Here is a 72,089-nt window from a genome sequence, read left to right as displayed (position 1 = left end):
AGCAATCAACTGGTTCATTTCAGATTCAAATCCTTTGAACATGCTATTTTTCTCAACTTCAAATTTAACAAAGATGTCATTCTTCATCTCTTCTAAATCTTTGGCTCGATCTCTTTCTCTTTGCATTTCATTCATGATCTCACGGTGTTCAGCCTTGTGTTTTATAATTCGCTCTCTTCTGTCGACCTCGAAATCTTCCATTTTTTGTTTTCCTTTTTCCAGGCTTTTGAGTAGACAGCTATTCTTTCCTTTCAAATCTTCAACTCGTCTTTTCTCGATGTTCAATTCTCTGGTCATCTGTACCGTCGATTGGCTGGGTCCTGATGATTTTCAGGATTTATATAACTCCTGGTAATTTTTCTGTAAGGCTCTGTACTCATCCTCACCCTTTTCTTTATCTTTTCTCAACATTGCACATTGTGATGAATGAAAGTCAATGTCAACCCCCAACATAACTTTATCTTGTCTCATTTGCTCTAACTCTTTCGACCAGCCATATCTTTCTGCTTTAAACTCAGCTCTCAAGATTTCAATCTCTGATGGAACCACCTTAATGCGATCTTCCATAGAAATATCCTCATTTTGATCTGGTAGAGGAATATTTTCGTTTTTTCTGACAGATCTCCAATCTTCATAATCAGGAGTTAGCATTTCTTTTGCTGCTTTAGCTCGAATACAAAAAGTTGTTTTCCAAGCTGTAACGGCTTCCATGATATTTCTTTTATAATTTTTGCTGTGGAATGCGAATTCAGATGACTGTAGTCCAGCAGTGACAGGTACAAATTGACGACCTTCATACTGTCTTATAACCAGAAGTGGTGCATATCCAATTCCTCCCCATAATCCGAGCAACATTATCCAGTTGTAATCACCACATTTGTAAATGAATTCCCTTTGTATTTGCCATGGGGCTCGCCAAATAACGTCATTGCTTTGCAGATTTCGAAAGGCATTAATCCACATATCTTTCTTAATTTCTTTAGGCCATTCCTGCTCCAAAAATTCCTTTAATGGTGAATAATCCGTATTAAAACGTCGGTATGAAATCTTTTCTGTTCTCCAGAAATGACTACGGATCCAAACATATAACAACTGAGTACACCCTGAGAATCGTCCACCTCCTAGCCTTCTGCAAGCATTTAACGATCTGAAGGTCTCTGCTAGGATGGCAGAAACAGGATTAATCTTCTTCGGTAGCTGTTCAAACAAGTCTACCACTGCAGCTTCAACATATCCCAATACTTTTGGGAAGATGACCATACCATATATACCCAGAGCAAATAGATCGAATCGTACTTTAGCGTCTGGATGACTCTGAATAAGCTCTCTGATGTTGGTCCAAGCAATGCCTTCACTTTCGCCTTTTTGTTTTGTACGGGCTGCTACCCATTCTTCTCGTACCCCGGCAATCTTTGCTAATTTAACTCGAAAAGGTTGAGTTTTAATTGACTTTGAATAGATTCGATTCTCCAACGCCTCTTCGATATGTAGCAGAGTTGTGTATTCTTCAATATTAGGGACCAAGTCCTCCTTATTGAAAGTGAAGCAATTGTACCCTGGATTCCAGAATTGAACTAGGGCTCGGAGTAATTCATCATCAACTTCTACATAGAGCAGATATGGGATGTCTCCGTAAGTCTGATAAAACTGCAATTTTTTGTTTGAATCCCAACTTTCCCAAATGCTTCGCAAATCTTGCATATCATTTCTTTTTAGTGAAACTGAAGCATAACTGGCCAAGTCAGATACATAATCATCCTGCAGACTATCTCCTCCTTGTCTTTGTAAATCCTCAGCCCACTGTCTTACTTCTGAGTTCAGAATTATTTGATTTGAACACTTTTTATCCATAGATGAAGGCTTTCCAATGAGACAATTAACACAAGGATCAATGTCTTTTATCCTGTATGATGCAATGCAAACAGAAAAATAAAGAACACACAAAAAAAATAAATTAGTTTACATAAAAAATTCAATAATAACATTTATTTAATTTAAACATGCTTTTCTAAATTTAAATAATTTAAATAAACATGTAATTTAAACAATAAATAAATTAACAGGAAAGACAGAATTCATTTCTCCTGTGTGTACATCTATTTTGGACAAAATTTCGGCATGACTTCGGATTGGAAGAGTTTCTAAGGTTTTTTATATGCAGGGTTTCAGATCTAGGAGTAAAGGTACTCGAATTGTCCATGTTAGTGCCCCCTTAGGCTGCTAACCCTCAACCCTAGTCCATCACAGACTAAAGTGGATCGAGTTCAATTCGAGGGGATACATTTCTCTATATCTGACACGGAGAATAAATTCTCACGAAGACATAGAGCATATGAACCCCGGAAGTTACTTGCTAGGTCTGACACGGAGAATAAATTCTCACGAAGACGTCGCTTTCACCCCCACTTAAAAGGGACAACTCAATTATAGAGCTTTATGTTATGCAATGCAAGTGTTTGTGTGTGAGGAGAAATGCTCAAACCTTTGACAGTAAAATAAATAATGAAATAAAATAATTACAAATAAAATAAAACAGATAAATATTATGAAAATAATAAGTAAATATAAAAATTTTGAAAAAATAAAATTAAAAATTAAATATATGAATTTTTAATTTTTAATTTATAGAGACAATTCATAATTGATTTTTAAAAGTTTGACCAGTCCCCAGCGGAGCCGCCAAGCTGTCGTAACCGGTTTTCGTCCGGGTACGAAATATTAAAATTTGGCGGGGAAATTAATGTTAATAAATAATTTTGAAAATAATTTGGGAGTCGCCATCGGCCTTTTGGGTCAGGTAGGTCGAATACCTAAAAATTATTTTTTTAAAAGAGTTTTAATAAAACACCAATTAAAAAAAATAAACTGATCTGCGTTTATAACCAAAAATTCATTCTTTTTAATAATAAAAAGGGATTCGTGGTCGGTTACGTTTAGGGAAGGATTAGCACCCCTACAACGCCCAAAATTGGTACTTTTTAATTATAAATTGTCTCTATTATTAAAATTTTAAAAATTCAAAAATATATTTAATTTATAATTCTATTATTTCAAAATTATAAAAAAATATTTATTTATTTAAAAATATCCGAAAAGAACTTCTAGATGCCTTAAGACAGCTCTTTTCTTTGATATTGATAAATATTAATTTAAATAATATTGTTTACTTTTTAATTTTAAAATATCAGAATAGAACATCCAGTTGTATTAAGACTGTCCTTTTCTTCGATATTAAAAATAAATATTTAAAAATTACTATTTATTATATATTTATGAATATAAAAATATTTAACAATATAATAAAATAAAAATACAAATACTACTAAAACAATATATTTAAAAACAATAAAATAAATGAAAACATATAAAATAACTGACTAAATTATAATAAAAATAAAATTAAGAATCTAATTCATAATTAATCAAAATTATAGGGATTTAATATGTTATTTCCTTATTTTATTTATTTGGTGACTAAAATAAAATTATCTAAAATTCGGATATTAGAATCAAATAAATTAAAAATATAAACTAGGGATTAAAATATTATTTATTAAAATTAAGGGATTAAATCTGTAATTTATCCTAAATATATTATTTTAATATGAAGGACTAAAATAAAAGAAATTAAAATTCGAAGACTGAATTAAAAATATTATAAATTTAATTTAGTGACTAAAATGTAAAGTTTACAAGTTCGGAGGACTGCGGACGGGATTTAACTATTTCATAATTACGCGCATAGTCCTTCCCGAAACGACGTCGTTCGGGAAGGACTATAAATGGTCCAAACCGGCTGGCCCGAAGGGCCAACCATTTCATTTCTTTTTTTTTTCTCTCTCTAGCAGAGAGAGTTTTAAAACTCTCTGCCTTCTCTCTACCTTCCCTCATCGGAGGGAAGCCGGTCACTGGTCGGCCACCGTGTGCCGCCGTGAATGTCACCGCCGGCCACCACATCCGGTGGCCGGAAAATTTATTTTTATACTATTGAATAGATCGGACCGTCCTAAGGACGGTTCCGATGTTCTTTTTCTTTAAATGGCTCCCAATCGGAGCAGATCTATAAATATACCTTCGGTTTTTTCGGTTCTCCGGCGATGTTCAGTGTTTCCGGCGACGGTCAAGGCTTCCTTGGTAAGCTTCTCTCCTCTCTTTTTCCTTCTGTTTTTTTTTTGTTTTTGCTCTGTTGGGATCGTTGGTAGTTTTATATCTCTCCCTATTTTCCTTTTTTTTTTCTTTTTGGTTCTGTCTCTGTACCTGTTTTCTGTCCCTCTTCCTTTTTTTTTTTTCTTCACAGGTGGGGGGTGGCTTTTATAGCCACCACCGGTGTTCGTCTCAGACCGGTCCGAAGAGGGGGCTTCGGTGAGTCACCGGACTACCAGTGGTGACTCACCCCGTAGCCTTACATGGACGGCTGGCGTTGATCTTCTGGAAGCATCATTCGAGACGTGGCAGCGGCGGAGGCGGTGAGGGCTTCTGGAAGCAGCAGCGGCGGCGCTGGGACGTGTCCCTAGGGTATAGATACCCTAGGGTTTCCTCTGGCAAATGGTAGACCGTTGGATCAAACCAGATCCAACGGTTGAGATTGAAGATGGCGGCTGGCTAGATTAGGGTTAGGAAACCCTAACTGGAAACCCAAATATTTAGGGTTTATGGTTGGATTTGGACCGATTCTAGTTGGTTTGTAACTGGGCCGGTCCAATTGTAATTGGGCCTGTAATTATTATTTTTTAATATATTTAATAATAATAATGATAATAATAATAATAATAATAATAATAATAATAATATTAATAATAATAATATGGATAAAAAAAATTTAGTATCTTCACAACTATCGGTATGAATAACTATTTGATCGAGTCGAGTTTTGTTCATCACATACTTATCTTTTTACATATGTAGGATGTGATATATCATAGGATCCTAAAATTTTAGGGCCCCATACTTAAGAAAAAAATCTGCTAATAAAAAATATCTTTCCAAAAAATTTTCTATCATTCTTTTATTAATTATCATGATAAGATTAAAAAAGTTCTTTTAATTTTTTTCATTTATTATATGAATAAATGAATTATCATCCTTTCTTCCTAAAAAAATACAATAAATGAATTGTAATCAACCACTAAAATTATAATTTCTAACGAGAAAAAATATATTTTTGGGTCTTATTTTAAAAGCCTCGTTTTATAATTTTGTTTTATTATAAAATAATATAAGAACTTATTTTAAAGAGTAGCACAAGAGCTCTAATTTTTGGATGCGTGTTCATCACTAAGCAGCTGTGAAAGGTGGCATCTAGCAAGTGTAGAGTTCAAAAACTAAATCAAGCAACTGTTAGCCCCACAACTGACCTTGACACTGCAATAATGTAATGCACAATTACAGATTTTCTCCATCTATAAATACAGGCTCTAAGAGAAGAGCTTCCAATTTAATCTGATTACATAAGATTTTTTATACCAGTATTCATTTCTGTTTCATGGCTCCGGTGTCTAGTTTTCCGATTAAAGTCGGGCATATCGACGATGTCCAAGAACTAAACAAGGCTAAACAAACCACAGTTCCTGAAAGATTTGTCCAAGACATGGCTGATAGGCCGAAACTTACTGCAAATCTATCATCGTCTACTGACATTCCCATCATAGATCTTTCTAAGCTCATGAAAGGAGACACAGATGAACACTTCAGTGAAGTTATGAAGCTCAAAACTGCCTGTGAAGAATGGGGATTTTTTCAGGTGCTAAAAATGCGTAATTTTCATGCTAGATGTCTTTGTGAAAAATAATTATGCAACCTATGAATGCATTTCAGGTGCTGAATCATGGGGTTGATCTGAATGTTCTTGAAAACATGGAAAAACTAGCAAAAGATTTCTTCATGTTACCTTTACATGAGAAACAGAAGTATCCGATGGCACCGGGGACGGTTCAGGGCTACGGTCAAGCTTTCGTGTTCTCAGAGAACCAGAAGTTGGATTGGTGCAATATGTTTGCTCTTGGTGTTGAGCCACCTTGTATAAGGAACCCGAAACTCTGGCCATCGAGTCCGGCTAACTTCAGGTAATCACAGATAAGACCATGTATGAACCTTGAAGTAAAGACGTAACACCTTTCTAAATCTTTTTTCCTTTTCAGAGAAATTTTAGAAATGTATTCAAGAGAAATCAGAGAACTCTGCAAGGTTATTCTGCAATATATAGCAGTGAGCCTTGGATTAAAAGGGGAGATTTTCGAAGAAATGTTCGGAGTAGCTGTTCAAGCAGTAAGGATGAACTACTACCCTCCATGTTCGAGACCAGACCTTGTTTTAGGCCTTAGTCCACATTCAGATGGAAGTGCCCTTACAGTATTGCAGCAGGGCAAAGAGAGCACAGTTGGTCTTCAAATCCTCAAGGACCAAACATGGTTACCTGTTCAGCCTGTTCCGAATGCACTCGTGGTCAACATCGGTGACAGTTTAGAAGTAAGAAACTCGGATCCCAGACTGCGGTTCCGGCTCATATTCACCTGTTATGAACAATGTTCAAATCTCAGTTTTGAAATTTATTTTGTACAGGTTCTTACAAATGGAAAATACAAGAGCGTGGAGCATAGAGCAGTAACTCACAAAGAAAATGACCGCCTTTCCATCGTCACTTTCTATGCTCCGAGCTACGACATCGAACTCAGTCCGATGCCAGAACTGGTGGATGAGAAGAATCCATGCAGATACAGAAGATACAATCATGGAGAGTACAATAAACATTACGTAACCAACAAGTTGCAAGGCAAAAGAACCCTGGATTTGCAAAGATCCAATCCAATACATCAAATTAACAAGGGCTCCACTTTGGTCTCCCCACTTAGATAACTACTTGTGCTATTTAGATGTCTCTTCTGTAACAAAGTTTCTCTCATGTGCATATCAGCTTATGGAAGCTTGTGGGGTCTTTGCTTTGTAAAGCTTTCTTGTCACACTATGTTTTGTCTACACACCTTGCTCGAAAACAATAATGACTTCGGTATCTAAAGAAAAAAAATACCCGAACTTTATTTCCGTCGAACAAAGTAATGCGGTCACGTAAGAGACTTAACATTGATCAACTGTCACATCAGCATTTCGTGTAACAATGTTAGTCCACTAGAGTAATCTCTAATAATGGAATACAAGTTCAAATACATGATCAAAAGTGTATAATCAGGATCAAGTTATGAAAACAACCATAATAACTAAAGCAGAAAAAAAAGGCCACTTTTACTGTTTTCTCTCATCAGATTCCTAATGAGCAAAGAAACAAGGGAAACCATAGCTGTGAAGGAATCAAACAACAAATCTAACACGACAACATGGGGTCTTCCATTGTTCAAGGGAAAAGAGTAACCTTTTTTTATTAGTAGAAAAGACAGGAGAGCCCACACACAATAATTTTTATATGCAACTATTTCTAGCAAGTTGTGGTGGATGACTTCTAAGCTGAAGTGACACAGTTTCTAACACCAAAATAGAGCACAAAGCAGAATGCACATTACACATTCATATGACATATGATGTGAGGTAGGCTGACAAAGCTTGTAGGCATAGTTAAGAAGCAGTGAAGAGTGAAGACTAAGCACAAATCTCCGTCAACCGGAATTCGAATCGGTTAGTTCGTTTACATTATCCAGCCATAGCCATCTTCAAGAGATGAAATGAAATCCGAATCCTATGTTATGGCTGCATATTGAAACCTGAGCCAAATTACAGTTGACCAAAATCTGCATACTGAACTATGGAAATAAGTGCATAAACAAAACCACAAACACTTTGCATACCGACTTTTACAAAATGGTATAATCTAAGTATAATGTTTGAGCAAGTTTATGGTATTCTCTAAACAATCTACTTTTGCAAAATAAATCAAAGAAAGTGTGTTAAGTGGATAGAGTTTGAGGGGGAAATGGCTAAGATATTGTGGGGGGAAAATTCCCCGAGATAAGGTATATCGGGAATTATTTTTCCATATAGGGTAAAATCTACAGTAATAACACAAAGATCCGATGATTGCATGGTGTCTTCAGGCTAAACGTGAGTGCACGACGTCTTCAGGCCAATGGATAAGACTCCAAGAGTGCACGGCATCTTTAGGCTAAACGTAAAAACTCTAGGAGTGCAAGGTGTCTTTCGGCCATAGAGGTAGATTGTCTCTCCCTGACCTAAAGACGTCGTGCACTCCTCGAGTCTTTACGTTTGGCCTAAAGACACTATGAAATCATCGGATTTTTATGTTATTACTGTAGATTTCACCCTAGATGGGAAAATAATTCCCGAAATACCTTATCTCGGTAATTTTTTCCCAAGAATACACGGTATCTTTAGGCTAAACGTAAAAATTTCAGGAGTGCAATACATCTTCAGGCCATGCAGATAGAATGTTTCTCCCTGATCTAAAGATGTCGTACACTCCTGAAATCTTTACGTTTGACCTAAAGACACCATGCAATCATCGAATCTTTACATTATTATTATTATAGATTTCATTGAGAAAATAATTTTCGATATGTCTTATCTCGGGAATTTTTTCCCCCACAACAATATCTCGACAATTTGGCCGAGTTTGAGGGAAATGATATCAGCAGTTGGGGCCCCCATGAAAAAAAAATAAGCTTTTGGATGACTTAGAGGAAAAGTTGCAATCCCTGATATGTCTTATCTCGGGAATTTTTTCCCACAACAATATCTCGACAATTTGGCCGAGTTTGAGGGAAATGATATCAGCAGTTGGGGGTCCCCATGAAAAAAATAAGCTTTGGACGACTTAGAGGAAAAGTTGCAGGCTTTGCAGTGTGTCAAAAAAACAAATGATTATATGAACAGTTTGGTTTAGAAAAAAGGACTGAAAAAGTAAGCACTTAATTTCACTGGTAAGGGGAGAAATTGAAAGTTTGAAGGCAACAAGGAAAGTTAGTACGGGGAGGGGCAGAGCAGTGGTCTGTTAAATTTTTTAAATTCTCTTGTATTTTAATTTTTTTATTAAAAATATGTTTTAAATTTTAAAAACTTTAAAAATTTATATTTTTTATTAATAATATATTTTATTTTTAAAATTTTATAAGTTCGTTCATAATATAAATTTATGAATTCATCTTTATGTTTTATTCATCTGAAAAACTTAAAAAACTTCATTTTAGTTTACGTCATGATAATGGTGTAATATGTTATCCACTTGAAATATTTAATTGATTATTATATTAATATTAGGGGTTTAATTTCGATTTCACCATACTTGTGAAGCAAATACATTGAATCTCATTGAAACTGCCCCTGGTGCAAAGCATGGGGAGAAACAAGTTCCATTTTCATAGGCTGAAAAAAAAAAGCTTCCTTGGTGATATTGTTTTCGGTGGACATTCCACTACCATCAACCTTAATGAATGCTAAAATCCACCATTAATTAAGCTTCAAATAAGAATCACGTTAATTACATTGTGTTCTTGCATCAAATATGTATTCGAAAAAGACATATTCTAGTAGTAAATATAAAAAAGTTGAAGTTATCATTAACATTGCTGATGATAAACACCACTAATCAACCCTAATTATGTAACCCATAATCCAGTATTAGTTTCTCTACAATGATTTCAGAATTAGACGAGGGAAGATATTTTCCAAAATTAACAAATCACATTAATAGTTTCTACACTCCTAGGTTAGTAGTGTTTGATCGTTGACGTGTATTGCATTGTACAATGAAGGAACAACCTACATAATAACATAAACACATAAAATACGGGTTTAAATCAGACAGATATTTTTAAATATTTCTGCAACTTAAAATTCTAATGAAACTTGTAAAATCTATTTAAAGTTTATTTTTGAATAACTGCGTCTAGAAAATACGTGTACTTTATTAATTAACTAAAAAAATTGAACAAATATTATCTTATAACTATGTGTACTAACAAGTGTAGCACAATTGAGGCATCAATGGCATATCTTCTATCTTTTAGCATAGTGGCCTCAAAGTCATTCTCATAGTAGTCCATTTGCCCCGTCCCAATTTCCACAAATATATCCAAAAACATTTTTCAACAAAGGTCCATCAATCACTGACAAATTCATAAATATTTTTTTAGGTGGAGACATACATATAATTAATAAAAAAAAATTGTATGAAGTAGACACAAATAAAATGTCAGGGTGGACACCTTCAGTAAAGTGAACAACTAATATAAAGAAATTTAAATTATAGGGTGGACACCTTCAGTAAAATAAACAACTAGTATAAAAAAATTTAGACCCTGAGATGTACATGCATTCTCCAGTAGGGGTGTTCAAAATATGGTACCCGCATTTTTGGGTACCCGATTTTCAAGTTAGTATATTTCTCGGCTCATGACACAACCCGTTAAGTCAGGGTATCCGGTAGTCAGCTACCTGCATTTTCAGGTCACTGTTAGCCATTTCATCAATTTTTAATTTTTTTTAATTTAATTTTTTAAAATCACATAGAAAATACATAAAAATTAAAAGTTCATTATACATAATCCGTACATAAAAATAAGTGATTTGAAGTTTTAAGGATAAATATTTGGATATATATATATATATATATATATTAAAGTTATTTCCAAAAAAAAAAGTATTAATATCGATCATGATTTTTTTCGAATCTCATATTGACAATTAATAAAAACTTTTTGTAAAATTTGAAACTTTAAAGTACATAATACAAATCTAAGAAAAATGAGGGATTTAAATTTAGTTTTAAGGTAATAATATTAAATAACCTAAAATAAAAAACATAATTTAAACTATATATATATACTATTGGGTCGGGTGGGTAGCCGATTATAAAAAATCGGTCTAGACCCGACCCAACTACCTGAAAAAAATCAATGGTCTGGTACTCGACCTGGTCAGGTAACTTTTTATTAGAAAATTACCCTTTTTTTAAAATTCGAGTAGATGAGTCAACGGATCAGGTGAATCGAATCGAGTATTTTTTAACACCCCTATCCACCAGTGCCGTCAATCTTATAACCCTCGTGTTCTGGATCAATCTGGCTTAAGAGTAGGGTTAAGGTGTTTATTACCATTATTTGGGAGAGTAAGAAGAGTACACAAATAATGTGAAAAAGAAAACTGAACTTACAAGAGAAAATGCTGCGTCCCTCACTTTTTTTTACAAAATATAAAGATGTCCACTATAACTCTACATGCACAATGCAGTATTAAGCAACATTCAATGGTTACCACCAGTTTTTGGCGTTGAGAGCAGCGCTGGTGGTGGCTTTGCCCGGCCACTACCTTGGTTCTTTTTCATTTTTCAGTCAATTGTTTCGTTTTTTGTTATTTTTAGTTATATTTTAATATATTTATTATAATATTTTTTTCTCGGACCTTTCTTTGATATAAGATATCATGGTTACTAATGCCTTTAGATTTTCGGTACAAGTTTTCTTCAATTATTTTCTTTTTGTGTTTGTCTGGACATGTATTGAATTTTTCGTTTTTCATGAATTTATTACACGAACTAGATATTTAACTGTTTACTCGGTTCCGATCTCAATTTCTTGCGATGCCAACCTTTAGTCTTGTTTTCCTTTGTATAAGTCATGGCTTCTCAATATTGGATTGTTCTTTGTCCTTATTTAGTTCTTTTTTGTGATGGTAGGATGCAACAGTAGAACATCGAGGGGCATGGCCCTTAAAATTTTGAAAATTTTAATTTTAGACCCTTAAATTTTTTAAAAAAATTGAAAATTTTAATTTTAGATCCTTAAAACTTTTAAAATATTAATTTGGTCCTACATAATTATTAGAAATCCGTATTAAGCTTTCAAATTTTTAAATGATCTTAATTAAACATCTTTCATAATTTCTAAAAATTCTCATTAAACCTCTCAAATTTTCAAAAATTTTAGTTAACCCCAATTTTTGGATAAAAACGTAAATTGGGCTCTTTAAAATTTTAAAACTTTTAATTTAAAACTTTAGTTTTTTAAAAAAGTTTTAATTTGGCCCCCAAACTCTATCACTAAGTTCCGCCACTAGTAGGATGAGACTACGATTAACGAAACATTGATTTTTCATTAGTCCACTTTGGTTACTCTCCAGGCTCTCTTCCTTTATGTTTGGTGTTTGGAGATGTTGGAATGATCCATCTCTATATGATGTTGTCTCAATTATTTAAACTTTTATTCATCACATTATCACTAGTTGTTCGATGTTATACTTTGTTTATAATTATCCTAAATGTATATATGTTATTGTTATAAATGATGACCTTTATGGCTAATGAAATTATACATACACCAATTCCCAAAAACATGCAAGTTCAAAGAGATAACTCATTAAGTAGTATGAGTGATAAAATTAGATATTGTTTTCTTTAAAAGACTTTCGAGCAGTTACATCTGTAAAGTGTGTGCGCATTATCAATAAAAAAATTAAACAAATAATATCTTATAATAACTCAAACTATTAAAAAAACACATGCAAAAGAAACGAGGAGGCTATCGCATACACATGTTATAAATAGTTATAAATGATGGTTAAGGGCAACAAACTAAAACATTGGCAACTTATTAAAATTGTAACTTTTGCAAATATTCACTTTAAGCGACAAAGCTAATTAAATTGACTTAAAATAGGATACGTATAAAGCATCAGAATATTCTTCAGGTCTGTTATTCCTTTTTGCATAAATTTCCATACTTGTTAAAGGTCGATTGTCTTCCTCACTCGTTGTCATTGAGCCGTCTCTTTATGATCAAAACCATAACCGCCAGAATTTGTAAAATTAAAGATTTAAATCCGAATATTTAGCTCAAAAACACCTGCATTACATGATACTAGCTCGACTAGCAAATCGCCCACAATTTTAAAACTTAAGAACCACAACTTAAAAATAAAACGTGAACCATCAACTCAACTCAGTGGTAAAAAAAGGTGTTACTCTTTAGAGGATTCGAGTTCAACCAGCTTCGTTTGAAGAGTAGATGTGCATTGTCAATAATGACTAAAATAAGGTATGTTTCGCCTATAGTTGATCCATTTAACAAATAGTGTAGTGAACGTATAACACCTCAAACAAAAGAAAATTAGTTGAAATTCACCGCTAAATGAAAAATAGAGAATATCACCCCATTTTCCTCATAAAATCCTCGATTATTTCTCAAAATGATCTTAGTAAGCAACCTAGGTAACTTTAAGCGAATGTCGCTTAAATAACCACTGCAGAAGATGCCTCCTAAATGCTCCAGAGGTAGCTTTCGAAAGAAGGCCGGGAGCCGCATCTTGGAAAGGGACGCAAATAGCTCCTCGGCCGCTCCTTTGATAAATGAACTTGGTAAGCTACACAAGCAGAGTCGGATATTTTTCGAATCTTAATCGAAAACTCAAAAATATTTTTGGATCCTAAAAAAAACTAAAAAATAAATTCTCTTACTTTGAACAATTAATTTAACATGACATTAACAAACCATATAAAAACTATTAAACTTCTTAACGAAAATAAATTCTCTTATTTTGAACAATTAATTTAACATGTCATTCATAAATCATATAAAAACTATTAAACTTTTTCTAGCGTGTTATTTTTATTATTTTGTTAAGAAAACACCTTAAATACAATTAAGAGAAAATAAATATGAAAATGATATAAAGCTTAATTTTGAATAATAAATAAAAAATGAAGAATGATATATTATTTTACTGTTAGATTGAGATTGAAGAAGACTAATAATTAAAGAATATTTGATAAATTAAAGAATAAGATTTAAAAAAGAGAAAAAGTATAATGGGATTTAATTTAAAATTGAATGAATTAATGAGAAAGAAAGAAGAAAGTGTAAGAAAAATGTGCCTAATCTCTTTTGTCAGCTATCATGACGTTGAGATGTCTCCAATATATTGTTATAGTGTTAGGTATGGCTCGTTGTGGGGTTACAAATTATGTGGGTTGGGGGTGCGGGGGCGTAGCCGCCGCGGTACGGTACAGGGTTGATTTTGTAATTATGTACCAGGGTTTTCTATTATAAATAGAGATGTAACCTAGACCTAAAATATCATTGAATAAAATTCTAGCGCCGCCTAGGCACCGAGGACGTAAGCACATTGCCGAACCTCGTAAAATTCTCGTGTTCTTTCGTTTTCTTTACCCGTTTTCGTCAACAATTGGTATCAGATGTCAGGAGCAAAATTCGAAGTCGCGAAATTCGATGGTCAGGGTAACTTCGGATTATGGCAAACGAGGGTAAAGGATCTATTGGCGCAGCAAGGGATCTTGAAGGCTTTGCGACCTACAAAGTCGGCGTCGATGGATGAGGAAGATTGGGAAGAATTGCAGCAGCGAGCGGCAGGAACCATACGATTATGCTTGGCGGACGAGGTCATGTATCACATCATGCATCTATCGTCTCCAGTCGAAATTTGGAGGAAGTTGGAAAGTCAGTTTATGTCCAAATCCTTAACGACAAAACTGTATCTGAAGCAGCGGCTGTATGGGCTGAAGATGCAGGACGATCACGATTTGGCGCAACACGTGAATGTCTTCAATCAAATCGTTTCTGATCTAGCTCGGCTTGATGTGAAAATTGAGGATGAAGACAGAGCGATGATTCTGTTGTGTTCGTTGCCTTCCTCTTACGAACACATGGTGACTACTCTTACATATGGGAAAGAGACTATCAACGTTGAGGAGATTACTGCAGCCTTGTTGGCTCACAACCAGCGGAAGCAGAATGCAGGGGAAAGCTCTCAAGCCGATAGCTTATATGTCAAGGGTAATCGAGATCGTGGACGGAAGCCAGAGAAGGCAGGGTCCGGGAAGCGGAATTCCAGATCCAAATCCAGGGATAAGAAGATGATTCACTGTTACAAGTGCAAGGAGGCGGGACATATGAAGCGAGACTGTCCGAAGTTGAAAAAGCAGACGGATGAGAAGCGTGATGGCTCATCCAAGTCTGTGAACGTGGTCGAGGATGATACTTCTGATTGCAGTGAGGGTGATATGCTTTCTATTTCAACGACACAATTGACGGATGCTTGGATTCTTGATTCTGGATGTTCTTATCACATCACGCCAAATAGGGAATGGTTTTCGACATACAGGCCGGTTAATTCTGGTTCGGTTTATTTGGGTGATGATCGATGTTGCAATATTGTTGGTATTGGTGATGTCAGAATTAAGATGCACGATGGCTCCGTTCGGACGTTGAGTGGTGTTCGACATATCCCAGACTTGAAAAAGAATTTGATTTCCTTGGGCACTTTGCACAAGAATGGTTTTATCCCTAAGGCTGACGAGGATAGGGAAACCATTCGGATTGTTAAAGGAGCATTGACTGTGATGAAAGGCAAGATGACTGCAGGGAATATCTACAGATTGTTAGGGAGTACCGTTGCAGGTGGAGTTCACTCTGTTGAGTCCTGTGATGATACGACAAAATTGTGGCATATGCGCCTTGCTCATCTTAGTGAACGTGGTATGGCAGAATTACACAAGAGAAACTTGTTGCATGGTGTCAAAAGCTGTAAGCTCGATTTTTGCAAGTATTGTGTTCTTGGTAAACAGACTAAAGTCCGTTTCAAGACTGCGAAGCACACAACTCAAGGGATTCTTGATTATGTGCATTCTGATGTATGGGGGCCTTCCACGACATCGTCTTTGGGTGGATCTAGGTACTATGTTACTTTTATTGATGATTTTTCACGGAAAGTTTGGGTGTATTTTTTTGAAACAGAAATCTGAAGTTTTTGAGAAGTTCAAGCTGTGGAAAGCTGAGGTAGAAAACCAAACAGGACGAAAAATCAAGTGTTTGCGGTCTGACAATGGTACGGAGTACACAGATTCACAATTCCTACAATTCTGTAAGGAGCATGGGATTCAGAGGCATTTTACAGTGCGCAAGACACCACAACAGAATGGTGTTGCGGAACGAATGAACAGGTCGTTGAATGAAAGAGCCAGATGTTTGCGGTTGAATGCGGGGCTTCCCAAACACTTCTGGGCTGAGGCTGTTAACATGGCGTGTTACCTTATCAACAGATCGCCAAGGGCATCACTGGCTGGAAAGTTGCAGAAGAGGTATGGACTGGTCATGATGTTAGTTTTGATAACTTACGGATTTTTGGTTGTCCTGCTTATGTGCATGTACCTGCTGATGAGAGATCCAAACTTGATGCAAAATCGAAGGAGTGCATTTTTCTGGGTTACAAGAAAGGTGTCAAAGGATTCAAGTTCTGGGATCCAGTTGCGAAGAAAGTTGTGATTAGTAGAGATGTCGTTTTTGATGAACAGTCTATGTTGCAGCAGAAGCAAGACACGACAGTGGTAGATTTTGAGCAGTTTCCAGTTGAGAAACCAGAAACTTCTCAACCGACTTCTGGTGGTTCCACTACGGATGATTTGCAGGATTATAGTCTCGCCAGAGACAGGGTGAGACAGACGAATATAAAGCCTCCGAACAGATTGGGTTTTGAAGACTTGGTATCTTTTGCACTTACTGTTAGCAGTGATGATCCAGTTACTTTTCATGATGCCGTTACTAGTCAGGAAAACGACAAGTGGATGGCAGCCATGGTTGAGGAGATGGAGTCTTTGAATCACAATCGCACATGGGAGTTAGTTCCCCTTCCTGAGGGTAAGAAGCCGATTGGTTGCAAATGGGTGTATAAGAAGAAACCAGCAATAACAGAAAAAGAGGGGGAGAAGTTCAAGGCTCGTTTGGTAGCAAAGGGTTTTTTCACAGCAGAAAGGAGTTGATTATGATGAAATCTTTTCTCCTGTGGTCAGGCACACTTCAATCCGAGCAGTACTTGCATTGGTGGCTAGTTGGGATTTGCATTTAGAGCAGATGGATGTTAAAACTGCTTTTTTGCATGGTGATTTAGAGGAGCAGATCTACATGCGGCAACCTGAAGGTTTCACTCAACCTGGAAATGAGCATTTAGTTTGCAGATTGAAGAAATCTTTGTACGGGTTAAAACAGTCTCCGAGACAGTGGTATAAACGGTTTGACTCCTATATGATCAAGATTGGCTACAACCGATGTGAGTATGATTGTTGTGTCTATGTTAAGAGCCTTGATGATGGTTCTTTTATTTTTCTATTACTGTATGTTGATGATATGTTGATTGCTGCGAAGAACATGGATGATGTTATCGGTTTGAAAACTTTATTGAGTCAGGAATTTGATATGAAAGATTTAGGTGCTGCAAAGAAAATTCTTGGAATGGAAATTTGCAGGGACAGAGACTCAAGGAAACTGCGGCTATCTCAACGGGGTTATGTTGAGAAAATGCTAGAAAGGTTTGCGATGAGCAGCGCGAAACCAGTTAGCACTCCATTGGCGAATCACTTTAAGCTCTCATCAGAACAGTGCCCTAAGACAGATAAGGAAGCTGAAAATATGGCAAAGGTTCCGTATTCTAATGCTGTTGGCTGCTTGATGTATGCGATGGTATGTACTCGTCCTGATTTAGCTCATGCTGTTAGTCAAGTTTGTAAGTACATGTCTAAACCTGGTAAGCAACATTGGGATGCAGTCAAGTGGATCTTTCGGTACTTAAAGGGTACTGTGGGACATGGAATTGTTTTTGGGAGTCAGCGGGATAATCCTTTGGTTGTAGGATATATGGATTCAGATTATGCAGGTGACTTGGATAATAGAAGATCTACGACAGGGTATGTGTTTACTCTTGGTGGATGGCCTATTTGCTGGAAGTCTACTGTTCAATCTGTCGTGGCACTATCTACAACTGAAGCTGAATACATGGCAGCGACTGAAGCTGCAAAAGAAGCTTTATGGCTTACTGGTTTAGTGAAGGAGTTGGGTGTTCAACAAGGTGGAGTTCAGTTGCTTTGTGATAATCAAAGTGCTATTCACTTGGCTAAGAATCAGGTGCATCGTGCTAGAACTAAACATATTGATGTAAGGTTCCACAAGATCAGAGAGTTGGTTGCATCTGGAGAGGTTTTGTTTCAGAAGGTACATACTGATGAGAATGCCGCTGATATGTTCACCAAGCCAGTTACGACAGACAAGTTCAAGCATTGCTTGGACTTGTTGAATGTTTCGAGTTGTTAAAGAAGCAAGGTAACCCAACCCACATTGAAGTTTCCAAGGGGCAGGATATTCGCCAAGGTGGAGATTTGTTAGGTATGGCTCGTTGTGGGGTTACAAATTATGTGGGTTGGGGGTGCGGGGGCGTAGCCGCCGCGGTACGGTACAGGGTTGATTTTGTAATTATGTACCAGGGTTTTCTATTATAAATAGAGATGTAACCTAGACCTAAAATATCATTGAATAAAATTCTAGCGCCGCCTAGGCACCGAGGACGTAAGCACATTGCCGAACCTCGTAAAATTCTCGTGTTCTTTCGTTTTCTTTACCCGTTTTCGTCAACATATAGTAGGATTGTCCTTTATCTGATTAAATACACTGAATTGTACCTGTATTGAAGAACTAGACAAGTTAAGATACTACCTCTGTTATCCAAGGAAAATAGAGATGACCCCATCCCAGACACCGATCATATGTCTCAACCAGAAATCGAGATGTCTCTACCCTAAGTTTACATCTTATGAAAACTATTGAAGGGGTTTGAGAGCCTCCATTCTAGTAACATGAGTAATTTAACTACGCCTTAACGAGTGTCGAAATATCATTTGTCCTAGAGAGAGGTATTACAACTCTTCTCTTATGATAAGATAAAGATTCCTTAGTCACACCTGTAGAATTTTAAAGCATGACCTTGCTTCTATTGTAACACCCAGGACTTCAAAATCAAAATTTAAATGCATTGTATTTTATCTTTATTTTTAATTTTTTTAATTTCCGGAGGTCTTCCACGGAAGTTGCTCTCAATCTAGAGTTGAGGACAACCTACTACCCTACCTCCCCTTATCCCATTACATATGGGAATAGGGTTTTTGTTGTTGTTTGTTGTTGATGTTCGAAAGTATTCGATTGACTTTTGTAAAATCCAGTTTTTGGAATATAATATCAAATACCTTACGAATTAGTTTATATCAGGTATCTCGTAATGGTTTTGAACATTGAGTGAATCTTCCAAAAATTATTTCGATTTTCAAGTCGAGATTAAAGTTGTTTATTATTATATATAAGATTATACTCGATTTAAATTAAAGTGGATGTATATATTGAAGGTGCCTCTAATTATTTCAAAATAATCAGTGAATGTTTTTTTTATATTTTAAGGTGATTATAAGATAATATCTACTCAATATTTTTCTTAGCCTATTCAGAATACACACTCTGCAAACATGTGTGCTAGAATCTAGATAATATTTTATATATATATATATATATATATATATATATATATTCGAATTATGAAATAAATGGGTTTTGATTGGTTGATTTTGAAATAATAAATATTGTTATTATTATAAGAAAGTACATGTCCTTATACATAAGAATATTGTAGGTTTTTTGGGTGTCCTAAAGTCGAATTTTTAAAGGTATCAAAACATAAACTTTAAGGGTGTGTTTGGTTCATGGAATGTAGCATTACCTCCACGAATAAGATTATCGGAATGTAACATTACCTGATACATTATTGGGAATGTTGCATTGTTGTGTTTGGTTTGTTTAACAGAAATGTAAGATTATAGTGTTTAGTTAAATGAATAAAAGATTACTGAAATGTATATTTTACCAAATTGTCCTTATTATATATTTGTTTTTTAACAAGTTGAATTCTAAATATTCAAATGAAAATATTTGTATAAAAGATCATAAAAAATATATAATTTTACTATTTTTAATTTATATATTTTCTTTATAAAATTTAAATTCATAACATTTATATAATTTTTTTACAAAATTTAAAAGATAAATAGGTTTAATGAAAGGGTTTAATTTTATTTTAACTCCTGAACTTCATATAAAATTCCAATTGTGGATTTTTTTTGTAAATCTAAAACAGTTTAATGATACATTTGCAATTTAACCTTCATAGAAAATATTTTTTATTCAACGACAAAAGAATGATATTTTTGAGAAAAAAAATATTTTAAGGCATTTTAGTCTAAAACCATGGGAAATGACAAATACCTAGGTAATTGGGGGGAATAACATTCCCAGTAAAACATCCTCAAAATGTCACTGTTAGAAATGACTTATCACCCCATATTGAGAATCTTTGCAATCCAAACATGGGTGTTACATTTTAGAAAAAAAATTCCCCAGGTAATCTTCTTTCCCCATCCAAATGCACCCTAAGAGTCTAATATTTGAAACCCTAAAGCCTTTGCTACTATTTGCCCCATTTTTTACGATTCTAGTTCACCGGAACAGTAAATCAATAAGGGCTTGGCCAACCAGTTTAGCCCAGCCCGACCTCTAGTATATCAACCTGAGCCCCACGGTGAGTAGGCAGCTAATATCCCCGTTCAACCCTTGGCAAACCAACCAACCAGAAACAGTTTCAGCCTAACTCTAGCTTCATCCATGGACTAGCCCAACGTAATCTAGCAGGCCGTAACCAGCGATGATGAGTCCAATAGAAGCTAGTCGACCAGTATGTCACAGACTTAATCGCTCAATAAGCCTCGTGCGGCCTTAGCTCCTTTTCGCCCCTCGCGATAGCTAAGTCAGCCTCACTCGAACTCGTGCTAGAGAAAGGATTGGCAAGGAAACAAAGAAGAAAGGAAAAGAACTTAGAGAGAAAGCTTGTTGAATGCTTGAATGCTTACAACTCTTGGATCATTTACAAATGAGGATTCTACACCTATTTATAGCATCCCACCTCCTCAATGGACGGTGGAGATTGATTTGATCCTACGGTAGGGAGAGATTCTCTAGAATTCTCCATTATTTCCTACCTAACATGGAAGACTCTAGAATGCTTCTAGAATATGTACAAGTCTTGAGTGTTCTAGAATAATCTACACTATTCTATCAACCTCCAAGACCAAATGTGGCCCAACATAGCCAAAATAGCCCAAAGTGTAGGGAAAAGGCCCAATTTCGTGACATTCTCCCCCACCTATTCTGGCGTCGTCCTCGTCGCCTCGTACGCTTTGAGATGTTCTTCGAACTGCCACAAGTCTTCAGCTAGTTCCCATGTTGCCTCAGACTCTGGTAGTCCTTTCCACTTGATTAAATACTCGGTACGCAGTGGGACTCCTCTCTTGCGGACCGTCCTGCTTGTGAGCACCGTTTCCACCTCCTTGTCATAAGACTTGGTTACTACGGGAGGTGCTCGATGCGAATACCCTTGGCTTGGGTCTTCCATGTCGGCATGATATGGCTTGAGCATACTTACATGGAAGACTGGATGAATCTTAAGTGTACTTGGCAAGTCTAAGCGATAAGACACTTTTCCCACCTTGGCAAGTACTTGGAATGGTCCCTCGTATCTCCGTATTAGTCCTTTGTGAACGCTTCGGAGGGCTTTGAATTGTTGTGGCAAAAGCTTCACAAAGACTAGGTCTCCAACGGAGAACTCTCGATGTCGCCTCTTCTCGTCCGCCCATTTCTTCATCTTCTTTCGTGCTTTCTCCAAACATGCGCGGGCGATGTCGGCATTCTCCTCCCATGACTTAGCCATCTTGGCGGCCCCGGGACTCTTACCCTCGTCAAGTGGCATTGTCAGTGTGTGCGGCGTGAGCGGTTGTTGTCCGATCGCAAGCTCGAACGGACTCCGGCCTGTGGCTTCACTTCGTTGCAAGTTATAAGAGAATTGGGCGACGTCTAGCAATTTAGCCCAATCTCGCTGGTTAGCACTCACAAAGTGCCGCAAATAACACTCCAACAAAGCGTTCACCCGTTCGGTCTGCCCATCAGTTTGAAGATGAAAACTTGTGGAGAAATTTAACTCGGTTCCAAGGAGCTTGAACAATTTCGTCCATAGGCATCCGGTGAATCGAGGGTCTCGATCACTAATGATGCTCCTTGGTAAGCCCCAATGCTTCACGACATTCTTGAAGAATGCTCGCGCGGCCTCCTCCGCAGTGCAATCCTTGGGGCATGGTATGAAAGTCCCATACTTAGAAAATCGGTCCACGACGACCATGATCGAACCGTATCCCTCAGACTTGGGTAATGCACTAATGAGATCCAAGGTGATCGCATCCCAAGGTCTTTGGGGGACTGGTAAAGGTTCCAGTAATCCCGCCGGCTGTCGGTTCTCCACTTTGTCTTGTTGGCACACAAGACAAGTCTTCACGTAAAGCTCCACGCTATCCTTCATATGGGGCCAAAAGTATGCCGTTTCTAGCAATGCCATAGTGCGATTTTGACCCGGATGACCAGGCCACTTAGTGTCGTGGCACTCTTTGATAAGATCTCGCCTTAAGTTGTCCCACTTTGGAACATAGATTCGTCGTCCCTTGTTGTAGAGTAGATCGTCCTCTACCCAAAACCGTTAGGTTTTACCATCGCTAGCCAGCTTTACTAATTCTCTTTCCATTGGATCTTGCTCAAGGCCCTCCTTGATGCGTTACAACACGGTTCCCTTGGCTAGAGAGATCGCGGCGAGCTCCGCTTTTCGACTTAAGGCATCGGCTACAACGTTGGCTTTGTCCGGCTTGTATTCCAACGTGTAGTCGAACTCAGCTAGGAAGTCTTGCCACCTAGCTTGTTTTGGTGATAGCTTCTTCTGGGACTGAAAGTAACTCGTCGCCACGTTGTCGGTCTTGATGGTGAAATGTGCGCCGAGTAAGTAATGTCTCCATACCCGCAAGCAATGGATGATGGCCGTCATCTCCTTCTCTTGCACCGTGTACCGCCTCTCGGTGTCATTCAGCTTGCGGTTCTCAAATGCTATCGGATGCCCCTCTTGCATTAATACTCCCCCGATAGCGAAGTCGGATGCATCGGTATGCACCTCAACGGCATAGTAAAGTCGGGTAAAGCCAAGACAGGTTCTTGGCTAACTGCTGCCTTCAGGTTCTCAAAGGCCTTCTGACATTGTTCGGACCACTCCCATGCCTTCCCCTTCTTGAGTAGGTCCGTCAATGGTGATGCTTGCGCCGAGTAGCCCTGTATAAATCGGCGATAATAATTGACTAGACCAAGGAAGGACCTCATCTCACTTACCTTGGTCGGCGGCTCCCACTCGATTATGGCCTTGATTTTGTTCCTGTCCATTAATAGCTTCCCGTGGCTGATTACATGTCCAAGGAAGTGTACCTCCTCGGTGGCAAACGTGCACTTTTCCTTCTTGACGTACAGCTCGTTTTCTCGAAGTATCTTGAACACAATCCTCAAGTGGTCTACATGTTCTTCGATGGAGTTACTGTATACCACGATATCTTCCAAGTATACCACCATGAACTGGTCCAAGTACGGTTGGAAGAGCTTGTTCATGAGCGTGCAAAACGTCGCCGGTGCATTGGTTAGACCAAAGGGCATGACCAACCACTCGTATGATCTGTATCGGGTGATGCATGCAGTCTTTGGCTCGTCACCTTCTGCTATTCGAACTTGGTAGTAGCCTTTTTGCAAGTCCATCTTCGTGTACACCTTAGCTCCTCCAAGTCTGTCAAATAAATCGGCAATCAAAGGGATCGGGTAGCGATTTTTAATGGTTACCTTGTTAAGTGCCCGGTAATCGACGCACATGCGCAATGACCCATCGTGCTTCTTTTGGAAGAGTACCGGTGCGCCATACGGTGCCTTCGAAGGTCGAATCATTCCCATATCTACTAGCTCATTGAGTTGCCTCCGAAGTTCCTCAAGTTCAGGTGGGGCCATTCGGTAGGGTGCCAGGGCAGGCGGCTTGGCACCGGGTTCTAACTCGATCTTGTGATCCACCTCACGCCTTGGTGGAAGTTTATTTGGTAACTCGGGCGACATCACATCCTTGTTTTCCTCTAAGACTTCACGGATGATTAATGGTAGGTCATCCGTTTTCTCGATCTCGTCATCTTCCTTTAGCATGGCCAAGTAAGTAATGTCCCCTTTCTTGATGCCTTTACCAAGTTGTATGGCCGAGAGTTGTGGGGCATCTCGACCTTGCTCTTTCGGTGCCTCGACCGTGGGGGTCATGCAAGGAGACCCTTTCTCCAAGATGCAAACAGAACTAAAGGAAGGCATAGGGAAAGCAGTTACCTGTCGAAGGAAGTCCAACCCCAAAACAACCTTGAAGTCATCTATGGGAACGACGGAGAAGTTCACTCGGCCTTTCCAAGTGCCTAAGCGTAGCTCGACCCCTCGTTCCACGCCATAGAATGGTGTCGCTTGCGCATTTACCGTCTTGAGCCATCCTGTGCTCTCAGTGTACTTCAGGCCCAAACGGTTGGCTTCATCTTTGGACACGAAGTTGTGGGTAGCTCCCGTGTCCACCATGGCTCTTGTCAGCTTCTCGTTGATCACCGCTTCCACATACATGAGCCCATTACTCGGTGTTGGAGTCAACGACTTGGCCTTCAAGGCGTTTAGAACTTGGAGTGATCCCATCTCGGCTTGAGACTCTGTGTCTTGACGATCAACGATGGTGGACAAAGAACCAAGTTTGGGACAGCTACTCATCGGATGCGGTCCTTTACACAAGAAGCATCCTCCTTTGGGAACGAAGGCCTTTTTCTTCTCTTCATAGTCCCTTCGGCCCGGACGTCGATCACGATCTCCCTCTTTAGCTTGTGGCCTTCGGTGATCTCGGTCTCGGTTGCCTTGGTAATTCTCCCACCGTTCTCCCCCACCTTTGGTTGGATACTTATCTTTATTTTTCATCGCATTGGTGTGGGAGTAGGGTTTGAAGTCGACGAGTGACTCGGCGATGACAATGGCCTCATCAACCGTTTTAATGTCCCGACGGTGCATCTCTTGTTTGGCCCATCCTTGTAGTCCGTCAATGAAGTAGAACAAGAGATCTTCTTCGGACATATTGGGAATTTGAAGCATAAGGGTTGTGAATTCTTTCACATAGTCCCGCATAATACCCCGTTGCTTCAACTCCCGTAATTTCTTGCGAGCCTCGTAGACCACATTCTCGGGATAGAAGTGCTTCTTGAGTTCTTTCTTGAACTCATCCCACGTATCTACCCGACAAGCTCCTCGCTCAATGTCGGCATGTTTCCTACGCCACCATAACATAGCAGTATCAGAAAGATATAAGGCAGCGGTCTTTACCTTGGCGGCCTCGTCGTTAAGGCCGATTCCCTCGAAGTATTGCTCCATCCGCCATAGGTAGTTTTCGACTTCCTTGGCGTCCCTTGCCCCGTTAAACCCTTACGGCTTGGGGCACTCGACCCTCGGGGTGGATACATGGTTAGCACCCCCGCTAACGGCGGCTCTCTTGCAGAGCGTCAAGTCCTCCCGCATCCCCTCGATGCTTTCACGGACGGCTTGGATCATATCCTCTAGCTGTATGAACCGAGCTTCCACCTCGTTGTTGGTCTCTTCGGCATTTCCTTTGAGTGTGTCAACTTGTTCCAAGACATGATCCTCCAATGTCTTGAAGTCGTGCTAGACCCTTTCCAGCTTCTCGCCAAACTATGCCACCATCGGTTCTAAGGAAGCGCTCTCGCGGGCCTTACTTTGGTCCCTCTTCTTATTCTTGTTGGTGGGTGCAGCTTCTCTTCCACGTTCCTCAGCAATAGTCGACTCGTTCGAGTTTCCGGCCATTCCTACAATACACATGCACGATATTGACGCCTTTACTGGCTCTGATACCAACTGTCACGGACTTAATCGCTCAATAAGCCTCGTGCGGCCTTAGCTCCTTTTCGCCCCTCGCGATAGCTAAGTCAGCCTCACTCGAACTCGTGCTAGAGAAAGGATTGGCAAGGAAACAAAGAAGAAAGGAAAGAATTAGAGAGAAGCTTGTTGAATGCTTGAATGCTTACAACTCTTGGATCATTTACAAATGAGGATTCTACACTATTTATAGCATCCCACCTCCTCAATGGACGGTGGAGATTGATTTGATCATACGGTAGGGAGAGATTCTCTAGAATTCTCCATTATTTCCTACCTAACATGGAAGACTCTAGAATGCTTCTAGAATATGTACAAGTCTTGAGTGTTCTAGAATAATCTACACTATTCTATCAACCTCCAAGACCAAATGTGGCCCAACATAGCCAAAATAGCCCAAAGTGTGGGGAAAAGGCCCAATTTCGTGACAAGCAGCCCCCTTAATAGTAATGGTTGTTCAATGACTGGGGAAGTTGGTTTTGTCCTCACGAACGCTGTGCTTCCACCTGCAACCAGCAAATGAAAACAACTATGGTAAAAAAAAAGCAACGGCAAATTCAACTTGATGAAGAGCTTGATCTCCAATGTTCTAGACGACTTATGAAAGATAGTAATGAGCTATTTTTTTAGGACAATTATTTAAGTCCGTTTTCATGTTGGAGATCGCCTGTGTTCGTGAGAAAAAGGTTAACCACACGAATTAAAGTCGGTAAACCCCAATTCAACAAATAAAGACAAGTACACTTCGAACTTTGAAGTATTTCACGACTTTCATAATTATAATATCTTGCATGACATTTGAGGACACTCGATTAATTAATTAGTAGATATAGGTAAAATTACTAAATTTTCCTTAATTGTGAATAATAAATTAAAAGTGATGAAAAATGATTTGAAAGTATAGAACCTTAAGGGAATGCCATAAGACTTCAGTGTGTGTGTGTTAAGCCCTAGTGAAAGATCGAAATACCCTCGAACAAGTGAAATAGTCTTTGGTCATAATAATTGATAAGAAAAACACAAATATGAGAAAAATGCTCGAAGACGTTGATAATTAAATTAAATACTCTTTTCATAAGCTTTAAAATTTATGGTATACGTGCGAGTGAAAATTACTAAAATGCATTTTTGAAGACTAAAATGACTAATTATCACTATGGACCTAGATGAACGAATGAATTAGAGAGAACGACAATAATAAGTTATTGAGAGTAGGAAAAGACAAAAGTATCCTTATGATTGAAGAAATGATTAAAGTATCCACGTATGTAAGAAAATGGCCAAAATACTCTTTTGAATCAATGACCAAATAACCTCTAGGTGTTAAAATGGTTTATTTGTCACACCCCCATTTTCAATATAAATTTTTGATATATTAATTGAATTTTTAAGGACTAAACTATAAGTTTCTGAAATTTTTGGGCTAGTTTCAAAAATCTGGGGAGTTCATGGACTTAACTCTAAATTATTCTATTTTTTTGACCAGTTGAAAAAAAAACCTGTGACCCTAGGGTCATGTGCCCACGCCTTAGCCACTAGGCTAGGCTACTGTTCGGGTTTTTAATTAATAAATACATATTTTAAGTGTTAAGGCTCGTGTTTAAAAAAAATATCCATTTCAAAACACCCCCATGTGTGTTAGTGAAACAGGCACCCTCGTGATATCCCAAACCCCAAACCAAGCCATCCCCATCACTTCGTCCGACCGTCGTTCAGCGCGTCACAACTACCGTTCGACTCCCAGCAACCGCGACCAAACCCCTCAACCCCCGTTCCCGGAACGGTCACCAAACGTCGTGGAAAAGCCAAAAAAACTTCGTCAAATCCCTAGCCCCACCGTTTGATTTTTCGACAATTTCGGTCGCCTCAATCGTTATCACCTCATCGTCGGTATAACTGAACTCTTCGTCGCAGTGCGCTTAGAACCCAACCGAGACCGAGGCCCCATCGTTGCTCCATCGCCGATCGTCGGTTGGGTAAGGTTTCATACGTTTGTTTAGGTTGATTTGAATTGTTTGGACTATTGTGGAATTATTTTTTATTGTTGAGCTTCCGGAGTAATTGACTGACCGCCCCGCCCTTGCCACCGTCTCATACGTCGCCATGCACTGTCACGTGCGCGTGGGGCTTCTTCCCCTGCCCTGGAAACCTTTTAGAATCAGTCAAGTCGTCTGAACCGACCCGAACCGTCTAACCCAGTCTGAACCGAGTCTATTTGACCTGAAGAGTCAACCCAAACAGGTCATGTTGAGTCAACTCGTTCGAGTCAACTCGTCTGAGTCAACCCGTTGACTTTGACCCGTTGACTGTTGACTATGACTATAGTTGACTGTTGACCATGACTATAGTTAACTGTTGACCGTTGACTTTGACCCAAAAAGTCAATTTTTCGAAAAGTTATATTTATGTTTTTTGACGTTTAGAGCTCGAATCTGAAGTCTGTTTCCCCAAATTAAAACCGGTAATGTTTTCAGCATTTTACCTTCTGATTTAATCCGTTCTCCGTAATTAAGCCCTGAGATATTATTGGACGTTGGATTCAAGTTCGAGAGTGAACGAATGGAGTTTAAATGTTCGATCGGTATAGCACAAATCGAGGTGATACATTACTAACTTATGCATGCTTAAAGGAACATGTTGGTATTGGTAAATGCATGGTGAATATATATAATTACTTGTGTATTTAAAATTTATAAACTTGATCTTAATGTGAAATAAAGTAAATTAAATTGAATAACGCTCAGACTACATGCATAGACACAAGAAGACTGATAAGAAATGATTTCAAGTTCGGTGATTATTCGAAAAAGAAAATAACCTCATAATCTTTAAATTCTATTTGTCATTGTCAAAAGCTTTAATACCGAAATTATCTGTTTATGAAATTATGAAATTGCCCCTATGAGGTAAAAAAGGCCTGGACCGACCTGAGAATGAAAGTACCTTGAGAATTTGTATTTAATTAGATAGAATATTGTTTCATCTGTTTGATCTGCTCAGATAGTCATTGATAATCGGATCTTAACATTCGACAAGGTGCGTGACCCATAATAATTGATTTATCAGTAAGCACATAAAGACTAAGACATCGAAAGTACTACTCATGTTTGAATTATTTGGAAAATTTTAATTAAATAGAAATACTGGACAGAAGTAAAGGACTAGAATACCCTTGAACTATAAAATAACCAAAATGCCCCTGGAGGGTAAATAACCTAATATACCCCCAAGTCATGGAATGATTGAATACATGTTCGTCTCCTTGAGGTTCGTTCGATGATAATTTTGAAAGTGCTCAGCTCAGCTCAACTCAACTATATGGTGCAATTAGTACTAAGAAGTGAATATTCATGAGATATCTCTACCCACAAACTCGACTACATTATTGGGATATGATCAGTTCGAATGGATTTGGAAGTTGGATAAGACACTTGAAATCTGAAATATTGTAAATCACTACTTGCCTTTACTAAACTGAATTACCAAAATTTCTCAGGAATTTAAATGGCTATAATCCTTATGTGTGTATGATTTACAGAATTACCACAGGAATATATGAATCTTAAATAATTCGATGTAGCAGTTTCTGAAAATCTTAGGGTTATACCCGAATTTCTACGATACTAATGTATTACTTTTCTAATGGTGATCGGTTGTTAGTAATCCAACTTTTTAAAAAGGGATCTCATTACTCAAGTTCGATCAGTTGAAGAAGTTCATGTTTACCTCGCTGGATAATTACCAAGTACATTCGAAAAATAATTGGATCCTCTAGTGTTCCCTTTTGTTATATGCTTGTTCTATCTATTTGAAATGTGTTTTACTGAGATTTCTGAGTTAATGAAGTTTTAAGCATGCCTGTCTAATTCATGATCTCTGGATAATGTTCTACTGAATTGATATGTCTGAACTCTGATTTCTACTACCGTAATATATTGTCTGAAAACTAATTTCTTCAGGGTGCTATGAGATCTGGAATGAATTCTCTGTAGGTTTAGCTCTGATCAAGCTAGTAATTCCTTATATAGGTTCAGCTCTGATCAAGTTGGTAATTCCTTATTCAGGTTCAGCACTGATCGGTTGGTAATTCCTTATATAGGTTCAGTACCGATCAGCTGGTAATTCCTTATAGATCTAAGGCGACCTTTGGGTGAGCTTCCTAGGCCTAATAGCCTAATGGAAGACCTAATGGACCCTAAGATACTCTTAGGGTGACACCTCTGCTATGTTCTTTGGGTAAGTTCTTATGGACCTGAGCGCACACCCCTCAGGTAGGCACCTACGCTTTGGTTAGGGTAAGACCTTATGGACCCAAGGTGCTCCCTTAGATTGTCACTTATGCCCAACGAGCCTAGCATAATGTAACACCCCCAAACCGGATCCGAGTCCGAGATGTCACATTGACTTTTCAAACTTTGACTCTTAAAGAAAATCATGAAAATTTTAAACTTTCATTAAAAAAAAGATGTTAATTCACACAATTTGGACCAAAATAAAAAAATCAATCAGAGCATTAGTAATTCACAATTTCGTTACATGCCAACACACTATATAACCAATATCTACACTTAACTACAATTCTGATCTGATATAGGAGGTCTGACCTGTCTTGCTCCTCTTCACTTCTCATCTCGCTTTTCATAACCTACGTGTAAAACACTCACACACTAAGTCGATCACTTAGTGAGGCAAATAAATATAATGTAAACTATAACTTGTAATAATGCATGAATAATTACTACTATTATATCATACCGCTCATATCCTTATTCATGTAACAAATACACTACTACATATATACATACATACATACATACATACATATATACATACATACATACATATATACATACATACATATATACATATATGTCATTATCATTCATATATCTTATTCTCTTGTTCATATAATCTCCCATGTTCATATCATATATCTTAACATGTACTCACTTATATCATATAACATATACAATCAAGCAACTATATCATCATCCTCATTTTATCACTATCATAGATTTCTTTTATCATATGATCTTATAATTACCATTTGTACAATCATATATCATACATAACATTTTACAAGAAAATAAACATATCATCATATCAAGTTTATTTATATTATATCTTTATTAGCCCATGTACACATGTGAGAACTAAAGATATGCGAGTACATAGAGGTTGTGCACTATACTGTAACCACAGCTCGTATAATTCCCTCAAGGGGCACTGAATATTTGTCCCAAAGGACCACTATGTCCCAAAGGACCACTATGTCCCGAAGGACCACTGATTGTTCCGAAGAACCACTATGTCCCGAAGGACCAATGTTTGTCCCGAATGACCACTGATAATCCCTCGACTCTTGGCATGTCAACTATACCCCTAGCTCATATCATATAACATGGGCATTATCTTTTATACTATTACACATCTTCACATAGCCACAGCTTTTCACTTAACATTTCCATTTGCACATGTAATTACTTAACTTATTTTCACATAGTTCATGTTCCATATTCATATCTCATAAGCACATAGCTCATATTATTTATATTCACATATACATTCACATCACTAATTCATATAAGCTTATGTATTCACATGGGTCATTTCTCATAGCATATCACATAACTTCACAACTCATTTCATATAATTTTATGCATATACCCTTATATCAATATTAACTTATCTTACGATTTGCATAATCCTTTACAACATACAAAGTTTATATTAATTCCATATATTTACTTAATTCAACCTCACATATTTTATTATCTAAACCTATATTCACATATGATTTCCTATATAATCTTATATACTACTATAAATGTTAGTATAATAACTTATGCCAGTGTTTCTTAGTTATATTGATTCTCATTTTCTATCATATATAATCAATGTTACTCAACTTATTTCAGTCTTCATTTAATCATATGAGTCCATCATATTAGTTACATAGAATCTAACTTACATAACTTATACTTGGTTATCATATTTACATAAATCATTGCCCTACAATATACTATATGTCATAGTTCCCTTCCACTTATAACATTCCCTAGAGTTTGTGTACACTTATATATATTTACCCATGGTTCTTCTATCTTCTCAGTCATATAGACCCATAATTCCTCATTACTTAACCCTATATTACATGTCTATATAATTCTGGGTATTTATACCACCAAGTGTATACCACTTTCTCTTGTTATTACTTAAATCTTTATTATCTACTTAGTTCATGATCATATAACCTATATCATCTTCTTATCTAATCACATGAATTAGATATATATATATATATATATATATAATATATATATATATATATATATATATTTACTACTCTAACATATCCATGCATATCATAACAATAACACATATACTTATACCAATCATGCTTATATTCATTAATTCATGCATTCTAATATAGGAAATAGACTTAACACAAGTCTTATTTCCATGAATCACCATATACAATACACTATGCACTCACCTTAGCCTTGCTTTGGTTCGATCCTAATTCTTCGATTGTTCAGGAACAGGATTACGCTCTAACCCTACATAGTAATGCATTGATATGTATTAGTATACTAATTGATATCTTCTAAACTATCACTTCTTGGGCTAAAAGAAAGACTATTTCATCTTTTAATGAAGGTATCCATCGATGCACTCTACAGTGTATCGATGTATTCCTTAACGTGTACATCGATGTACTACCTGTGCATCGGTACACCATTTACATTCGATGTTTTCTTCTTAAGAGGGTGCATCGATGCACTCCTTATGCATCGATGCACTAATTGCATTTGATGTTTATTTATTTGAGAGTGCATCGGTACCCATGAAGATGTACCGATGCACACAACCTATAAATGTCATTTGAACACGAAAATCCCTTCATTTTCCTCTCAACACTTCATATTTCACCCTCTTTAATATTCCTAACTTTCATACACATATTTACACTTATTTTCTACTCAATAATCACTTCTTTAACCTCACAATCATATCCTTTATATGGCATTCAAGAATCATACGCAAATCGACATGTTCCAAATCTCATTCTAACACTTTTATATTCCTTATTTAGATTGATGACAAGTTAAATTCAACTTCCAATTCTAATTATCAACTCTATATCAAGATTTCATTCAAGAACTCATAATCTTTAATCTCTCCTAATTCCCATCTTTTGATTTTAAGATAACTTAAGCTTTCTTTAAGCTTAGTTATCATCTAGTGATCGAAACCCAACTTAAATTTCAGCTAGTAATCACTATTAAGAAATCTTACCATTGCAAGTTGGAGTCCACGACTGGGAAAAGGAAGAAGAAACTCTGGAGAAATCTCTCATTTCCCCACGTGGTTCCCTTATCTTATAAGAGGGAAAAAATATCTTTCATGCTAAATGACCATTTTTCCCTTTGATTCCTTTAATAATTACTAAAAACTTTCAGGAAATATTTCTGAATAACTCATTGAACTATTCAAATATCCTACTTTAATCACCACATTCTGAAGTTTTACAATTTAGTCACTAACTCATAGTTTGGGATGTTACAAATCTCTCCTCCTTTTAAGAAAATTCGTCCTCAAATTTTCATGCGCACATTAATAAAAACATATCTTCTAATGTTCTTATGTTACCTCATTTACTTAATATTTCCTTCCTGTAGTTCTTCAATTACCTTTTCCCTTATATATATATTCATCTACTGTCACTTATCAGATAAACAGTAACTAGTAACCTCAATTCATTTATCGTTTCTCTCTCCTTCTATTATGCATTTCCTTGACCTTTCTAAAATCCACATAATGTCACTCATTATATAGGCAACACCTCTATTCTCATCACTCTATACCATAAATCCATCTATTTCTTCATTAATTTCTAATTACTTTATAACAATACAAACTTATATTCCATCATCATTTGACCAAACACAACTTTAAATCTCTTCAATTGTGATTCAACATATACTTTACAGAATCAAACAGTCTTTTCACATTACCTTGCACATTTTCTTATTTTTATATCGAACTTATCATCTACACTTCCATATAACATTTATCTTACTTAACCCTTTAATTTCCTTTTTCATTTACTTTCTTTATCCCTTTACTCCTCCATAAATCAAAATATCCTTGTAACATAGATCTATATTTTCTCAGGCTCTCATACTCTTTTCATATCACTTATACTCCATGATTATCAATTTCATCACATCTTCGTAATTTGATAATCTTCCTTTATTTATATAAAACCTCTTCCTTTATCATCTCTTGTACTGATAATTTCTTCCTTAATCTTTTATAAATACTTATTTCATCTATATGATCAGAATACATAACCAAATCCAGATTCACCTTATACTTGATTAACTTAACTTATCAAATCCATAATTATTTCTCATATACCATGAAATTTCTTTGTTCATATTCAACATTTTAACTTCTTCTATTATAAACTAATCACCGAGTACTTATTTCTTAAACTCATCCGAACAATATTCACATCAATAAATCTTTCATTATTCCCATAACAACATTTTTACCATACTTTAACTCAACCGCATAGTAACTAAATTACTTCATCTAAATTATCCACTTAATAATAGTGAGAATCTTCTAACATTATTCGGTTGCACATTTAAATTTCTGAACACAGTCTTTAATTTTCAATCTATGGTACAAACCTTATCACCCGATCATATACCTTCTTTTCCGTCGAAATTTTCCTCAAAGGTATACTCAACTTTTCAAACTCAGACTTTTACTCACACACAGTACTATTCCTCTGTTTTAAAATCAAACGTTGTAACTTTCTTTGTCTTATAAACTGATCACCGATACATATTCATTCTTAAACTTTTCTATTACTCTTTATCCTCTTAAACATGTAAATCCTTATCTTTTCACTACATCACATTTACATACTCAATATATACAACTATATCCGATACAATTTGTAACATCCCGAAATCCGGCTTAGTGACTAAAATAGGAATTTTGAAATTTGGGGATCAATTTAGGAAAAATTAAAAGTTCAAGGATTTTAATAGGAATATTTTATTATTAGATAAAAGGGTAAATATGAAAGGATTATAAGGGTATTATGGTAATTTGGATTACATGATATTTTTCTCCCCCTTATTTAGGAAGATAACACGTGGGGATGGGGAGAGTTATCTGGAAAGCTTATCTCTTCTTCATCCTTCTTCACATTGGCTTCCATCTTTAAAGGTAAGTTTGATTTAGTTGTGATTTCTTGAATTCTTGAGTTGGATTTTATTCTTGGGGGGTTATATAAGCTTAATGAAAGCTATATAAGTTTAAAACACCAAAGAGAGAATTTGAAAGGAATTTCTATTAAGAGTTAAGAAATGAACTTTTGTTATAAAAAGGTTTTTGAAGTTCTAAGAATGAATTTAACTTGTCAAAGGGTTAATTAAGAAGTTAGAGGTGATATAATTGAATTTAGAACACATGGAAATTTAATGAAATTCTTTGATTCAAGAATTATGGTGAATTATGGGAGATGGTAAAGTGTTATAGTGTTATAAGAAGGTTTATATGTATAAATAAGTTTAAGGTATAATGAGAGATTAATAAGTAGAATTAGGGTCAAAAAAAGACATCTTCGTGCTCAAGATGTAATTTCTGGGTAGTGGCATCGGTATATCTTCAATATGTATCGATGCACTCTCAAATAAATGAACATCGAATGAAGGAGTACATCGATGCATAGGGAGTGCATCGATACACCCATTAAATAGAAATATCGAATGTAAATTGTGTATCGATGCATGGGGTAGTGCATCGATGCACATGTTAAGGGATGCATCGATACACTGTAAAATGTATCGATGCACTTCAAAGGGAAAAAGAAATAGACCTTTCTTTTGGTCTAAGAAATATAGATTAGAGTATATCAATTGGATACTGATATGTATCAATGTATGATTATGTAGGTATAGAGTACAAACAAGTTTTGGGACGACTATCAAGTTAAGTTTCGATCAAAAGAAAGGAAATCATAAAAGGGATTGGAACTTAGTGAGGCCAAGTGAGTGCATACTATTGGAATATATGTACTTTACATGGGAATTGGACTTATGATAAGTCTGTTCCATATTTGAATATATGATAGCATGAGTCGAAGCATGATTAAGATTGCGTACTATGTGAATGTGACATGCTTGCATTACATGCTATGTGGTGTATATTTATGTGTTATATGATAATGATTTTTGAAACAATGCAAGAATATTATCTGATTTACTGATTATTAACTTCTAAGATTGCATGCATATATATATAAGTTATAAGATGAAAGCATATATTTATATGTATATAAGAAGATATAGGAACAAGAAATAAGTCAAGTAATAAAGGAATATGAAATTGTAGGAAATGTGACATAAGTTGTGTGATAAAGTCATAAGGAATGAAATAAACATGTGACCTAGGTTGTAAGTTAAAGCATTATTGATATAAGTGATTGTAATCATAAGATAATCAACTATAGGTTATATTATATGGTATAAGGGTTTATAAAAGAAAAAGTTATAAACATTAGGAGAATATATATAAATTAGGGTGCATAAATATAAATGATGATACCAAATTATAAGTTAAGTGTTTAGAGAAGAATTATATTTAAAAGAAACTATGATATAGGAGTCAAGTGACATGAAGCTAGATAATAGATTAATTTAGAATATAAATTATGTTATGATATAGATTACATGATTAATAAATGCAGGATAATGTAATAAATTATATGAATTGATATAATCAATTATGTGAATAAATGGAAAAGTGAGTCAAGATAAGTATTGACTTATAGGATAAAATGAGATTATATGAACATATAGTTAACTTTATGAGGAAGACTTAGGCGTTATATGATTTAGGTATGAAAATGATATATATGTAAGTGGAATTATGTGATTATGTGACTATGGGTGAAATGGAGTAAACTATGTAATTATAAAGTAGTGAATATATGTATATAAAGTAAGTCACGTGACTATTGAGCTATATGAAATCAAGTGATAAGAAGGTTATGATAAGAAGTTATAAGAGTATATGTTTGAGAAAATATAAGAATAAGTTATAAGCCATGTGATATGTGATTTATGGAATTGTTCTACGTGCAAGTGATTATATGCATAATTCATCCATGTTTAATATGACATTATGTGTAATGAGCGGTATTACCAATGTATAATGCTAAGTGATCATATGTGTACATGTGAAGTGAATGATGTGTTATATGATGAGTGATAAGAGAGATATGAAAATGTGAAGTGTATCCATATTTAAGCCCATGTTATTTAATATGAGAGCTGTAGGTATAATTGGCATGCCAAGTCGAGGATTATCAGTGGTCCTTCGGGACATAGTTGTCTCGGGACAAATATTCAGTGCCCTAGTGGGAATTATTCGAGCTGTAGTGACAGCATTTGTGCACAACCTCAGTATACTCACGTACCTTCTATTCTCAATAATGTACATAGGCAATTTAAAGATAAAATTTAAGTGAAATTTGCATAAGAGGATTATTTGCATATGTGCATAACATGATCATATGTGTTATAGTTTAGTAGACAAACGTAAATTTCACTGTTATGTTTGATTCTTTGTGAATTGCTCTAAGTGATTGATGATGTACAAATTTAGTGAAGATGAGATTATATGATAAGAAGGTTGATAATAATGCTAAGTGTGAAGATGATAATATACATGTGCATGTATATGTTATATGAATATTATATGTTTGTGAATGGTATAATCATATTAAGTGTTCATCGTTGCTCTGAGTTAGAGTTTCTATTATATGTTTTTTTTATGCCTCACTAAGTCATCGACTTAGCGTGTGAGTGTTCACACGTAGGTTTGGAAAGTGAGAGAGAAGTGAAGATGAGCAAGACAGGTCATACTCTCCTTTCCACAAATCAGATCAGAATGGTAGTTAAGTAGGTATTGGTTGTATATAGTGTGTTGGCATGTAACAAAATTTTGGATTTCTAATGCTCTGATTAATTTTGGTCTAACTTGTGTAAATTAACATCTTTATTTTAAATAAAGTTTAAAATTTCATGATTTTTTTAGAGTCAAGGTTTGAAAAGTCAATGTGACACCTCAAACTTATATCTGAGTCAGGTACGGGTTGGGGTGTTACATTTAGTCGATTTTAGGCTTAACCGAAGTCAATGAGGTTTAAAAATGTGTACATGCCAACTACAAGTGAAAAATTCTGATATGATACTGTAAGGAGTATGTTGTCTTGCTAATAGAATAAGATTTGTATGATATAGTAGAAATTGATTATAGAAATTGTCAAAGTAAATCGATAGCTGACAAATCTGATGGTGATAGAATTCACCTACCCTAGCAAGGCAGGATGAAGAGCAAAACCTCATAAAGTGTCTTATAAGATTAAAGGTTGATTTCATAAAGTTGAAATCATATTAGAATAGTGATAGAAGGTTTTCACAGTTTTGAATCGAAAAAGTGATGTGAAGTGTTCTTTTTATTTTATGGATAAGATAGAATATGGTGACAAGTGTCACCATAAGAAATTAAAAGATCTAAAGAAGTGGTTAGAATTTGTAGAAGAGTTCAAGAATAAGTGCATCAAGGACAAGCGTATAAGATATAGAAAGCCAGAGTTTATGAGTTAAAACATTGATTGAACAGATGTTATGACTAGCTATCAGAGTAAAGGTAATAGAGTTATAAGATTGGAGGAAAAGATAAAGTTGAGTTAATCAATTATGATGTGAATCTGAATAAAGTTGTGTATTCTGAACAAAAAGCCATGATGTAGAAAATGAGATAAGTATTTGCATGGAACCTTAAGGAAGGAAAGATTGAGTAAAGGAGTTCGTATGAGAACATTAGAAGATATGTTCTTATTGATATGTTCAGTGAAAATTTGAGGATGAATTTTCTTTAAAGGATGGGAGATTTGTAACATCCCAAAATTCGGGTCAGTGACTAAAATGAGAATTTTGAAATTTAGGGATCAATTTAGGAAAAATTAAAAAGTTCAAGGATTTTAATAGAATATTCATTATTGGATAAAGGGTAAATATGAAAGGATTATAAGGGTATTATGGTAATTTGGATGGGATGATATTTCTCCCCCTTATTTAGGAAGATAACACGTGGGGATGGGGGGGAGAGTTATCTGGAAAGCTATCTCTTCTTCTTCTTTCTTCACGTTGGGTCCATTTAAAGGTAAGTTTGATTTAGTTGTTGATTTCTTGAATTCTTGAGTTGGATTTGAGTCTTTGGGGGTTATATAAGCTTAAGGAAAGCTTATATAAGTTTAAAACACCAATAAGAGAGAATTTGAAAGGAATTTCTATTAAGAATTAAGAAATGAACTTTTATTATAAAAAGGTTTTTGAAGTTCTAAGAATGAATCTGACTTGTCAATGGGTTAATTAAGAAGTTAGAGGTGATAGAATTGAATTTAAAACACATGGAAAATTTAATGAAATTCTTTGATTCAAGAATTATGGTGAATTATGGGAGATGGTAAAGTGTTATAGTGTTATAAGAAGGTTTATATATGTATAAATAAGTTTTAAGGTATAATGAGAGATTAATAAGTAGAATTTAGGGTCAAAACAAGACATCTTCGTGCTCAAGATGTAATTTCTGGGTAGTGTGCATCGGTACATCTTCAATATGTATCGATGCACTCTCAAATAAATGAACATCGAATGCAAGGAGTACATCGATGCATAGGGAGTGCATCGATACACCCATTAAAATAGAAATATCGAATGTAAATTGTGTATCGATGCATGGGGTAGTGCATCGATGCACATGTTAAGGGATGCATCGATACACTGTAAAATGTATCGATGCACTTCAAAGGGAAAAAGAAATAGACCTTTCTTTTGGTCTAAGAAATTATAGATTAGAGTATATTGGATACTGATATGTATCAATGTATGATTATGTAGGTATAGAGTACAAACAAGTTTTGGGACGACTATCAAGTTAAGTTTCGATCAAAAGAAAGGAAATCATAAAAGGGGATTAGAACTTAGTGAGGCCAAATTGAGTGCATACTATTGGAATATATGTACTTTTACATGGGAATTGGACTTATGATAAGTCTGTTCCATATATTTTGAATATATGATAGCATGAGTCGAAGCATGATTAAGATTGCGTACTATGTGAATGTGACATGCTTGCATTACATGCTATGTGGTGTATATTTATGTGTTATATGATAATGATTTTTGAAACAATGCAAGAATATTATCTGATTTACTGATTATTAACTTCTAAGATTGCATGCATATATAATATAAGTTATAAGATGAGAAAGCATATATTTATATGTATATAAGAAGATATAGGAACAAGAAATAAGTCAAGTAATAAAGGAATATGAAATTGTAGGAAATGTGACATAAGATGTGTGATAAAATTATAAGGAATGAAATAAACATGTGACCTAGGTTGTAAGTTAAAGCATTATTTGATATAGGTAATTGTGATCATAAGATAATCAAGTATAGGTTATATTATATGGTATAAGGGTTTATATAAGAAAAGGTTATAAGACTTTAGGAGAATAGTATGTAAATTAGGGTGCATAAATATAAATGATGATACCAAATTATAAGTTAAGTGTTTAGAGAAGAATTATATTTAAAAGAAACTATGATATATGAGTCAAGTGACATGAAGGTAAATAAATGGATTAATTTAGTATATAAATTATATGTTATGATATAGATTACATGATCAATATAAATGCAGGATAATGTAATAAATTATATGAATTGATATAATCAATTATGTGAATAAATAGAGAAGTGAGTCAAGATAAGTATTGACTTATAGGATAAAATGAGATTATATGAACATATAGTATAACTTTATGAGGAAGACTTAGGTGTTATATGATTTAGGTATGAAAATGATATATATGTAAGTGAATTATGTGATTATGTGATTATGGGTTAAATGGAGTAAACTATGTAATTATAAAGTATATGAATATATGTATATAAAATAAGTCATGTGACTATTGAGCTATATGAAATCAAGTGATAAGAAGTTATAAGAGTATATGTTTGAGATATGAGCCATGTGATATGTGATTTATATGGAATTATTCTACGTGCAAGTGAGTATATGCATAATTCATCCATGTTTTAATATGACATTATGTGTAATAAGCGGTATTACCAAAGGATAATGCTAAGTGATCATATGTGTACATGTGAAGTGAATGATGTGTTATATGATGAGTGATAAGAGAGATATGAAAATGTGAAGTGTATACATATTTAAGCTCATGTTATTTAATATGAGAACTGTAGGTATAATTGGCATGCCAAGAGATGAGGGATTATCAGTGGTCCTTCGGGACATATCAATGGTCCTTCGGGGCATAGTGGTCCTTCGGGGCATAGTGGTCCTTCAGGACATAGTGGTCCTTCGGGACAAATATTCAGTGCCCCTAGTGGGAATTATTCGAGTTGTGGTGACAGTATTTGTGCACAACCTCAGTGTACTCACATACCTTCTGATCTCAATAATTTACATGGGCAATTCAAAGATAAAATTTAAGTGAAATTTACATAAGAGGATTATTTGCATATGTGCATAACATGATCATATATGTTATAGTTTAGTAGACAAACGTAAATTTCACTGTTATGTTTGATTCTTTGTGAATAACTCTTAGTGATTGATGATGTGCAAATTTAGTGAAGATGAGATTATATGATAAGATGGTTTGATAATAATGCTAAGTGTGAAGATGATAATATACAGGTGCATGTATGTATATGTTATAAGAAATATTATATGTTTGTGAATGGTAATAGTGGTCCTTCGGGACAGTCCTTCGGGACAAATATTCAGTGCCCCTAGTGGGAATTATTCGAGTTGTGGTGACAGTTTGTGAACAACCTCAGTGTACTCACATACCTTCTGATCTCAATAATTTACATGGGCAATTCAAAGAAAATTTAAGTGAAATTTACATAAGAGGATTATTTGCATATGTGCATAACATGATCATATATGTTATAGTTTAGTAGACAAACGTAAATTTCACTGTTATGTTTGATTCTTTGTGAATTACTCTTAGTGATTGATGATGTGCAAATTTAGTGAAGATGAGATTATATGATAAGATGGTTTGATAATAATGCTAAGTGTGAAGATGATAATATACAGGTGCATGTATGTATATGTTATAAGAAATATTATATGTTTGTGAATGGTAGAATCATATTAAGTGTTCATGTGTTGCTCTGAGTTAGAGTTTCTATTATATGTTTTTTTATGCCTCAATAAGTCATCAACTTAGCGTGTGAGTGTTCACAAGTAGGTTTTGGAAAGCAAGAAGAGATGTGAAGAGGAGCAAGACAGGTCAGACTCTCCTTTCCACAAATCAGATCAGAATGGTAGTTAAGTGTAGATATTTGGTTGTATATAGTGTATTGGCATGTAACAAAATTTTGGATTTCTAATGCTCTGATTAATTTTGTTTATTTTGGTCCAACTTGTGTAAATTAACATCTTTTATTTTAAAGAAAGTTTAAAATTTTCATGATTTTCTTTAAGAGTCAAGGTTTAAAAAGTCAATGTGACACCTCGGACTTGTATCTGAGTCGGGTACGGGTTGAAGTGTTACACGCTTTCATCACGAAATATTTTTAGCCAACGCTAACTCTTTCTTTCTAGATTACAAACTATTATCATATCCACACTCTTGCTTATACACAATCTATCCCTTTGTTTCAAATTCATAACTCTGATTTCATTCATCTTATAAACGTATCACTGATGCACTTATTCTTGAACTCTTTTACAATTCGAACCCCATCATTTGATCCTTTAACGTTCTTATGGTGACATTTGTCCACCATACTCTAGCTTGCCCACGTAGTAATGAAACTACTCAATTTAACTTCTCCACTTAGAGAAATGAAAACCTTCTAGCATTATCTTCATATCATTTAACCAAATGTCTGTAACAACAGAACCTTCAACAAATTCACCCTTGAACTTGGGTGCTCTTAACTATTTTAACTACTGCTATACATTCATTCAACTTAATGAAAAACATTATTTAATCCTATACATGCATTCCCTAAGGTGTTTGTTTTGCCCTGCCTGGCCAGGGCAGGTGAATTGCTATTACCTTCAGGTCTATCTCCTTTCGCTTCACTTTGAAAGCTCTCATGATCAGATATCTAATTTAATATAACAATTTAACTCTATTAACAGGACAGTACACTCCTTACACTATCATATCAGAAAATTTTTCACTTTGTGTTGGCATGTATACTTTTTAAAACACTTTTGACTTCGTTTTAAGCCTAGAATCGGCTTAACCGTAGCTCTAATACCATTAAATGTAACACCCCCAACCCGTATCTGACTAAAATTCGAGTCCGAGATGTCACATTGACTTTTCAAACTTTGACTCTTAAAGAAAATCATGAAAATTTTAAACTTTCATTAAAATAAAAGATGTTAATTCACACAAGTTGGACCAAAATAAACAAAATCAATCAGAGCATTAGTAATTCACAATTTCGTTACATGCCAACACACTATATACAACCAAATATATATACTTAACTACAATTCTGATCTGATCTGTGGAAAGGAGAGTCTGGCCTGTCTTGCTCCTCTTCACTTCTCCTCTCGCTTTTCAGAACCTACGTGTGAAACACTCACACCCTAAGTCGATGACTTAGTGAGGCAAATAAACATATAATGTAAACTATAACTTGTAATCATGCATGATTAATTACTACTATTATATCATACAAGTCATATCCTTATTTATGTAACAAATACATTATATACATACATGCATACATACATATATACATACATACATATATACATACATACATACATATATATAATACATGCATACATACATACATACATACATACATACATATATACATACATACATACATACATATATACATACATATATATATATACATACATACATACATATATACATACATACATATATACATACATACATATATACATACATACATACATATATACATACATGTCATTATCATTCATATCTCTTATTCTCTTGTTCATATAATCTCTCATGTTCATATCATATATCTTAATATGTACTCACTTATATCATATAACATATACAATCAAGCAACTATATCATCATCCTCATTTTTATCACTATCATAGATTCCTTTTATCATATGATCTTATAATTACCATTTGTACAATCATATATCACACATAACATTTCACAAGGAAACAAATATATCATCATATCAAGTTTATTTATATTATCTCTTTATTAGCCCATGTACACATGTGAGAACTAAAGATGTGCGAGTATATAGAGGTTGTGCACTATGTTATCACCACAGCTCGTATATTTCCCTCAATGGGCACTGAATATTTGTCCCGAAGGACCACTGATTGTTCCGAAGAACCACTATGTCCCGAAGGACCATTGTTTGTCCCGAAGGACCACTAATAATCCCTCGACTCTTGGCATGTCAACTATACCCCTGTCTCATATCACATAACATGGGCATTATCTTTATACCATTACACTCTTCACATAGCCACAAACTTTTCACATAACATTTACATTTGCACATGTAATTACTTAACTATTTCACATAGCTAACTATACCCCTAGCTCTCATTCACATACATGGGCATATCTTTATACCATTACACATCTTCACATAGCCACATAACTTTTCACATAACATTCCATTTGCACATGTAATTACTACTTATTTTCACATAGCTCATGTTCCATATCATATCTCATAAGCACGTAGCTCATAATACTTATATTCATATACATGCACATCACTAATTCATATAGCTCATGTATTCACATGGGTCATTCTCATAGCATATCACATAGCTTCACAACATCTCATATTATTTTATGCATATACCCTTATATCAATACCATATAAATTATCTTACCGATTTGCATAATCCCTTACAACATATAAAGTTTATACTAATTCCATATTTACTTAATTCAACCTCACATATTTTATTATCTAAACCTATTCACATATGATTTTTCTATATAATTCTTATATAACTACTATTAAATGTTAGTATAATAACTTATGCCAGTGTTTCTTAGTTACATCTGATTCTCATTTTCTATCATATATACATCAATGTTACTCAACTTATTTCAGTCTTCATTTAATCATGAGTCCATCATATTAGTTACATACACTAACTTACATAACTTATACTTGGTTATTATATTTCACATAAATCATTGCCCTAAATACTATATGTCATATAGTTCCCTTCCACTTATAACATCATAACATAAACACATATACTTATACCAATCACATGCTTATATCATTAATTCATGCATTCTAATATAGGAAATAGACTTAACACAAGTCTTATTTCCATGAATCACCATATACAATACACTATGCACTCATCGTATCCTTACTTTGGTTTGATCCTAGTTCTTCGATTGTTCCGGAACAGGATTACGCTCCAAACCTACATAGTAATACATTGATACGTATCAGTATACTAATTGATATCTTCTAAACTATCACTTCTTGGGCTAAAAGAAAGACTATTTTCATCTTTTATGGAGTATGCATCGCGGCACTCTACAGGTATTGATGCATTCCTTAACGTGCATCGGTACACCATTTACATTCGATGTTTTCTTCTTAGGGGGTGCATCGATGCACTCCTTATGCATAAATGCACTAATTGATTTTGATGTTTATTTATTTGAGAGTGCATCGGTACCCATTGAAGATGTATTGATGCACACAACCCAGAAATGTCATTTTGAACACGAAAATCCCTTCATTTTCCTCTCAACACTTCATATTTCACCTTCTTTAATATTCCTAACTTTCATACACATATTTACACTTATTTCTACTTAATAATCACTTCTTTAACCTCCCAATCATATCCTTTATATGGCATTCAAGAATCATACGCAAATATCAACATGTTCCAAATCTCATTCTAACACTTCATATTCCTTATTTAGATTGATGACAAGTCAAATTCAACTTCCAATTCTAATTATCAACTCTATATCAAGATTTCATTCAAGAACTCATAATCTTTAATCTCTCTTAATTCCATCATCTTTTGATTTTAAGATAACTTAAGTTTCTTTAAGCTTAGTTATCATCTAATGATCGAAACCCAACTTAAATTTCAGCTAATAATCACTATTAAGAAATCTTACCTTGCAAGTTGGAGTTCACGGCTGGGAGAAGGAAGACGAAAACTCTGGAGAAATCTCTCATTTCCCCACGTGGTTCCCTTATCTTATAAGAGGGAAAAATATCTTTCATGTTAAATGACCATTTTTCCCTTTGATTCATTTAATAATTACTAAAATCTTCAGGAAATATTTTTGAATAACTCATTGAACTATTCAAATATCCTACTTTAATCACCACATTCTGAAGTTTTACAATTTAGTCACTAACCCATAGTTTGGGATGTTACAATAAGTCCTTATGGATGCAATTTTGTGGAACTACATATTGGTGTTCGGTTGGAGGGTTTTACTATAGTCTAAAAAATATGTTTTAAATTGTTACTATTTTAAAAAGATTGTACCTTTTTACTGGTTTTGGTTTGAACACACTAGACATCCTATTCCGATCTCCTGAACCTGGTCCTCTGAACTTTTCATCTTAATTGTAAGCTTCTTATCTTTTACTCGAAGAAATATCAATCGAACCGTAGCTCATCCCGAAACCTGTAGAAGTCTGAATTAATAAGGAAAAAATTATGATTTTCCACTTATTTGTATGTCCTTCAGCATCACTTAGTAGTTATGTATTACTGAGCTTCCCAAAGTTCACTCTTTTACTCACCATTTCAGGTTAAAAGAATTGATCCAACATAGCTAGTGACATCTGTAGTGGGAGTTCCTTTGACTTGGGTTGAAGAGTACGGTAAAGGTAATTAGGGGGCATGTAGGTCACATTTGATTTTTTTTATATAATGAGTTTGAAACATGTATGATTTTAATTATGTTTGTAATACATGAATGATTTTTTGAACTTGTATTTTAATTATAAATTGTTTTAAGATTTTATGCACTTTAACAAAAAATTTAATTTTTTCTATATTTTTATTGTGGGTCGCTCCGGTGACCTAATACGACACCTCGAATCATATCTGGTCAACCACATCGATCTGGGGTGTTACATTATTATTAATGGTGCGATTAAGAAAAATAAAAGACTATGAACAAGAAAATATCTAAAATACTTTCGTAACTACAGAAATAACTAAACGATCCTTGGTGGCGAAAATTACCAAAACGCTCTTGTGTATCAAAATATCATAATTGCGTAGTTTGATTATTAACAAAATGTGAAATGATTAAGAATGTTCGTTTGTGGGTAAAGATGACTAGAAAATCATTGTGCGTAGTAATAGAAAAGTAGGAAAAATTATAAGAAACCCTTCAAATAGTAAATGAATTTAGGGTAAACTATGCATTTAGCACCTAAACCATCAATTTTGGTTCATTTTAGTATGTAAACTTTTACTTTTTTTTTCAAAATCATACATAATGTTTAGTTTTTATTTCATTTTAGTATATTATCATTAAAAACTTAACGAGTGACTTGTATGACACCTTTTGGTCACTAAAGTTTCAATTTTTTTAATTTAATTACTTAACCTTTAAATTTCTCCTAATTTAATCACTCTAATATTCAAATTTAATTTTTTTGTTAATTATATATTAATAAAATAATAATAAAAAATATCATGTCACAAGAATTATTAATAAAATAAATTAGAGTGATTAAAATATGAGCAATTTGAAAGTTAAGCAGTTAAATTAAAAATTGTTAAACTTTATTACCAAAATAGGAGTAAGAAGATAGTTGAATGATGAATGATGTAATTTACCTGTAAAAAATACATTGCCATTAAATTTTCAATGGCAAAGTACTAAAATGAAATAAACCCTAAATATTAAGTATGATTTTGAAAAAAAAATAAAAATTTAAATAATAAAACAAACCAAAACTAATATTTTAAGTACTAAATGTATAATTTACCCATGAAAGGCTAACAATGATTAAAATGCGTGCTATAAGGTGTTAATGAGTATTATAATGCTTACGTTTTGTATGATGTTACAAATGCTTGTGATAAGTCCATATATATATATATTAGTTCATTTAGGGTGTGTTTTATAGGTAGAAAATAATTTTTGGAAAATATTTTCTTTTTGTATTTGATAGTTGAAAAATATTTTTCGGACTTTTTTTCCAGTTTTGATATTTGTAATTGGTTTTATGAAAAATATTTTTCAATGTTGATAATTGTAATTGATTTCCTCTATGTAATTCATTTTCCTACCTCCTTTGTATTTTTTATAAAATATTTACCATCTGATTTTTCGTAAAACATTTTCCTAACTTTTTACTTCAAAATATGAGTACTCAAAATAATATTATTTTATTTATTTCATATTAATATATTATTTTAATATCATTTTAATAAAATCATTCATTATTAAAATATTCAATATATATAATATAATTTTAATAATATTAGACTTTTTAATATTTTAATATATACTCAGTTATATTATATTAATATATTATATTTTCATTTAAGAATATATATTAATTATTAATAATGAGTAATATATTTTATATATTTAATATTAATATAATATTGTACGAATCGCAACCTCGATGGTAAATAAATTGTTGTTATTTTTGATGTCTTCGGTGGTAAAATAATAATTATTATATTTGATATTATAATATGAAAATTTATCAACTAGAAATTATTTACATAAAATCATTCATACACCGTAAAATATTTTCTAGAAATTATTTTTTAATAATTCATTTTACGTAAATCAATTTTAAAGTATTCAATTTATGTAAATTATTTTTCATAAATTTAATTATAATGTATAAATAAGTGAAAATAGTGTACACAATATCATAAAAAAAACTAAAATAGTTTTTAGAAATTGTTTTCGAGAAGATATAATTCATTGTATGTAAAACAGTTTTCAGGTAATTCATTTTAAGTAAAACATTTTCGGGTAATTCATTTACGTAAAATAATTTTTAGATAATTCATTTACATATATTATTTTCATAAAACTAATTACAATCTATCAAACGGAGCCATAAAGGGTATGAATCATAAAAGCTTTTTTTTATCTTTCAAAATAATTAAGACAATATTATTGTATTACTGTAATTTACAAGGTGGTATCCTAATTTATTGGAATGCTATATATATTTATTTGAGGCAAGAGAACATCCTTCACAATTTTTATCTTTAGTAATGAGGTGGTCTCATAACTTACTAGAATGATACCTTGTTAATTAGTCATGATAGAGAAATATTATTCAGAAAATCATGTGAAATTTTTTATTTTTTTTCCTGAAAATCAATGAAAACGTTTATATTCATACAAGATATGATAAATCAATTTAATTCATATTTCTAAATTTTCAAAAATCAAGACAACAGATGATTCTAACAAAGTATCAATTTTTTGGTATTATGGGATACTTTAACATTTATTATGTGTTATTGACTTTCGAATCAATTTTGATTATAATTTTAAACGTATATCTCCAAAATTATCTTTATAACGATTTTATAGATATTTAAACATGCCTACCAGAAGTAATATAAAAAATACTTTTAAAGAAAAAAATGTCCCAACAGTATTCAGGAAGGTAATTTAATTTTCCATAAAAATATGATACTCAACAGATTATAAGAAAACGTAAAAAACAATAATCTTATAAACTAAGATGACAATTGCATACTCTAGATAGGAAGAATATTGATAATTGTTTTTTTGCTTAAACGTCAAGATGATGCCCAACGTATATCTTTTTTTCAGTTCAGTGCATAACATTTGTTTTGTTTCAATATGCTGTTTAACGTTTAATTCCGTCATCAGTTTGGGTCTGACTGTGACAGACCGTTAATTTCTACAGTTAAATGTCAGATGACATTTTTTAATATTAAGAAAATTCCTAAAAATAAAAAAAATTGAAATAGATTAATTGAAAAAAAATTAAACACTTGTTCATCTTCTTCCCCCTCCCTCTTGTTTTCATCTTCTTCCCCCCTCCCTCTTGCTTTTGTTCTGTTTGATTCATCAACATTAGCTATGGTGACAACCTTACTTTTACTTGCTCTTCTTTTCATCATCTGTTTCCTTAACATTTACTTTGCTTTTTCTCCCAAAAGATTTTATGCTTGGCTTCAATCCAACACCTATTCTTCATCATTTCAAGAAGAAAACTTTCAAGAAAAAACACATAAAAATTATTTCAAACAAAAACGAAAAAAAAACCAACAACGTGAAGAACTTTCAAGCAAAACCCATAAAAAAAATTTCAAACAAAAACGGGAAAAAAACCCAGCAAATTACGTCTGGCTTGTTGAGGAACAATGGGTCTTGGAGTCATCTTCGAAAATCTCTTTACCATAGTTAATGTTGATGAGAAAGGGGAAGAAAGGGGAAGAGAAAGAGAAAGAGAGGGGGGAAATCATTTTTTTGAACAACAATATGCATGTGTCTCTCAATCTCGAGGGGCCATTATCTTCCGATATTTCTAAGCTTTCAAAACTTGTTCATCTTCAAAATTTCAAATTATGCAGATGATTTAGGGTTAAAGGGGAAGAGAGGGAACCTATAAAATTTTCAAATGGAATTAATTAATTTATTATTATAATTATAAAATTTATTTTTAAATATTAAACAAACATTATGTGATATTTTTAATGAGTTAACGGTCGGTCATGATTATCTAAACTGAGTTAGGAAATGAAAAATTAGGCACCTAATTGAAATGAAAAAACTTTAGGTATAAAACTGAAAAAAAAAAAAGTTGGACACTTTTAAGTTTAAGCCAAACAATTTAACTTTTCTCAGTGAACGATGCATCTAAAATATTCCATGTACAGTGAAACTGATTCAATCAACTGACATTTATGTGTACGAAAGCACGTGCATCCAATATTGCTTTGATTCTTTAGTTATTTTAGGTCTAATGGTACTTTTAGCCTTTAAACTTGGAAGGAAAAAAAAATTTAGTCTATGATTTTTATAGGTTTAATATAAAGTAAGTATCCAAATTATATCATTTTTTTAGTTAGGTATCTAAATTATTTTTTTATCAATAAATATGTCTGACGTTATAAATGTTATCATTTTAAGTATCCCGATCGTAAGGGTTGTTAAAAAATCTCGTTAAATAACATGTGTCATTTTATATTAATTTTAAAGATTTTATTTAAAATAAAGAACTTTAAAATTTATTTTTTGAAAACCTAATTTTTTAAATATTTAAAAAAATCCTAAAACTCTAAAAACATTTAATCTAATTTCTATACCCATGTCGACTACCGTCGTTTATCGTTGTTGTCGTTGACTAAACCTTCACCCAATCAAATCTTCACTGACGATACAACCACCTAATGACACAATCACCGTCACTAGTTTTTTCAACTATCGACATTAAATTTATATTGGATAAAATGAGAGCAAGGGGATGGGGGAGGAAGCGATTGGGAGAGGGGAGCGATTAGTTTTGCTATAGTGTAACTACCCTCAAAATCAATAACAATGCACTTAAGCATGACCTCAAGAATTTGAATAACGTTCTCTGACTGATCGTCTGTCTGAGGGTGAAACGTGGTGCTGAAATGAAGTTTGGTACCTAGGGAAACATGAAGAGCTTCCCAAAATTGAGAGATGAATCTGGGGTCTTTGTCTGAGATGATCAAAGTCGGGACTCCATGCAATCTCAATATCTCGAGAATGTAGAGCTGCGCTAGCCTTTCTAGGGTGAAATCCATTCTAACCAGCAAAAAATAAGCGGACTTAGTTAATCGATATACTATGACCCAAATTGCATCGTGCTTATGTCTCATCATCGGTAACTCGGTTACAAAATCCATATTTATTCTGTCTCACTTCCACTGCGGTATCTGAATCAACTGGAGTAACCCCAAGGGAACCTGATGTTCCGCCTTAACTTGCTGGCACACCATACATTTTGCAACAAACTTAGACACTCTCTCTTCATCCCCAGCCAAAAGTACAACGGTCGAAGCTCTTGATACATCTTATTGCTACTATGATGGAGTGAAAATGGACTGCAATGGGCTTCATAGAGGATCTTATTACTCAAATTTTCATCTTTGGACACATAAATACGACCCCTAAAATACAACACATCCCTCTCGTAACTCAAATCCTGGGGCCTCGCTTCGTTGGACTTGTTCTACTCGAGCCCTTAAACAAATGTCATAACTTTATATTCTTTTAACTTCATTCAATAACTTGGGTTCTACTCGGAGCTCATCTAATAAACCCTCATCACTGGATAAATTCATCCGTGCTAACAAGACTCTCAACTCTGACATCGACTTTTAGTTCAGCGTATCTACTACAACGTTCCTTTTTCTGGGTGGTAATAGTTAACACAAACATAGTCCTTAAATAACTCAACCCATCTATGTTGTCTTAAATTTAATTTTTTCTACGCAAACAGATACTTTAAACTCTTATGGTCAGTGAAGATGTAACACTTTTCCCCAAATAGATAATGCCTCTAAATCTTAAGTGCGAAGACTATGACTGTAAGCTCCAAATCGTGGTTAGGCAATTCCGCTCGTGACAGTTAAGCTGACGGGAGCTATCACATTTCCCTCTTGTATAAGAATGCATCCTAAGCCATTTAGCGAAGCATCGCTACACACTGTGAACTTTTTTTTCCTGACTTAGGTTGAGTTAAGGTTGGGGCTTGGGTTAAAAGGGATTTCAACTGCTCAAAGCTATTTTATTGCTTCGCACTCAACATAATAGGCACTCTTTTCTAAAGTAACTTAGTTATTGGGGTTGCTATCATCGAAGAACCCTTAACAAATCGACAATAATAACCCGTAAGAAATATTTGGCGAATAGAATCAGGACTCCCCAAGGAGAAATACTTGGCCTAATAAACCCTTTCTCGAGCAATTCTTAAATTTATGACTTCAATTTTTTTTAGCTCCATTGGTGCCATACGACAAGGAGCAATGGACACCGGAGTGTATCCTGGCATTACCTCTATAATAAAACTCTAACTCCCAATCTGGTGGTAAACCCGACAACTTATCTGGAAATACATTTGAAAAATCTCTAACTGTTCAAATGTACTCTAATATAAAAAATGTAACTCTGGTGTCAATTATGTGGGCTAAGAAGGCTTCGCAACCCTGCTCCAACTTCTTTTAGGCTCCAAGGGCCAATATAACCCTTGCACCTTTGGATTTTTCGCCAAACATCATGATCATAATCCCATCTTCTTTCCTGAGCTTAAGTCATCGAAGCTTACACCACAATCTCACATCGTGCTCCGACATCTAACCCATACTCAAAAAGGGTCAAACTCTCTGAATGGAATAAGATCAACGGGGAAAATTTCACCTTGAATTTCAACCTGACATCTGCGACGAGCTTTGTCCACTAGGACGTCTAAGCCTAAAGGGCTAGACACTCTAACCTCTATCATAATATTCTTAAATGTGATATTTATCTCTTGAAATAAGTCATAAAAGATATAGGAATGAGTTGATAATTGGTCGATTAAACACTAATGATACCTGAAATCACATCAGCGACGTCGCAATCCTTTTGGGCTAGGACTTCATACTGACGAGTGGCAACTCTAGGCTCAGTACTGGCCCCAGATCGATTTACACCACTATATGTTTGACTCGATGCATAACTCCTACATCTCGGAACCGATAGTGTTGACCTCTGGTCAAATTTGGAGCCATATATCATTCCTTTAGGCAATCTCTGATGAAGTGGTCCAAGAAACCAGGGCGATAACAGCCTCTGAAACCCTGACAGCAAACCCCGCATGCCTCCGATCACAAATTGAATAAGCAAACTGAGATTGAGTATTTCACGAAACCCTATAACTCACTACTAATATGGTGACCAACGGCCTCCTACGTCGGTCAGACATACTACCTCATCTGTTCGTCTGATGCCCAGGTCTACTAGACTGGCCCGACAAGGCTCTCCAAGAACCCTGAGAGTCTTACGCCCTCTTAGATGACTAAGATGACCCAGACGTCTCTGATTCTCCCTTAACCTACCCAAAAGTAGCACTCGCCACTATAGTTCCTCTCCCCATAACCTTCCTAGAGCTTTTGCCTGGCGGACTAACTTGGTAAAAACTCTAGGTGGATTGGTAGATAGATAGGTGATGATATCTTGGCGGAGGCCTTCCTTGAATTTCCTATAGAGAAAATTCTCCAACGCCACTAACTCTTATGCGTACCAGCTAAGTCAAAAGAACTCCACCTCATATTCGAACACAAAATGATCCCTTTGAGCTTCTCCTATATACTTCTATCATAAACCCTCCAAGAAGTGCTCCCAGGTAGGTTGCTTGGGCTCCATAAATATCTCAACTACCTCCCACTAGTCTATTGTGTCACCCTTCAGCAGGGAGGTGGCACACTCAAGCATACCCTTAGAAGTGAGGTGTAGATGACGTATGGTCCTAAGGGTCTCTCTCAGCCACTGGTCAGAAGCCATGAGGTCATCATCTCATGATCTAAAAAAGTATATTGTACGATGCCTCCATAGCATTTCAATAGATGACTCATACGGTGCTATAACGGGTGAGACTGGCGCAGCTGGTTGAGTAGGTGGGGTAACTGGCGTCCTGGGTAGGGCTATAGTTATACGCCTTAAGGTGGCGGTAATCTCTCTAAAGAAAGTCGCCTCATCAACTCCCGCATCCTTGGGCTCCTCAAACTCAGTCTCGAGGACAAACTCATCACCAAAATCACCCACAAGAGAAGTTCTACTTTCATGCATACCCTCCTAACTATGACCTGGGCTCTCATTCATGACTAATCTATGAAATTAGAACAATACGAAGAGTTACTATCATTATTTCAAAAGCAGAAGTACTCTTAACATCCCTAGAGGCATGTATACTCATAATCTTTTACTGACTCTGACCCGTGGGCCCTAGGAACATCTAAACCTGATGCTCTAATACCACTAAATATAACACTCTAAACAAGTACGATACACAGCCGACCAATCAGAGTTACACACGGAACCATCGGAGTGGCTAACCAAAATTTCTCTTCAATTTTCAAATCTGAAAACAATCATTTGTAATTATTCAACCATAATTTAAATCAAAGTAGTTTACAATTAGGAGCTCCCAAAAATAATGATTCAAATTATGCATACCATCTTTTAAAATAAGTTACGACTTGAATATACAAAAATGGATTTACAAATATACATGACCTCTAAAAATGAACTCGAGACGCACTCTACACTAGTCTGATATGGATCACTGCTGGCAAAAAGGTCATCTAACTGCTCCTCGACTAACTTGCATAAGGAAACAAATTTCAAACGCTGAGCGAACTAGCCTGTGCCACACTAACAACTAAGTTATACTGAAAGTGTTCACTTCATGCTCAAACTAAATGAATAATTGCAATAGTGAGTATACTCGTATACTTCACTCTCTACTCTATGGCAGATATCATGGTGCGACTAAGGGTTATGATCTCGAAAGTCACACACCCTCTAGTTTACTGAGGATGATTGCCCAAAATCTACATCGGTCAACACCTTCGACTAACCCACCCCTCGTGAGGGTCGAGCCTCGGCCCTAGTTAGTCAGTTTAAAGTGCCTTGCGCACTATCTAAGGATATCCAGACTGATTCTATACTTCGACATCATAATCTTACTAAAGGAACTCGGGTGTCCTGATCGTTTCCCGAGCTTTAATCAAGGCTAGTTTTATGTCATCTTAATTTTCTCGTTTCTAATTGTATTTAGTAATATTTCATTCTCACTTAACGTTTTATTATAAATTATCCCAATTAGAAGCATACTATAAATCCACAACCATCTGTGTACCATTCTTGGCCTATTTGGCCAAAATCAGTCAAAGGTTTTAAAACCTATTATAGAGGTTTAAAAACCTCAACATAAATTTTTTATTGTCTGGCCAGGGGGTTTCGAAACCTACTGTAGGGATTTCAATACATTTTCCTAAAATTACATTCTGGACAAAAGGTTTTGAAACCAACCATAGAGGGTTTTAAAACTTCTTCTGTAACTTCAAATTTTTACCCATTTAAACACTTCTAAACCCTCACAAAACCATTATAACATTTTTAATTGACCAACATAAGTTTATACATAATAAAATAGATCATAAAGAGGCTTTAAACAAGTTAAAAAACACCATAAGCTAGAATTCACTATGGATCATCATACATGTTTCAATCTCAACTTTCTAGCTACATGCATTTTTTAATGACCCCACAAATGGTATGAGGTAGTTCTAAATGTGTTACATTGAATACTTGGTTTGTTAGGAATGTTCTCAAATTACTCGAGAAATAACTTTCTCTTTTCTCCTTGCTCTTGAGCTTTCCCCAACTTCTTTCACTAATCAAAAGTAAGTAAAATGGATCATTAACTTAACTAGGTAGATAGACTAAGGGTAAGGACATTTCCTATCACTTGAATCCATCAAAACACTTAGAATCTAAGGAATCTATTAAACCTCCCAAAAACCCATTTTTGGAAGCTAAAATGAAAAACTTAGAAAATAGGGCTTGAAATGTATCTCTTGGATTGAGGATTAATAATCTTACCTTATTCCAACCCAACTAAACTTGAAACCTTTGAATTTTTCACTTGAAGGAGAAAGGAGAATAGAAGAAAGATGAGGTAAAAGATGAGTGTTTGTTAAGTTTAATGATGGGGAGTAGTTCACTTGAAAATCATATTATAGGGAGGGGATTTTCAGTTTTCAACTAACAAGGGGAAATTTGCACTTTTAGACTCGTAACTTTCCATTTCATAAAATACTCATCACCAACCATTAAAACTCTTGGGTCCAACCCAAGCCCACTAACACTAAACTTGATTCAACTATTTTATAAGATCCTTCGTGCTCAAACTTTGGGTCTCGGGTTGACCCGAACTACTAAACCAAAATTTGGGCCGTTACATAAATAATGACATAAGGACGCAACTGGATAAATACCAAGTATGTTCGTTAACTATCGGCGATGATCATCAATGGTATTGGGACTGACACAAATGATCGATTTATCTAAGTTCACCCTCTGCCCATAAGTCACAACATAAACTTGAAGAATTTCCTTAATTTGTCGTGCCTTCAATGTAGAATTTTGTATGAACACCAAGCTATCCGCAAATAATAACTGCAAGACACGTAGTCCACCTTGATAAGAATGGATGCCCATGATTGTGCCCTCCCTTTGCGCCTTGTGAAAAACACCGAAACCTTTAATCGTAAAAGAAAACGAAAATGTGATAACGGATCCCCGGAGTCCCCTAGATGGGATAAATTCCCTAGTGAGTAATCCATTTACGTGAGCGGTTGGGTCACTTAAAATGATAATGTTTGTAATGTTAGACACCTGAATTGATTGAAAAATAATTTAAACACTTAAATGAAAAAACGATATAGTTTGAACACTTATTTTAATATTAATATTTTTTATATATCTTTTTTAGCTCTCAAAGTCTCAATTTTTATCATTTTATCAAATTTTACCATTTTATCAAATTAAACCGACTAATGGAAAAAATAATAGACATATTAAACTGGAGTCAATTATTTAATCTTTAGGTTGACTTTAATAATTTGAGAAAATAACCTCATTGACCAAAAATGCCTTATAATATACGATTTTAACCAACTTTTTTTGGATTTGCCAAAATGACCAACTAAATCGCAATGCGATCGATAATTCGCAACGCGATCTCCGGTATCGCAAATCAGTTTCCAGATTCGCAACGCGAATTTGGAATAAATCGCAACACGAACTTCGACTATCGCAATGCGAACTTGGACTATCGCAATGCGAATATGTAAATCGCAATGCGATAGTCGACTATCGCAATGCGAACTTGGACTATCGCAATGCGAACTTCGACTATCGCAATGCGAATATGTAAATCGCAATGCGATAGTGGAAGTTCGCGTTGCGATAGTCCAAGTTCGCATTGCGATTTACATATTCGCATTGCGATAGTCCAAGTTCGCATTGCGATAGTCGAAGTTCGCGTTGCGATTTATTTCAAATTCGTTGCGATAGTCCAAAATCGCAACGACTGGTGGTATTGCATTTGTTTCTTAAGAATTTTCTCTAAAAAGATAGTATTCGCGCAGACGTGTCGAAGACACGTATTACCACGACCACGACCACGACCACGACCACGACCCGACCCAAGACGAGACAGACAACGGCGGCGGCGCGCGAGAGTCCCCCTTGTTCTCTATCACTCAACAAGGAAGTGGGAAAGCCAAGCCTTAAATACCATTCTCAATAGTGTTTCCAATACTATGTGGATTGAGCATTACCAATACTTGTTCCCAATACTATGGGATTGAGCCTTAAATAGTGATATTATTTTTGAATGTTTTGCTTAAAATTGCAATAATCGTGATTGATTGTAGATTGACTTTTAATTATGACATATTTAATCGTATAATACTAATGCAATTGGTTGCTGATTCAGTTGTTTTAATGTGCATGATTGTTAATTGTTTCCTGAATAATCACATTGTATTGGAAACAAGTGTTGGTAATGCTCAATCCCACATAGTATTGGAAACACTATTGAGAATGGTATTTTTAAGCTTAGCTTTCCCACTTCCTTGTTGAGTGATAGAGAACAAGGGGGACTCTCGCGCGCCGCCGCCGCCGCCGTCTGTCTCGTCTCGTCTCGGGTCGGGTCGTGGTCGTGGTCGTGGTAATACGAGTCTTCGACGCGTCCGTGCGAATATTATCTTTTTAGAGAAAATTCTTAAGAAACAAATGCAATACCACCAGTCGTTGCGATTTTGGACTATCGCAACGAATTTGGAATAAATCGCAACGCGAACTTGGACTATCGCATTGCGATCGATTTAGTTGGTCATTTTGACAAATCCAAAAAAAGTTGGTTAAGATTTTTTGGTCAATGAGGTTATTTTCTCTAATAATTTTAGCATTTTTTTCATTAAAAAAATAAAATGATATAATATTAAAAAATGAAAAATTCGTTGCATAACACGATACACAAAAAACGACACACTAAAACATATCACTAATAAAATTATCTTTATTATATAAATATTAAAAGTATACTAATTTATTTAAAATTAATCATTTGTTAAATTTTAAATTTAATTTTAATAGAATTATAATAAACTTATTATTTTATTAAAAATGTTAATTAATTTAATAAGTTTAATTTATATAGATTTAAAATTTACTTATATATGTTTAGGCTTCATCTCAAATTAACCAACAACTACCGCAATCCATCACCACCGCTGGCCCCCACCGCGTTTCGCCAGAAAACTATTTTATACAATATTCAATGCTGTTGGAGAGTCATATCAAGAGAAAACCAGCCTTCCTCCACCCAACGTCGCCCGGATTGTCGTCGCCAGAACTGATGGTCACGAATGATATTGTTTTCGTTTACATCGCCGACCGCCCGATCATTTTCTTTTTTGAAACGTGTGTAGATGGTCAGAGAACCATCCACGGCCGTCGTCCATCCCAACCAAACTTCGACCCCCGCTGCTCGTTCACCGGGAGTCTCAGCTTGAAGCTTCCTGTTCGTCGGCCTTGAGCAAACCCAGATCTGGTTTGTGTTTTAATAAGTTTGGTCAAATGGCGTTCCAAGTCCCTTATTTTGTTTTATTTCGTATGGCCAAATTGCATTCACCCCATATTTCCCCATGATTTTTTTTTGGACTTGAACGTATGTGTTATATTCATGGCTAAATTACTTGAAAATAGGTTTGAATTTTATTTATTGAGTTTGTGGGTTTATTCGTAGGTCGACAATATATTAATTTATGATTGTTGCGTATTTAATTAATTAATTTAATTTCTTGAATTAAGAGTTCAACTCAAATGGTCACTAATATTACCTACACTGAATCAGTATCCAATGCATCATCGTCTCCATTGTCTGCAACTTTACTTTTTGTCTCTTCGACTATGTTAGAGCTATGGATCTTATCAATCAACTTATTATCATGAATGTTGTGCGAGTGAATTGAATGAACAAACAACAGCCCCCACACCTTATCCTGTTTAAAACTCATTTTTCTTCCAAACAAAACCTTAACATATTACTGTTGTAGTACCCTAATTTTGCCTGGATAATTTAAATTGAACGAAGGCAATCCGAAATTGCTCGTATGCTCATATCAAATTAGCTTTAGATCGGACGGATGATGAATTTGTGCTATGTTAATTAGGGTCATGAATCAAATCCAAATACCTCTGCTCAGTTTTAAATTTTAAGCTAACAAATATGCAAATATTCAAACTGGTATTCGGCCTTTTTTTCCTTTATAACCCTAAAAAATTTGGAAATTACATATTAAATGAAATACCATTCAATTACAAATATCCAACGGTGCAATTCACAACCCATTTAACCAGATATACTATTACATATGATTCATGGGAATCAATAAGATAGTGTATTGTAATGAAAGGGTTATGCTGTGAATCAAGGTCTATGAATTGCATGCATTAAGTTCGGATACCTCAAAATCAGCAAATGTAACTGGTATACCTCCTTTATCCCGAATCTTGAGCATATTGAATCCAGGATGGCTGGTCCAGTAAAATGAAAATGAAATCAATTACTCTTGCACGACGATAAGGATATGCTTAAAGGGGGAAAATTATAAAGTTCAGAATTTGGTTCTAACAGAAAAGTTTTCAATAAAATATATTACTAGCAGCTAATGATTAGAACCGTAGCTTACTTGTATAGAACTTCCTTCAATTCATATTTTGTTCAATTTGGACCTAGATTTGCTATGAATCAAGTGGAGCATGGTTGAGCACCTTCATTGATAGTCATTTCCAGCTGCTCCTGTAATAGCAATGAAATTGTGTCCAAATACGAATATCATGGGTTTATCTAAGGAAAAACGGATTAATATACGGCTAAGAAATAGCGTGACCGGAAATTTAAGAAGATACTTAACAAAGTCGGTTAAGCGCTACCTGCAATGTTGACTAATAATAATCTTATAGGTGGAAAACATGAAGAAATATTAAAAAATTTGGCAACCGGCAAACTTTGCTTATCGGTGGGTGTCGATAACTTGCACAGAGGTATTGATATATATAGTAATATATAAGAAAGTGAAGAAATCGGTTAAAGTAGACATGTATCGATACATTTATAAGTATATGTATAAAGTATCAGTACTTTAGTAATTTAAAAGAATTGCAATAAAAGCGCCTATAAAGTATCGATACCTTACATACATGTATCGATACATGACAATATAATATGTTGAAATTTGACAAATCCGGTTTCAAATTGACAAAAAAGGTAACGAATTTGACGAAATTGGTTGGTAATTAACAAAATCGGTTGAAATTTGATAAAACCAGTTTCAATTTGACAAAACCGATAAAGAGCTACTGGAATTGTTGAAATTTGTATCAATATGTTTATAAGTATATGTACCAAAGTATAGGTACTGTAAGAATTTAAAAGAATTGCAATAATAGCGAGTATCGATACCTTACACACATGTATCAATACATGACAATATAACAAGTTGAAATTTGACAAAACCGGTAAAGAGTTATCGGTTATTTGCACGCAAAAAGTATCGATACACATATATAAAGTATCGATACTTGGAATTTCGAAACCTATTACTTTAAAGTAATAGGTAAATTTACAATGTAAACGGTAAAAATCTATCGGTTTAATGATAATAGGCGTAAACACAAAGTATCGATACTTTTTATACATGTATCGATACTTTTATTCCAGTATGCTTCTCAAACAATTTGCACGTAAAAAGTATCGATACACATTTACAAAGTATCGATACTTGGAATTTCGAAACCTATTACTATAAAGTAATAGGTAAATTAACAATATAAAGGGTAAAAGTTTACCGGTATAATGATACTAAGTGTATATACCAAGTATCGATACTTTATATATATGTATCGATACTTTTAGTCCAGTATGCTTCTCAACAATTTGCACGCAAAATGTATCGATACACATGTACAAAATATTGATACTCGAAATTTCGAAACCGATTACTTTAAAGTAATAGGTAAATTTACAATGTAAACAAATCTACCATTATATTGATAATAGGCGTAAATACCAAGTATCGATACTGTCTATATAGGTATCAATACTTTTATTCCAGTATGCTTCTCAAACAAATTGCACGCAAAATATATCGATACACATATATAAAGTATCGATACTTATAATTTCGAAACATATTACTTTAACGTAATAGGTTAATTTACAATGAAAACGATAAAAATATACTAGTATAATGATAATAAGCGTAAAACAAGTATCAATACACATGCATAAAATATCAATACGTGGAATTTCGAAACCTATTACTGTAAAGTAATAGGTAAATTAACAATGTACACGGTAAACATTTCTACTTGTATAATGAAAATAGGAGTAAATGTACAAATATAGATACTTTTATATAAATATCGATTCTTATAATTTCGAAGCCTAATACTTTAAAATAATAGGTAAATTAGCAATGTACACGATAATATATTGATAATATTGAAAATAAATCAAGTAATTAACCTATTTTGTTATCGTCGGATTTCTAAGGCCCCATAAGCTTTAAACATGCGTTACCTATTACATTAAATAAGTGCTACTTGTTATGTTATTATGGTTGATAATGTTTCAAGTAATTAACATATTTTGTTATCGTCGGATTTCTAGGGCTCCATCAGCTTAAACTTTGGTAACATTATAGGTACCTAATATGTTGATAATATCGATAGCAAATCAAGTAATTAACATATTTTGTTATCGCTTGATTTCTAAGGTTCCATCAGCTTTAAACAGGCGCTACATATTACATTAAATAAGCGCTATTTGTTATGTTATTATGGTTGATAATGTTATTATGGTTGATAATGTTTCTAGTAATTAACCTATTTTGTTATCGTCGGATTTCTAAAGCTCCATCAACTTAAATTTTGGTAACATTTTAGACGCGCGCTACCTAATATGTTGATAATATTGATAACAAATAAAGTAATTAACCTATTTTGTTATCATCGGGTTTCTAAGGCCCCATCAGCTTTAAAAAAGCGCTACCTATTACGTTACATAAGCGCTACATATTATGTTATTATGGTTAATAATGTTTACAATAGTTAACCGATATTAAAGTCAATATTTTTTTTGCGCATTTTACATAGGACAATAATATTTTCGGTTGTTACCATTATTATTATCAACACAAATAATATTTTCAGTGAAAACATAATATTTCAGGTATTACTTTTAATCGATAATCTATTTAATTAGTCACGTCATTTTTTAACCGTATATTAATCTGAACAGAACCTCTCATAACATCATACGCTGAAGACAAATACAATTTGTTTGGGGAATCATTGAATATTCAATTAAAGATTCTCTTCTTCCCAAGTCGGTGCTTTATTACAGTGAAGAAATGAAATGATTTGTTTATCTTTTCCAGATTTCTATAATTACCTTCTTTTTCTGTCTGTCAGTTTTGTTCTTATGCATCTTTTATATGCTCCAATGGAAGCCCATCATAATATTTAAAAACATCATAAACCCTAATCTCTTAAAACCTCAAAAGAGGAGAAGACATTAAGTTCAATATTACGACACACTGCGAAGGACGAGACCATATTCGCATTTTAGATATAATATTTTTAGAAAAATAATTACGAACTTTAAAAATAGGTCAAACAGAAACCCTAATCAAAGTCAGAATTTACTAATTATCACACTACAAAAGATGCAGATTATCTGGTAGTGTTCAATTACCGAAATTTAAAAAATCGATTTTTTTTCGTTTTAACTATTAACCGAATCAAAAAAATTTCGAAAATAATTAATCGAACTGAACAAAGTTTGATTAATTAGCCGGTTAGTCGAATTAACCGAAATTTTAAATAATATATATTAAATATTTAATATCATTGACTAATTCGATCGGTTAATTTGTCGATTAAAATCGAAATTCAAATACTCCTAAAGTTATTAATATATATTTAAAAATTTTGGTTATTTCGCTTAATTCGATTAATTAACCGATTTCAAACCGAATTAACTGATAATCAAACTTTGAAAAAATCATTAATTGTTAATCGACTAAACCTAAAATTAACCGACCAATTAACCGAAATTCTGAACACATTATCACTAAAATGAGACGGAAAATGACTATGCGCAGAACTGGTTATAATAGAGAGTACCATGAACTCTTGTTCAGGTTTCACCTTTCACCTTTACAAGTTAGAGCTCTTAATTTTTCTCCGACCTATAATCTTCTCCTTTTTTCCCTCATGAATTTATACGATTTTAAATTGAATTTAATCATATTTTTCTCTTTTTGAAAATTTTCTTCGATTTCTCAAATATTTTTTTAACTTCTTAACTTCTTCAATCTTAATCTAACGTAAAATAATACAACATTCTTTAATTTCTCTCTTTATTGTTCAAAAGCATACTTCATACCATACTCACAATTTAATTTATTCAAATTCGAAAAGAATTAAGAACATTGGATATTTTAGACTTTTGGATTAGATAATTTCTAGAAAAAATGTCTCAAAGAATTGAGAAGAAAATCTAATTTTTAAATTATCTAGCTCAAATGTATTGAAATATATTTTTGAATTTTCGGTTATAACATTGAAAATATCTAAGACAGCTCAGTGGGGGAAACTGACTAAATTGTGAAGATGAACGACCCAGATTTAGTATATGCATGTACAAGGAAAAAAACAAGAAAAAAAATTTCTGAAAGTTTAGATGAAAAGAAACCCAAATTCAATACATAAAATAAAAGCAGCAGGTTACTTCTTATCCATCCATCCATGATTTACCTACAAAAACCCATAGAAATCAAGCAAAAAAGGACCCAATCTTTTGTAGGTAATTAAAATAGTGTTATTGTGGTTAAAAGCTATATATAAAAGCCTCAATCACATGGCCTCATCTTGGAGTTTGTACTGCTTCCAATCATGCTGAACTTCAAAGAAGATTGTTCCTCTTTGTCTTCATAATTAAAATAGTGTTATTGTGGTTAAAGCTATATATAAAAGCCTCAATCACATGGCCTCATCTTGGAGTTTGTACTGCTTCCATCATGCTGAACTTCAAAGAAGATTGTTCCTCTTTGTCTTCATTGTTGTTCCTGTTATTAACCTTACCTGGATTCACTGCTTTATTGTCTCCTTCCAACTCTCTGTACCTATCCAAGTATCTTCTTAATGGCGCCGCGTAATCGTCGAAACCGAGAGCTGCCAAAGCGCAGCAAACGTCGTCTCCGTTAACGTCTTTCGCCTCTCTTTTCTGCACTTGTCCTGCTTCACTGGTGATGAAGCCGATGAACTCTGATACACATTCTTGCATAGTCTCTTTCGCTTCCTTGGAGATTTTGGCATTCGGGGGTAGCATTTGCTTCATTATTCGGCCCACGTTGGCTATGGGAAGCAACCGATCTGCTCCCTGATGCCGTCGTCTTCGTTCGGGCCGCTCGCCACAACGTTTCGGCCATTTTAGATAACCCCAAGACCCGGTGATGATATTACTATTGAAAGTTGAAGCCTACACTTGTTGTTCAAAAGGTCAGAAGAAGTTCGATCCAATCACAGATACAGATTCGGGTACAGATACATACACATATATCGGTGACATGCGATGACGAACGGCGGTCGATCCGGTCAGCATCAATGGTGGGGCGCCATGTCTACCAGGCCAGTCTTTGGGAGGAGATGATTCAATGTTGATTTGACTAAGTATGCTATAGGGCTTCATCGGCATGCAATACATACTATATTATAGGATGGAGAAAGCTACTTGATGATTAATAAACAGGTAAAACTTTGATTGCTTTAATGTTGAACCAATGAGCTAAGAGTAAGCAAGTGGAGAGATTAAACTAATTACATAGGTTTCAGAGTGGATATTCAACCAAACACTTGTGGACCCAAATTTTATAAAAATATGAAAATAAAATTAACATATTTAGACATAATTTAACCAAGAGTAAAACATGAAATTGTTGTCTCATTTTAGTGTGTATAATATATATATTAAATAATCCATTATTTTTAGAATATCGAACTCCAATATCGAAGGAGAATATATCATCTCATACATTTAAAGCATTTTTTAATCCAAATATATATGGACATGAGTTTATTTAATATTATTTTTGTAAAAATTATAGTAATGATGTTAAATATATGGCTTAATTAATATATGAAGTTGTCTGAAAAGTATTGTTTTCTCAATTCAATCATTTAACATTTAGTCCAAATTAAGACATAATGTTATTTTTTTTTCAAACTAGTCTCTTCTGTTATTAATGTGTTAAAAAGTAATGGACACCTCAATCAAAGAGAAATGATTAAAAAAAAATACTTAAGTATACAAAAATTAATCTTTAACTTTGATAGAGTTAACCTAATCATATTGACTGATAAATTTTAATTTGATCTACATATTTTTCAGAAATTATACGTATTTTTTTAAAATATTTATGAGTTTTTTATGGAAAATACTTTTGAATTTTCAATTTTTTTTCCAGAAATTATACTTTTGAATTCGTAAAAACTTTGGTAGATAATGCTTTGCTCGTTTGATTGATTTAATAGACTGTGTGTATTATATTAACGAGGTGAATATAAAAAGTAATTATTCAAATATTTTTAATTATTTAACAATAAATATTATATTTGTGTATATCAGATGCTCAAAACCTTTCACCCGGAATAACAACCACAAATGCAGATAAACTTATAAGAGTTCGCCCTTTGAACATTCCGTACAAATCGAATATGTTGGTTGAATTATAAATTGGATTTTTTATTATTATCGAAAAGAATGTTAATTGGAGCATGAATCATGATTTGGGGGATGAGGTGTTAGGGTTAGTGACATGAAAAAGTAGAAGACAGGCGATCGTAAAATCTGGATTTTTCATAAAAGATGGATATTGCATACTTTGTTTTGGATGTTTATGATAGTTATATCCTTCGTGGATAAGTGCATTCCTTGGACAAGTGTGGTTGATGATCCTTTCAATAATAATTTAGATAATACATATTTTGATAATCTAACCATTAAAAATAAATAAAAAAAGAAAAGAGTAAATAAAAAAATGTATAAGCCAAATTGGTGGGTTTAAAATTTCATATTTTAAATGTTAAAGGAGTGATTCTTATAACCCAAGAAATATCAAGCTTTAGAAATGTTGGTAAGTCAATGAAATGTTGTTTTTTAAAAATCAGCTAATTTTATTTAGAATAAAAATTTCTAAATTACAATGAGGATTTACAACTAGATTTGTAAACTAATTACATAATTAGGATATTCTCACATAATTATTAACACAAAAACTAGTCATTAAGATTATATAAGGACCATTCAATGAAAAGATAGGAAACATATCCAAAAAATTTGAACAGTAGGTAGATATGAATAGAAATGATTTCTATGGAAAACAAACCACAACATGAGATTTAACTACTGAGAGACCACCGGCAAACATAAATCAAAGTCAAGCATCGTGAAAAACTATATACGAACGCAAGTTGCATATCTAAATACAATTTGAGGATCCAAAACAAAGAAGATCGGTAGGATAAATAATTATCATCTTAATCAGTCACGACGTCAAATCCAACCATGAGAAAAATAAATAATAGAAACATCCAAAAGACCCAAAGAAAAACCTAAAAAATATGATATAAAGGCATAAAAATCATGCCATAAAGATATTAGAAACAGAAAAAAGTACCCCTAGCAACTGTACCAACAGTTCATGTAATCCCATGACCAAAGCCTCATGCAAGTTCATAACTTACAGACATTTTCAGCCAGCAGGAATAAGCCGTCTATAACTCGACATATTACCAGACTTATCAGGCTGCTTATGACTAGACCGATCAATAGTACTCGTAAAAACTGTACAGAGAGTTCATGTAATCCCATGACCAAAGCCTCATGCAAGTTCATAACTTACAGAATGTGCTGCAAAACCTGCTTGTGTAGTTCCAAGCCTCCCAAGCAGTCCACCTGCAGTTAAAACAACAGAATCAACAACATCAAGAGTTGATCCAAAATAAAAATAAAAACAAAAATAGTAAGAGTTGGTAAAAAAAACAACTCTCCAAGAGTTGTTGATCGACTAATGCCAAGGGAGTAAGCGTCGGGGAGAAGTGGAAGAAGTGGCCTCCAACATTGAGGAGATACATCAGTAAGATCATGTCGCAACTCATCTGAATGCCTCAGATGATAGAGTTTCCCTTCCCCTAGAGCCTGACCAAATTGAGGCAACATTGAATATTCGTCTGACCTGCAACCTCTTCAAAGCGTAGAGTTACCTTCACCCAAAGCTTACGACTTATGGAATTATCCAAATGATTGAGTTGCCTCCTTCTAACAATAGGAGTTCATCTATTATGTTTTATGAATGTTAAGATATTTTTTCCTAGCGAGAGAACTTTTCGTTACTTCTACCATGAAAAAGATGTTTCAACAACATGTTGTATTCTTTTAAGAGCATGAAGATGTCTTTGCTCCTCTTATAGTGCCACTGGAGATGAGTAGCCTTTTCTATTGGTCGAGAGTGCTGAGACACATTTGATCCTCTCTAACACCGACTAAAAGTGTTTAGATGTCTCCATTTTAGAAATACGAGTCTTTCCTTAATCGTTCACATTATGAGTGTCCGGTCTTTTTCCCTAGCAAAGGGAAATTGAAATTCTCTAATTGTTTTTTACCAGACAAAGATGCCTCCGTCCGTCAATCAAACTCCTTCGAGGGCGTTGAGTTACCTCATCCACTGGCCGAGAGTATTGAGATACTTTTGTTCATTTCTAGTTCAAAATTTGTTTCATTATTTCTCTAACACTGGCCAACAGAGTTTATGTGTCTCAATTCTAGCAATACGAGTCTCTCCATTACCGCTTATAGAATGTTGAGATGCCTTTAACCTAAAAATGTTGAGATGCATATGTATTTTCATTGTATTAAACGTTGAGTTATTTTTCGATCTAGCTATAACTGTTAGTACTGCAAATATTGATGAATTTATTAAGGAGTTGGTTATATATTTTTAGGATGTGGTTTCTGTATTTCCTTCTTGAAAATTTATGATAGAAGAGAATAGCACAAGTGAGTTCTACTTCTTCACTGGAGTGTACGAGGTTTGGAATACTATGTTAATTTTGGGGGACAAAGTCTATTTTTGGGATTACATCAATAAATCATTTTGTTTATCTTTACTATTTTATTATTATTTATTAGTCAATACTAATAATTTGTTTTGCAGCCATATTATTTACTAACAATTTAGAAACAATTTTTATAATGCTGCTAAACACGAATAAAGATGTCACCAGATCAGATTTGAATCCGACTGAGCTGACGAATAGTAAGTGAAGACTTGGTAGATGAGAAGAAAATCGAGGCTGAGTAGTCTTGTATGATTTCAACTGCCTGAACGAGTACATCAAATCTTATCCAAGTTTGAGTGCAGTTGGAATTGCAATACTTGAATCTCGGGGAAAGTGGTTTAGTACTGCTTATATTATTTTACTATTATTATTTTTATTATTGTTTTGCAGGTCTTATGATCAAATCAAATCTGTTATCTTATATATTATGTTGGACCTAGAAATTCGGTAAGTAAACCAAGGAAGGTCATGAACAATGGGCCTAGAAGCATGGGTCAAACACCAATATTTGAAGTCCAAGTAGCTGAAAATTAATGACCCACATAAGCTGCTCAAAGCTAAGTCTTCTTTTCGGTTTTTATATTCTTATACATAGAATTGTCAATGATGTTAGTGATAAAACTATTTCGGGCTTGATATTTCTGTTCAATCACATCATTCTTATAATTTTGGAGTGATTTTTTTGAAGCTCCTTCAACAATTATCCAAGATTAAGGATCAAAATTATATCACGGTAGAATTTAAAGACCAAATATCAAAGTGTTATACGTCTAGATTCACGAACAATCTCACAATTTGACGAGAATAAAGGAATAATGATAAGAATCTTATCCTTTGATTATTTTCCTTTTATGAAATTTATTTTATTTACCAAAACTAATCTGGTTAAATTATTTTTTTGATTTTAGAATTAACAGATTTCAAAGAGATTGTAACTCAAAAAAATGAATGTTGCAGTAAATTATAGAATCACTTTGATTAAAGTTGATAAGTAGCATACATGAGCTAAAGGCGTGTTAAGGGCAAATAAGTGTGCTTGGTTGTTATATTTCAACCTACAAGGTCAGATTATTTAGACGTATTGTATTTTTTATCTATGTTTGTTCCGTATGAAAATTGTTCATTCCTAGTTATTGTATGCATAATTATAGATGAAAATTATTAAGCATAAATAGTTATGAGACATTTATAAAAAATGATCGATTGAAAGTGGTGTGATAGGGTGAGAGTGCATGTCTAGAATTGGTTTTGAGAAAGACTTGGTATTTAAGCGTGTCTTGTGCACCACCTCACTTTTTAGGAGACCTACCTGGTGCACTATTAGTTTTCTATGCTCACTATTTCAATTCATAAAATACTATGACAAGTTTACACACTTCATAACTTAAAGAAGAATTTAAAAAGTGAAGTTTGATTATCTTATTAAGATAAAACTTTTGGTTATAGTAGTTGAACTATTAGTGGTCTATTCCATATTTGATTAATGTGATAGGCAATGCTACTAAAAATTTTAGATATTAAAATTCTATTGTTATACTCTTATAATTGAGAAAGGACAATTGCTTGTCTATCCATGTGATTTCATGTTTAAAATCTAGCATGAATTTACTATAATTTACTTGAGTAAAGTTGAAGGAGAATATTGTTTACAATTCTTATATGATGATAATTTAGACACTTTGAGGTTAGAGAATGTGGGGTAATTGAAAATTCTCTACCCTATAGTATGTGGGAGTGTCTAAAAGAAATTAATGATTTCATGTATTGTGTTGTGAATCATATAAGTTTATAATTTATATGTATGAGAATAGTTCTTTAAAATTGCATGAAACTAAGAGAAATTTAATCCTTTTAGTTTAGAAGTCTTAAATGATACATGTGAAATCATAGTAGGTATATGTTTTTCTAAGTAGAGTAGCTTTTGTGAAAGCTTGTTTTAATATCTCTACTATGTAACATGAGATGACAAGTCTTGAATTAGTTAGACAAGAGGTTGGACGCCTTAGGAATCTATCTTGTTGAAAATCTTCAAAGAGAAAATTATTTATTCTTATGTTTTTACGTGACTCATGAGATAACATATGAATGGTTTAAAACCAAGTCTACGATGATAAGAGAAGACACAAGTTCATAAAATAAATATATAGTATTCAATTAGAAGTACGAGAGGTTAAAAGATGAATATATTAATCTATTAACTTATTAGTCGAGGGGAACTAGTCTTCAGTCCATTTGATTGAGGAATTATTGGATTCATAGCCCATGTTTTGGGTGGTTCTAGTAAGATGAACTTGATGAAGTCACTGGTGTGAAATAATAAGCTTTACACTCTTAATGAATTCATAGCCCAAAATTTGGGTGGTCCTAGTGAGATGGACTTGATGGATTCACCAATTTGAGATGTTGAATTTCATGCTATTAACGAGTTCATAGCCCAGGATTTGGGTGGTCCTTGTTGAGACAAGCTTGATGAATTTACCAAATTGATAGAATAAATTATTATATGTTCTTAAATAAACTCGTATCCCAGGTTTTAAATGGTCATTGTGAGACGGACTTAATAAATTCATCGAATATTAAAATGAGATGTTGAGCTTTCTAAATGCTCTTAATGATTTTATATCACTAATTTGGGTGGTCTATACTGAGATAAACTTGATGAAATCACCTATGTAAGTGTGAAGAGTTAACAACCTTCTATGAAAGATTTTGGGTGATTTTTCTATAGCACTTACCAGTATCCTGAAGTATATTTGGCTAAATATGTTTATCAATTTCAGAATTCACTTGGTGAAGAAGTTAGTCATGTGTTGTGAGTTTACCCTTATTTTAACAAGTTCCATATTTGTTCACTTGTTAAGAGAAGAAATGCTCATTCCACTATATATTAGTTTCAAATACGTTCACTAGTACTTAAGCGACTTGTTTTGTTGTTGCCCTTTTCATATTCAAAATTTCTTACATATTTACATTATTGGGGATTGTTAGTAATGCAAATATTGAAGGATTTATTAAGGATTTGGTTATTTATTTTT

At 34.2% G+C, this 72,089-nt stretch overlaps 1 protein-coding gene and 2 pseudogenes across 1 annotated transcript; 1 reads left to right on the top strand and 2 right to left on the bottom strand.

Annotated features, from left to right (window-relative positions):
• The first annotated feature begins 5,458 nt into the window (after nt 1-5,458).
• On the top strand, nt 5,459-6,939 carry LOC120156866 (protein SRG1-like). The gene is made up of 4 exons (XM_039168165.1): nt 5,459-5,740; nt 5,815-6,062; nt 6,138-6,465; nt 6,559-6,939. Exons 1-4 carry the CDS (start codon nt 5,483-5,485, stop codon nt 6,850-6,852), a joined length of 1,128 nt encoding a protein of 375 aa, XP_039024096.1. The 5' UTR covers nt 5,459-5,482; the 3' UTR covers nt 6,853-6,939.
• A 15,495-nt stretch (nt 6,940-22,434) lies between these two features.
• On the bottom strand, nt 22,435-25,115 carry LOC120147968 (annotated as a pseudogene).
• A 39,812-nt stretch (nt 25,116-64,927) lies between these two features.
• Nucleotides 64,928-65,632, bottom strand: LOC120147867 (annotated as a pseudogene).
• Nucleotides 65,633-72,089: the final 6,457 nt, after the last annotated feature.

Source organism: Hibiscus syriacus, unplaced genomic scaffold (assembly GCF_006381635.1).
Source record: "Hibiscus syriacus cultivar Baekdansim isolate YM2019G1 unplaced genomic scaffold, ASM638163v2 tig00000218_pilon, whole genome shotgun sequence".
NCBI lineage: Eukaryota > Viridiplantae > Streptophyta > Magnoliopsida > Malvales > Malvaceae > Hibiscus > Hibiscus syriacus.
This window is presented reverse-complemented; position numbering and strand designations above follow the sequence as displayed.

Excerpts from the sequence above, each read along its gene's own strand:
- LOC120156866 (XM_039168165.1), top strand. The coding sequence starts at position 5,483 with ATGGCTCCGGTGTCTAGTTTTCCGATTAAAGTCGGGCATATCGACGAT. Across the intron at positions 5,741-5,814 it reads AAGAATGGGGATTTTTTCAG|GTGCTGAATCATGGGGTTGA; the intron begins GTGCTAAAAATG and ends AATGCATTTCAG. Across the intron at positions 6,063-6,137 it reads TCGAGTCCGGCTAACTTCAG|AGAAATTTTAGAAATGTATT; the intron begins GTAATCACAGAT and ends TTTCCTTTTCAG.